The 72,089-nt window shown below is 34.9% G+C and overlaps 1 protein-coding gene across 1 annotated transcript; it reads right to left on the bottom strand.

Annotated features, from left to right (window-relative positions):
- Positions 1–43,111: 43,111 nt before the first annotated feature.
- On the bottom strand, positions 43,112–45,132 carry LOC131148470 (L-ascorbate oxidase homolog). The gene is made up of 3 exons (XM_058098164.1): positions 44,885–45,132; positions 43,568–44,716; positions 43,112–43,412 (listed from the first exon to the last, which is right to left on the bottom strand). Exons 1-3 carry the CDS (start codon positions 45,130–45,132, stop codon positions 43,112–43,114), a joined length of 1,698 nt encoding a protein of 565 aa, XP_057954147.1.
- Between the last annotated feature and the right edge of the window lie 26,957 nt (positions 45,133–72,089).

Genomic DNA, 72,089 nt, shown 5'->3' with positions numbered 1-72,089 from the left:
ATGTTGATATTTTTTGTAAAACTTGTGAGGCATGTCAGAAACTAGGAAAAATCACAGTAAAAAAAATAAAATGCCTATGTCTCCTATTTTGACTCTTGAAATCTTTGACTATTGGAGAATTGACTTTATGGGACCTTTCCCAAATTCTTTTTGAAATTCTTATATTCTAGTTGCTATGGATCATGTTTCAAAATGGGTGGAAGCTATTCCTTGTAGGACAAATGACCACAGGGTTGTCATCCGATTTCTTAAGGAATTATTCGTACGTTTTGGCATGCCCAACATGATCATTAGTGATGGTAACATGCACTTTTGTAACAAACCGTTTGAAAAATTAATGCAAAAATATGGAGTTACCCATAAGGTCTCTGCTCCATATCATCCTCAAACTAATGGTTAGGCCGAGCTAGCCAACAGAGAAATCAGGATCATACTTGGGAAAATTGTTCATCCTAATCGAAAAGACTGGTCAGAAAAGTTGGTTGATGCACTCTGGGCCTATCGAACTACATTCAAGACAAATTTAGGGATTTCTCCCTACAGGTTAGTTTTCGGTAAGATATGTCATTTACCCATTTGAAATTCAACATCGTGCATTATGGGCTATTAAACAGATTAACTTTTCCCTAGATGATGCCAAAGGTTTGAGAAAGTTGCAGGTATGTGAGCTTGAGGAATCGAGGAGAGAAGCCTATGACAATACTCATTTAGCGAAGGAACACATGAAGCTGCTGCATGAAAGGAAAATCAAGGACAAGAACCTTTTCCCAAATCAACAAGTTCTCCTCTACGACTCCTAGTTACATCTGTTTCCTAGGAAGCTGAAGTCCCTATAGGGTGGCCCGTACATCATTAAACATGTTCATCCTCATGGCACAAAGGAGATTGTGAACCTAAAGAATGGAAACAGTTTCATATTCAATAGACAACGACTCAAACCTTTCATGACTCCTTTCGACTCAAATGAAGTGGTTTTGCTTCTACAAGACCCTAGGGGAGTTTTCTAACCCTTCTCTCTTACTACTTTTCTTTTTCTTTTTCTTTTATTTGTTTCTTTATTCGCATTTTTCTTTTCTTTTTTTGTTGCATTAGTTGGTAGTAATTTTTTGTGTTATTTCTATTAGCTTGTTTCACCCGTGCACAGTTTTTCTATTTTCCCTATATTTTCACATTAAGGATAATGTGCCACATTAGTTGGGGGAGGGGTGATAATTTGCATGTGACACTATGCACGTCCACTTGCTGAGTTTTGTATTAAATAAAAAAAATAAATAAATAAGAAAGAAAGAAAGAAAGAAAGAAAGAGTATTGAGGATAGATAATTATACCAAGATTAACACTGACGTATACCCTTCACATACTTGCATATAACCTAAGAATTATGCACTCGAGTCATTTATGGGTAATTTCTCTTTATATGACTTTATAACTCCATGAAGGCTGATTAGTAGTTCATTCGTGTTAATTTGGTTATAGAAACTCTTGTATTTACATGATATCTTATGATACTAAATAGACACATTCATGTGATTCATTGCACTTAGGGTTCCTTGTGAGCACTGAGAGAACACCCGTGGCGACTATGACACCTTGTGAGGTATCCTTGAGCTATTTATCATTTTTTGAGATTTAACATCAAATCAAAGTTTGTGAAACTCAGTTCTCTTTTCTTCTGGATGATTCTTTGTACACTAGTCTCTGTTTTTTAACTTGCTAGCCTAGAGGTAGCATCTAGTGGGGGGATAGAAACCTACGTCTTGTAGCTTACTCAAGATGTGAAGGCTGAGCCACCCTTAGAAATAGACTTAATTCATGGACTACTGTTCGAGCTTAATTCCCATTGGTGGTATGAAGACAATAAAAGAAGTATAATGATTGTCCTAATTGACAATAAAAAGACAGAAACTGAAGAATGAGCAGAAGAAAGAATAAGAAAAATAGAAATGCACATGAAGTGAAAGGTTAATACCTACTCCACACAAATACCACAAAAAGTCATGGACACGACACATGTTCTGTAACAACCTGCTTAACTTAATATAAAATAAAACATAATAAATAAAATAGTCAACCCAAACCCGTGGGTAGCGGGGACACCTGTCATACACAACGGAACTTAGGCAACAGTAAATGTAAATCACATTCATCAACCAAAAATTACATAATACCAGAGCCTACTATATTCCCAAGGATACTGTGTTTATATACAATCTCCAAAATATCAAAAATAAACCTAGGATCTTACAACAAAAATCTCCTAATCCTAGATCAGAACTTACCCTTCTAGCAGAGAAGCTCAACTCACTCAGTGGCGGCCCTAACCCGGTGGTCTCTCTAGGTCTCCTGAAATAATTTAAACTTGGGGTGAGACACCTCTTAGTAAGGGTAGATAAATTAAAATCAGCTGTGTGGCAACATGAATATTTATGCTGTAATACATATACCATAAATTTCACATAGCATAAAACATAAATGTTAATATGGTTAGATGAACATATAATTTCATACTTCCAAGAAATCATACTAATCATGTATTATATGATATAATCCATAATACTGAAAACTATCCAGGATGAATAGCTAGCTGATGTCATGTATTACACCCCATGACGGGTTGTGCAGTCCGAAGGCGGGACCCGAAAATGGCTGGCCGACCATTGCCTAGTCAGAATCTCATGCCACACAATTTAGCAATAAAATTCATACATTACTTGAAAAATAAGTCAACCAACATTTAATGTTTATATACCGAAAATACCTTTCATTTCCTACATAATTATCATGAAAATATTTTCCACTTTCATCAGTTCATTTTCGCATATACGTATCTAATAAACAGCCCTAAACTTGAAAAAATATAATTTAAACGGTTGGCATAGTTTATTTTTCATTAAATTCATAAAAATTATGATTTAATATATATTTTTCCCCTTACTTGTTTTCTTGCACTACGCCAACCAGGACCCCGAAAAGATGCCTGCGATGCTCACTCGGATTCTGAAATTAAATTCCTAGTTCTAATAAATTATTCCTGAATAAAACACTATTTAAATATTTCCTAGGGCCATAATTCGCAAATAAATAGTAATACCCGCAAATATACCCAATTTGCCAAAATTTTCAAATCCCACTCTTGTTTTGGAGTGAGGCGTAGAAAACCCCAATTGAAAATTTATCCACGTCAAAATGACAGCAATCGCGACTAGGACCACGTGGTAGTACCCGATCGTCGATTTAACAGCAGATTTAAAGTAAAATTGAGAAAATGGGGAAAAAATACCTTTCCCTAAGAGGAGTGCCTAAGCCATTTTCACGACAAATTTGCTCTAGTAGAAATGTCGGTGGCGGAGTCAGGAATCCAACGACACCTTCCATTTTCCAATCCGCCGCAAACTCGTTAAGAAATTGAGAGAGAGAGAAACGGAGACGGAGAAGCATTTGGGGTGCAGGAAAAAAATATATTTAGGGGAGGGGGGAGGCATGAAACCCTCTGTAACTAATTTGATCCTAAAGCTAGGATTTACCTTTATATATATTTATATTATAATAATATATTATATTATATTAACATATATAAATATGTTTATATTATATATTCTAATTAATGATTATTATTATTTAATTAAGTATTCAATTTAGTTAATTATTTAATTTAATTTTAAATTTATTTATTTATATTTATATTTAATTTTTTTAATTTTTTTTAGGATCACTACATTCTCCCCTCTTTAAAAAAATTTCGTCCTCGAAATTCGTTCCTAATCTTTCATTTCTATAATTTTATGATTTATTATATCTCATACCATAATCCCAACAATACAATTATATACTTTAAATCCAATACTTATCCAAGTTCTCGATATGAGGACAAGTCCCACAGCTAAGAAATATCACCATCGATGGATTTGCCGTGATTTTCTGAGATCGTCGAGTGAATCAGAAAATCACAAAAGTCCGTCAAGGGATTTCTGCCTCCAAGCTAGAAGACAAAATCCTATACTTCCCTACACCAAACCTACTCCTCAACACCTTACTCGACCTATCCTTCTAACATCCTTATCCTAACTGTTTCCTATACTCTGGTATAAATTGTAGTGACTCGAAGAATAATAGCATTTTAATAATAATAAGAGGGAGAGACTTCGTCGATGAACGCTCCGTGACGAGAAAATAATAAATGCGAGGGACTGCCAGGACTTGTCGACAAATACAGGGCTTCGTCGACGAGAAAATACCGAGAAACGGTTTTGGGCTACTCTGAATTTCGTCGACGAATACAAGGTCTTGTCGACGAATTTAATGAAGGACTCGTAGACGAGGTGACGTGTCTCGTTGACGAATCTGGCCCTATAAATAGCTAAAAAATCAGATTTTTATTGATTTCTCACGCCGCTTTCTCTCTCCTCTCTCTCTCTCCTACGGATCCTCTCACTTCTCTCTTCGTTTCCGGCCCAGCTAAACGCCGGATTGACGATCCGAAACCACCACGACGTTTCTGGCGAAGTTCTCTTCAAGTTTGCTAGGACGGGTCGTCGGTGGGATCGAGTAGGATTTCATCCCAAATTCAGAGTAAGACCTTTTAGCCCATTTTTGTCCTGATGGTAGTTATAAGAAATGATGTAGGCGATGAAATACTGATATTATGTTCTGGCATATGTTGGTTTCAGGGTGTTGTGTAGGAGGTCCTATGGGAGTTAGACTAGTACTCCATAGGCGCTTTCTAGTAGTCAGGTAAGGGAAATACAATATGTTAGGTATTTTTAAAATATTATACAGTTTATTAAATGATGAAAATTATGTATTACAGTATCGTGTGGCTTGTGAATATGAATATAGTACGAATATATGTTTTTACGATATTTTAGTATTCTGATTTTATGATATTTCAGTACCACGATTTTATGAATCTCAGAACCATGATTACACGAATATCAGTATTATGATTATGCAGTTTCAGTATTATGATTATGTAGTTTTAGTGTTATGATCATACATTTCTCAGTATTACGGCATATGAATTACAATACAGTTATGCAGCATCATGGTTATTACGATTATTTTAGAATCATGGTAATTCAGATAGTTGTATATAGAAATATATTATTTAGTATCAGACCTTGTTGGACTTGCAGCTACAGAGCATGGTATCGTTGCTACAGATATTATGATACTTTATGTCTAAAAACCCCAAAAATAGAGATATAAAAAATAAAATTAGTGGATTGATTTCCAAAAATAAAAATAAAAATAAAAATAATAAATAAATAAATAAATAATTCAATAATTTTTTAATTAATTAACTAATTAATTAATCGGATTTAAAAGAAATAGAAAAAATTTTTTAATTAAAATTTATTTTTTTTATTAATAAAATATATTATTATTATATTAATTAAATATATTATTATTATTATTATTATTATTATTATTATTATTTCCTGAAGCCTGGAAGCTTCAGGCTTCTTTAAGACTTTTCTTCTTCTTCTTCTTCTTCTTCTTTCTTTTCTTCTTCTTTTATTTTACTTTTCCTGAGCGTGCAGGCTCATTCTCTCTCCTCTCATTCTCTCTCCCTCTCTCCCTGATTTCGTGACGAATTTTCGCCCGATCGAAAATCCAAAAATACCACTGGACTCCATTCGCCGCTGCCGTCATTTCTCCCGGAGCGGATCGGTGGTAGGAGCGGCATAAGCGTATTCCCTGGGGTAAGCCATTTCCCCCTTTTCCTTTAATTTCTTGCAAAATATAAGCCCAATTGACGAACGGACACCACCACGAGAATCTAGGGATGATTCTTTACAAGTCTAGTGGGACGGAATTCTCGTGGGGGTGTCGGGCCAAAACTCCAAATTTGGGGTGCGGCGATTATTAAGGGGCTTATTTTTAATTAATTAGCATTAATTTAGAAATGCTAAAATATTGAGCATTTTGGGTTGAAGTAGGATTTCTGGAACTTAGGGCCTGAGTGAGCACCGCGGGTGTAATTTTGGGACCCGCAGGTTAAATTCAGAAAATTAAGTGGGGATATTAAATAATAGTTTAAATATTAATTTGAGGTATATGGAGTCTAGGGAAGGCTAGATGGGTATTATTTTGGAGAAATAGATTAATTAATTTGGGAAAAATGTAAATTGCAGGAGTTGAATTTCAGACGCCAAGGGCGTAGAATTTGGGATTCTAGGGAGACTCTCAGTAAGTCAGGTAAGGGGAATAAATTATAGCAGTGTTTTTAGAATTATTATTTGAACGAATATGTGAAATTGAGCATATGATATTTTGTCTGAAAATTATTATGATATAAATATCAGATAAATTGTGTGGCATTTGAGTAATTGTAAATTGTGATATTTTGGAGTGTAAAATATAATAATGTGTAATTTCTGAGAAAATATTGAAATGAGAATTACTGATTTGATTAGTGAAAAATAATGTAATATGGTACTATTATATGAGTAGAAATGTTTTGCTTGGAAAATGGGATTTTGTGAATTATTGATATGGGAAAATAATGAAATGTGGTATTTATTTGTGAGTGGAAATTATTTGCATGAGAAATGAGTATTTTGGGAAAATGTGAAAAATACATGAAATATGATAATGATATTACGAGATGATGAAATGTGCACAGAAAATGATGAGAATATTTATATTGAACTGAATTGTGATATACTGGAATATAATTGATGAAATGCCAATACCGCATAATGATTGCGGGTATGTGGTGGTAAACCCTGTTGGATGGTTATGATATTTAGCACGGTACCGTTGCGAGTGGTGTTAGTGCAACCACACGGACTCTTGGAGCATGTGGCGTGACAGTCGACTGTGCTATTGTGTAGGGTTGTTGGACCCCCTGAGTCCGGATCAGGGTATTAGGCTGGCCAGTCGTACTACAGACGCGATATGTGATATGATATTTGATCTAACCGGGTCGGCCAACCACGGTTAGATCCAGCCTTCGGGCCGCACAACCTTGACCATGGGGGGAAGCATGACATGTATAGAAAGATCCTTAGGGTGGCCATGAGTTACAGACGCAATGTTGGTATTTGATACCGAGGATACTCATGAGCCGGAAAGTAAAGTGGAAATAAAAAGTGAAAGAATGATAAAATTGGCTAAAATGAGAAATGAAAGAAAGAATGGAAATTGAGAAATAAAGAATGATAAAATTGAGAAATGGAACAGTGTGAGTTAATAATATAAATAATTAAGGCGAAGTGAAACTCTTCGCCCAAGGGCTTACTGAGTAAGGTGAGTGCCCTGATGGGTATCAGATGTGGCTATACCTGGCTGCATGACGTGTTAGGGCAGAGGGAAGCTACCTGTATGGGTGGGTAATCTTCCCTATTCTCAGGAACTTCGCGTGTAAATATGTGTTGGAAATCATTGAATTTGATAAATGATTTTTAAGCTTATAAAAGCTTGTGTTGTATATCTATATGATTATGTGTATGTGAATATCAGTGTATTTTCTCAAATGAAATAGTGATTTGAAAAGTAAAGTGTATTATAATTGTACTCATTTGGCCACACACTGTAAATAATTTATTCCTTCTTACTGAGATGTGTCTCACCCAATTTATCTAAATTTTTAAGGGAACAGAGACCGGTCGGGTGATAGAGCTCTGTGATAGTAGGAAGCTGAGACCCTGATACACAGGGTGAGTTTTTGGACTAGGGGAGATGTAATTCCCCTAGAGTTGAATAGTAATTTTTAGTATAGGAAGGTAATGTGAATATATGTATGTACGTTGATACTCTGGGTATTGTATTATGACTGATATGTGTATATTGTTTTCCGCTGTTAGGTTGAATATAATAAAATACTTTTTACCCGGTACCCAATGCGGGTCGGGTTGTATGAATGGTACTAGGATTGTTGACATGGCCGATTTGTGGATGTTGTGGATTTATGACGTGATTATTATTTAAATAAAAAAAATTGTACATAAATCGGGGCATCACATTATGAGTGCAACCACCTATTTAGATAATACGTGGTAAGGTCGATCACCTAGGCCTTTGAAGAGGATAGGCTCCCCATCCAGATATGGGTTGAGGCGGGAAGATCGACAGATGGAGTATAGAAATTTATTCTTGGTTGGCCAGTTAGGGTAAATCCCGCCTATGGGCCGCACAACCCTGTCATGAGGGGGTAAGTCATGACACACAGATAGCCACAGGGAACATTTTTAGTTATTATTACGTATGTACATATTTACAGAAATAGGGAATATACCTATGGATAATAGAAGTATTTTGATTAGTAACCTAAGATACTGTTATGTTAAGCAACCTGGAAAGGGTGGGATATTTTATTACTTGTATTGTACTTTCATTTTCAGTTATACATGATTATATGAACACAAATTTTCATAATATTGTAGCTCATTTGCCACACACTAGTAATAGCATATTTCATCTTACTGAGCGTTAGCTCATCCCAATGTTGAATTATTTTTTAGGTGATCTAGGTAGGCGAGCAGACTAGGCTCACAGATAGAGGGGCTTCTGTAGTGCCCTGTTAGAGAGTGAGTATATTTTGGGAGTGTTTATGTATAACCCTACCTAGTTGAGGGTATTTTTGGGGAACAAATTGACTCATTCTGAGTTATGCTTCCAAGTGCAGAAGTGTCAAGTTGTATCAAGGATGAGTCCAGGATCATATTCCATAGGGACCACTGAGTATCAAAGTATTTACGCAAGTTTAGTGAAATCCTGTTGCTGTAAAATAGGGTTTGAAAATCTTTTTGGTATTTTACGATTTTGAAAACAGTAAACAAAGTGAGAAAAGGTTGAGTAAACTATCAAAATGAAACTAAAATTTTATCAATTTTCCAAAAATGTAAATCTAATAACGCAACCAAATTAAACAGATTAACTGAAACAATTTACCAAATACTCGGGTTACGGGTTCAACATCTATTTGCTTCCATCGTTTACTAATTTCCTAGGTCTTACTCCTCTTCTTGTTAATCCAATCAAGGCATTAATAAGACGAAATTTTATCACTAAATATCGAGTAAATTGGCCTCATCCAAACGGAAGAAAATATAAACTCTCATTAAGCATCAACCGAATATCGTGTAAATAAGTTGATTAAAATCCTAGATTAAATCAAGGTTTTGATGTGCCTAACGTCAACAACAAAACAAGAAGCAAGAGCTAGCGATTTATCAACGATGTCTTCAATTTTCGGTTTTAACGAAATAAAAGTTTAACAATGATATCTTAGGATAACTAATAAACCATGGAACACAAACGACATCGACCCACAACCCGAGTTACCGAACTTAGCCACTCATGCTAACAATACACACTTTTCGGGTTAAATTAATTCTATGGTGACTCATTCCATCAATAAAACGAAAGGCATCAAAATAAAACAAACCTAACACTTAAAGATACCGAAACATGAGAAAAATACGAACTTTAATCGAACCAATCCTAATATAAATTGAATTTCAAAAGAAAGAAAGAAAAAATTAAAACTTGAAAAACTTCAAAACTAAACAATATTTTTATTCTGTCTTTTTTTTTTCGAACCGAACTTAATTTAAAGAACTAATTAAAACCACCAAGAACTAGTTTAATGAAAAAAATTCAACAAGAGTTAAATGCTTAACAATATTCAATCTTAAAAGAAATTTCAAATAAACTAAAAAAATCTGAACTTTATGCAATATTTAAAGTCTTAACAAAAATAAATAAATAATTAAAAGTAAGAAGGGAAAAGAGAGAGTAGGGAGGGACGGCCATGGCAGGCCGTGAGAAACAGAGGAGAGGGCTGCTGTTATTGCTGCTTGGGAGCTGCTCTGGCTGGTCGTGGAGGCTGCTGGAGGGCTGAAAATCTGGAGCAAACAGCAGAGGAGCTGCTGCTGGAGAAGGTTTTCTGCACTGGCTTGCTATGGTGGAGATGGATGCCGGAGCTGGTGGTGGTCCGTGGAGTTGCAGAGCTGCTGTGCTCTGCTGTGTATCTGCTGGAAAGGAGGCCAAAGGGGCTGCTTTTGCTGGTTGGAGCAGGTCTCTAGGCTGGAGTCTGCTGGTGTTCGGTTGGCTAGCAGGGGCTGCGGGTAGAAGTTGCAGCGGGGGAAACCAAGGGAGGCTATGGAAGATAAGAGAGGATGAGGGAAAAAGAGGGAGTGCAGAGGGTGCGCGGAGGCACACCGAATAGGGGAAGGAAAGCAAGTATAAATAGGATAGGGAAAAGAGAAAAAAAAACCCTATGACCCGCTGATAGCTAACTCGACCCGGCCATGCATGGCCGGGTCACATCAACCCATTCATATATATATATATATATATATATATATATATATATATATATATATATATATTTTTTTTTTTCTCATTTTATTTGTTCTCTATTTGTCTCAAATTATGCTCTTTTGGAGCCTGTATCTCATAAAACTCAAAACACGAAAGTTGTAGATGATCCTTTCCTCTTTCTCTAAAAATTTGAATCGTCTTGATCGGAGCTCGGACGGAAAAGTTATGCACAAAATACGAACAGGTATTGGTTTTGATTCCCGGGAATTTTCCTGCGACAAAAAATTACCAAAATCTCATAAATAGTGCAATAAAGTTCAAGAATGATGATTTTGGCATTTTATTAAAATATTAAACAAATTTGGACATTTAATTAAAAATATAAATGGTAAAACCCGGGTTAAACGTCCAATTTCGCAGTTTCAGCGTGTAATCACAAATATATGTACATATTTTGGAAAACATGTAGTACTCTGGTATTGTGTGGTATTGTATATATATATGTTCGAATGATAATGTCTATGTGATTTATGCTTCTTGTTGCTTAGGTTTATGATTGGGTTTTATCCTAGTATGGTATCAGAGTATGTAGATTATCATAGTATATATATATCAGTTTATGAAGCAGGTCGTTACATAAATCATTTCTAACCTAATACTCTAACATTTCCATATCCAGGCGATGTGAAATTAATCACACTTCCGACTGTACATTGCTCTGATACCATCTGTAACGCCCCAAAACCTTAAACTCGGGTCCGGTGTGTTATACATGATAATATCCTAATAGATCATAATCTATAACATACGCGGCGGAAAACATAAATCATAATCTCCATATAAGATATACCATAATACCAGAGTTTTCTATTTTCTATCTATAAATCCATAGAAACCAACCATCACCTGCATTTCCATAAATACATACATCTCCAAAACATTTTAGTATGTTCACAAACATTCCTTTCATAGCTGACTTAAAACATAAAGATATAAAACATAAATTTTATACATCCCAAAATTAACATAGAAATATACCCTTTTCTTTTTCTATTCCCCAATAATGCTATAAAAACCTCGAGGTCTTAAAGCTCGATCTCGAGGAAATCCTGAAAAAGATAAATTCATATTCAGGTGAGACACATCTCAGTAAGTAAAGAAACCATATATTAAAACAGTGTGTGACCAACATGAGTCTATAATCAACATAATATTTAACATTTGCAAATCTTTAACATAATTTCTGAAATCATTTTCTGATCCTATTCAAACACATGCAAGATATTTTACCAACGAGATTACCCAAGGATAGGGGTGATTATCCGCCCATACAAGTAGCACCCCTATGCTCTGATGTTTAGGCAACCCAAAGGTCGTAGCTAAAGCATACCAAGGTACTCACCTTACTCAGTAAGCCCTCAAGTGATAAATTGATCTTGTATTCACACAGTTTATACAAAAGTTTATCGGCAAAGACCCTAAGGATAGGGAAATCTACCTGCCCATACAAGTAGGTTCCCTCTGCCCTAGTACGTTATGCGGCTACTGCCACATCTGTAGCTACTAGTGCACTCGCCTTACTCAATAGACCCTCAGGCGAAAGGTACACCTCGCCCAATCGTAACATGTTCTACGTACATACATACTTCTAATATCATAATACATCATTCTTTCTATCATTATTCAATCATACACATCTGTTCATATTCATGACTTAACATTGCATTGCATTTCACTTTAAGTGACTCTTTCCCATTTTACATTGTTCTCATTTTACATTTCATTTCCATTTCATTCATTTCGCTTTTCATTTCATTTCATTTCATACCCAGCATCTTTCAACTGTTTTACCCAACATCTTTCAGTTGTTTCACCTAACATTTTTCAGCTGTCATACATTTACCCAGCATCTTTTAGCTGTTTACCCAACATTTTTCAGTTGTTACACATTTACCCAACATCTTTTAACTGTTTTACCTAACATCTTTCAACTGTTTTACCTAACATTTTTTAGCTGTTTTACTCAGTATCTTTCAGCTATTTACCCAGCATATTTTAGCTATTTACATGATTGCATTAACATAGACAAGCAACAAAGTCCATATCATGTTTTATTCACAATGCATTACTTACTTAACCTGCATCTCATACATTTAACATATATTTGCACAGAATCTCATGCTACACAGTTTAGAAATAAAATTCATACATTACTTGTAAAATAAGCCAACCAACATTTAACGTTTATATACCGAAAATACCTTTCATTTCTTACATAATTATCATGAAAATATTTTCCACTTTCATTAGTTCATTTTTGCATATACGTATCTAATAAACAGCCCTAAACTCGAAAAAATATAATTTATACGGTTGGCATTTTAAACCCATACCGAAACATATGTATGTGCATATAACATAATTTATTTTTCATTAAATTCATAAAAATTATGATTTAATATATATTTTCCCCTTGATTTCTTGTACTACGCAACTGGGACCCCGAAAAGATGCCTGCAGCGCTCACCCGGATTCTGAAATTAAATTCTTAGTTTCAATAAATTATTCCTAAATAAAATACTATTTAAATATTTCCTAGGGCCATAATTCCCAAATAAATAGTGATACCCGCAAATATACCCAATTTACCAAAATTTTCAAATCCCACTCTTGCTTTGGAGAGGGACCTAGAAAACCCCAATTAGAAATTTATCCACGTCAAAATGACGGCAATCGTGACTAGGACCATGTGGTGGTACCCGATCGCTGATTTAACAACAGATTTAAAGCAAAATTGAGAAAATGAGAAAAATTTACCTTTTCCCAGAGCAGTGGCTAAGCCATTCCCACGACAAATCTGTTCTAATAGAAATGTCGGTGGCGGAGTCAGGAATCTAACGACACCTTTCGTTTTTCGATCTGCTGCAAACTCGTTGAGAAATTGAGAGAGAGAGAGACAGAGACGGAGAAGCATTTGGGGCGCAGGAAAAAAATATATTTAAGGGGGGGGGGGGGAGGGGAGGCGTGAAACCCTCTGTAACTAATTTGATCCTGAAGCTAGGAAGCTTCAGGATCCTTTACCTTTATATATATATTTATATTATAATAATATATTATATTATATTAACATATATGAATATGTTTATTTTATATATTCTAATTAATGATTATTATTATTTAATTAAGTATTCAATTTAGTTAATTATTTAATATAATTTTAAATTTATTTATTTATATTTATATTTATTTTTTTTAATTTTTTTTAGGATCACTACATTTTCCCCTCCTTAAAAAAATTTCATCCTCGAAATTCGTTCTTAATATTTCATTTCTATAATTTTACGATTTACTATATCTCATATCATAATCCTAACAATACAATTATGTACTTTAAATCCAATACTTATCCAAGTTCTCCATATAAGGACCAGTCCCACGGCTAAGAAACATCACCATCGATGGATTTGCCGTGGTTTTCTGAGACCGTCGACTAAATCGAAAAATCACAGAAGTTCGTCAAGGGATTTTTGCCTCCAAGCTATAAGAAGAAATCTTATACTTCCCTACACCAAACCTACTCCTCAACAACTAACTCGACCTATCCATTTAGCATCCTTATCCTAACTATTTCCTATACTCTGGTGTAAATCATTTCTAACCTAATACTCTAACATTTCCATATCTAGGCAATGTGAAATTAATCACACTTCCGACTGGACATTGCTATGATACCATCTGTAACGCCTTGAAACCTTAAACCCGGGTTTGGTGCGTTATACTTGATAATATCCTGATAGATCATAATCTATAACATATGCAGCGGAAAACATAAATCATAATCTCTATATAACATATACCATAATACCAGAGTTTTCTATTTTCTATCTATAAATCCATAAAAACCAACTATTACCTGCATTTCCATAAATACATATATCTCCAAAACATTTCAGTATGTTCACAAACATTCCTTTCATAACTGACTTAAAACATTAAGACATAAAACATAAATTTTATACATCCCAAAATTAACATAGAAATATACCATTTTCTTTTTCTATTCCCCAATCATGCTATTAAAACCTCGAGCTCTTAAAGCTCGATCTCGAGGAAATCCTGAAAAAGATAAATTCATATTTAGGTGAGACACATCTCAGGAAGGGAAGAAACCATATATTGAAATAGTGTGTGACCAACATGAGTCTATAATCAACATAATATTTAACATTTGCAAATCTTTAACATAATTTCTGAAATCATTTTCTTATCCTATTCAAACACATGCAAGATATTTTACCTATGAGATTACCCAAGGATAGGGTTGATTGCCCGCCTATACAAGTAGCACCCCTCTGCTATGATATTTAGGCAACCCAAAGGTCGCAGCTAAAGCATACCAGGGCACTCACCTTACTCAGTAAGCCCTCAAGTGATAAATTGATCTTGTACTCACACAGTTCATACAAAAGTTTATCGGCAAAGACCCTAAGGATAGGAAAATCGACCCGCCCATACAAGTAGGTTCCCTCTGCCCCAGTACATTATGCGGCTACTACCATATTTGGAGCTACTAGTGCACATGCCATATTCAGCAAGCCCTCAGGTGAAAGGTATGCCTCACCCAATCGTAACATGTTCTACGTACATACATACTTCTAATATCATAATACATTATTCAATTATACACATCTGTTCATATTCATGGCTTAACATTGCATTGCATTTCACTTTGAGTGACTCTTTCCCATTTTACATTGTTCTCATTTCACATTTCATTTCCATTTCATTCATTTCCCTTTTCATTTCATTTCATTTCATACCCAGCATCTTTCAACTGTTTTACCCAACATCTTTCAACTGTTTTACCTAACATTTTTCAGCTGTCATACATTTACCCAGTATCTTTCAGTTGTTTACCCAGCATTTTTCAGCTGTTACACATTTACCCAACATCTTTCAGCTGTTTTACCTAGCATCTTTCAGCTGTTTTACCCAACATCTTTCAGCTATTTACCCAGCATATTTCAGCTGTTTACATGGTTGCATTAACATAGACAAGCAACATAGTTCATATCATGTTTTATTCACAATGCATTACTTACTTAACCTGCATCTCATACATTTAACATATATTTGCATAGAATTTCATGCCACACAGTTTAGCAATAAAATTCATATATTACTTATAAAATAAGTCAACCAACATTTAACGTTTATATACCGAAAATACCTTTCATATCTTACATAATTATTATGAAAATATTTTTCACTTTCATCAGTTTATTTTCGCATATACGCATCTAATAAACAGTCCTAAACTCGAAAAGATATAATTTAAACGGTTGGCATTTTAAACCCATACCGAAACATATACACATACATATTAGACAATTTATTTTTCATTAAATTCATAAAAAATTTGATTTAATATATATTTTTCCCCTTACCCGATTTCTTGCACTACGCCAACCGGGACCCCGAAAAGATGCCTTCGGCGCTCACCCGGATTCTGAAATTAAATTCCTAGTTCTAATAAATTATTCTTGAATAAAATACTATTTAAATATTTCCTAGGGCCATAATTCGCAAATAAATAGTAATACCCGCAAATATACCCAATTTGACAAAATTTCCAAATCCCACTCTTGTTTTGGAGTGAGGTCTAGAAAACCCCAATTGAAAATTTATCCACGTCAAAATGACAGCAATCGCGACTAGGACCACGTGGTAGTACCCGATCATCGATTTAACAGCAGATTTAAAGTAAAATTAAGAAAATGGAAAAAAAATACCTTTCCCTAAGAGCAGTGCCTAAGCCATTTCCACGACAAATTTGCTCCAGTAGAAATATCGGTGGTTGTAACACCCCGACCCCGAGGGGCCTGGGATATTAACTTTTTACTTCTGATTTACAGCGGAAGCAAAATAAACTCAATTTTGATTCAAACCAGAGCGCTAATTATTCATGTTACAATCACTTATTTCAAAAGAAGAAAATTACACAAACGTAAATATCTAAAATCATACTAATGTTTCTAATTAATCTTTATTTTTCTAATCCCCACCCGCATGCTTGCTAAGCCTGATTTCCGACATGTCCTTCAGAGTTATCTGAAATAAAATATAATTGGGGTGAGACGACGCTCAGTAAGTAAATAAGATTATTATTAGTGTGTGGCCAAAATGAGCTTTTAAAGAATTTCGTAAAACAATATTTAATACTATAACTTCAAAACTGCTTTTAGAATAAATATAAATTTAACAATTTCTGCATAAAACTTTTGTCATCAATTTCAACAGTAAATTTTTAAATCATATACTATAACTGCTAAATTAAACTTTTAACTTTAAAACTGTAAAAATATTTAATGATAAACATACATATACTTTTCCTTATACGTTTTCCTTAGATCGTCATATAAGCACCAAAATGATCCTTTTCACGTAAACTTACACTTTTCCTTCAAATCATCAGTAACTTTGTACACGTAATTAAATACGTATAAACATATATTGTAAAAACCACCCTTAGGCCTGTTTGCCGTAAGTCATGTTTACCCCCATGACTGGGTTGTGCGGTCCGAAGACTGGACTTAGCTGGCTGGCCGACCAAACTAAATCAACGTACGTAAACTTTAAGTGAGATTTTCCTTATTAAGTCCTGGACTTAAACCAGGTGTGCACTCAGGAGAAATCCACTAACATAAATAACCACTCTGTAAACAGTGTGGGTGCACTCTGATCCGTATAAACTTTAAGCTGCGGTACCGAGCATCTGTAACTTTGAACTTTCGTTGCCATAAGGGGTTTGAAAATCATCTTATTATAATTTATGCAATTTAAAATAATATCGTGAAAATCTCATCTTTACTTATATTTACATAAAAAAAATGTAAAGTAGAAATAAACTCATGCCACACAATTTTTGTGTTAAAAATATATATAATTTTATTTTTGAATAGAAAGAAATGCTGAAAATTTACCCGAGGGGATTGGAACATTTCTTAACCCAAAAATAGATGCAAGTATATTAAAGATAGAACTGGTATAATTAAATATGCGTAAAAATAAACTCATGGAAATTTTGTGGAACTAAGTAAGATAATTAAAATTTACGTACAAAATAAACTCGGGTATGAATTTAAAATAAAAAGAAACTAACATAATCAAAATTTACTTACCTTCTTCTTTTACCTTGTGCTACGAACACAATAATTATCTTTAAGAAATGAGATCGGAAAAAGTGGGTGATTAAGAATTTAAAAAAATTCTCTCTCCACCACAAATTCTTTCACTCACTAATCCTTCTCTTCCTTGGAAAATTGTTGTGAAAAATGAAGGTTGAGAGCTCCCTATTTATAGGAAAATTTTGGGGAAGAAATAGAATTTATAAAAGTGTGGGGAGATGGGTGAAATTATAATTTTAAAAATTAAATAATGGGCAAGGGATGGGCAAGGTATGGGTTGAGTGGAGGCTATTTGGGAGTGCTTGCCACCATTCCCACTAAATAAATTTTTAATTAATTACTTACCTAATTAATTAATCCATTACCTAACTAATTATTTTATTATTTTATTATTTTTCTTAATCATTATTATCATTATTATTATCATTGTTATTAATTTTAAACTTGAGTGGAGGCCATTTGGGAGTGCTTGCCACCATTCTCACTAAATAAATTTTTAATTAATTACTTACCTTATTAATTAATCCATTACCTAACTAATTATTTTATTATTTTATTATTTTATTATTTTTCTTAATCATTATTATTATCATTGTTATTAATTTTAAACTATATTTAGTATTTATTTTATTTTATTTTATTTTTGAACAAGAATTAAATTTAAATTTTAAAAACTCATGTGGGCCCCACATGGTCTTGTGGGCCCCATGTAGTCTTGTGGGCCCCACACAATTTCGAGACCCAAATGGATCGTACGTAATTCCAATAACTCTTATACGATTTTATGCATCCTGCATAGTTTTGAGACTTGTGAAAACCTTCATACGGTTTCGGGACTCATGTGGGCCCCACACAGTCTTGTGGGCCCCGCATAGGATACCTATATTATTATTATTTTATCATATATTTCTTCAAATTATATCAGTTAAAACATTGTTTTATGTTCTCATTTACGTATATAAACAGTGTCTTGTGGCTCCGGGACTCATGTGGACCCCACATAGTCTTGTGGGCCCCACATATGATACCTATATTATTATCATCTTATTATGTATTTCTACAAATTATGTCTGTCAAAACACTATTTTATGTATATATATTTATTTACGTATACAAACAGTATCTATCCTGTTTATCCTATGAAATTCCATTTTGACCAGGCCGACCTCCAGGGAGCGACTGAGCCGCAATGGTCTCTGAGCACTCGCTAAGACAAGGTCTTTCTTAGGCATCAAACATGGAATCAAGGATCCTACAGAAAAACACTTCTGTATTGATATTAACTTAATGACTATTTTTATTATTTTATTATTATTGTACTTTAATCATATATATATATTTTTGGGTCATCACAGTGGTAGAGTCAGGAATCCAACGACACCTTCCATTTTCCAATCTGCCGCAAACTCGTCGACAAATTGAGAGAGAGAGAAACGGAGACGGAGAAGCATTTGGGGCGCAGGAAAAAAATATATTCAGAGGATCCTGAAGCTAGGAAGCTTCAGGATCCTTTACCTTTATATATATTTATATTATAATAATATATTATATTATATTATATTAACATATATGAATATGTTTATATTATATATTCTAATTAATGATTATTATTATTTAATTAAGTATTCAATTTAGTTAATTATTTAATTTAATTTAATTTAATTTAAAATTTGTTTATTTATTTATTTTAATTTTATTTTTAGGATCACTACATATATATATATATATATATATATATATAGTCAAATCGTTAATCAATTTACTCTTTCAAATAGCGCAACCAATTATACAGTACTCATTTTAAATTAGTAAATTTCAAGGATAAAATTTTTATAAGGAGGGGAGAATGTGATAACTCAAAAATATATATACGATTAAAGCACAATAATAATAAAATAATAAAAATGGTTATTAAGTTAATATCAATACAGAAGTGTTTTTCTGTAGGATCCTTAATTCTATGTTTGATGTCAAAGAAAGACCTTGTCTAAGCAAGTGCTTAGAGACCATTGCGGCTCAGTCGCTCCCTAGAGGTCGGTCTGATCAAAATGAAATTTCATAGGATAAAATAGGGTAGACACTGTTTGTATATGTAAATAAGTAAATAAAATAATGTTTTGACTAACATAATTTGTAAAAATTTATGATAAAATAATAATAATATAGGTATCTTATGGGGGGCCCACAAGACTATGTGGGGCCCACATGAGTCTCGAAGCCGTGTAGAGGTTCACACAAGTCTCGAAACTGTGTAGGGCTCATAAAATCGTATGAGGATTGTTGGAGTTACGTAGGATCCACATGGGTTTCAACGTTGTGTGGGGCCCACGAGACCATGTGGGGTCCACTTGAGTTTTCAAAATTTAATTTTAATTCTTTTTCAAAAATAAATAATAAAATAAAATAAATACTAAAAATAGCTTAAAAGTAATAATAATGATAATAATGATTTAAAAAAATTAAAATAATAAAATAAATAAATAATTAATTAAGTAAGTAATTAAATAAAAAATTATTTAATGGGAATGGTGGCAAGCACTTGCACATGACCTCCATCCACATCCCATACTCAACCCATACTTTGCCATCCCTTGTCTATTCTTTAATTTTAAAAAAATTATAATTTCACCCCTCCCCACACTTTTACAAATTCCACTTCTTCTCCAAAATTTTCTTATAAATAGGAAACTCTCAACCTTCATTTTTTACAAAAAATTTCAAAGGAAGAGAAGGATTAGTGAGTGAAAGAATTAGTGGTGAAGAGAGAATTTTTGAGTAAGTTTTCACTCATTTATTAGAGATAGTCATTGTGCTCGTAGCGTAATGTAAAAGAAGAGGTAAGTAAATTTGATTATGTTATATTTTTATTATTTAAAATTCATACCCGAGTTTATTTGTAAGTAAATTTGATTATGTTAGGATTTTTATTTAAAATTTATACCCGACTTTATTTGTAAGTAAATTTTGATTATGTTAGTTAGCTTCATAAAATTCCCTTGAGTTTATTTTTACGTGTATTTAATTATAACAGTTTTATTTTTAATATACTTGCATTTATTTTTGGGTTAATAAATGTTCTAATCCACTTAGGTAAATTTTTAGCATTTCTTTCTATTAAAAAAAATTATATATATTTTTAACACAAAAAATGTGTGATATGAGTTTATTTCAACGTTACATTTTTATGAAAATATGAATAAAGATGAGATTTTCACGAGATTATTTTAAATTGCATAAATTATAATAAGATGGTTTTTAAAACCCCTTATGGCAAAAGAAGTTCAAAGTTATAGATGTTCGGTACCGCAGCTTAAAGTTTAAATGGATCAGAATGCACCCACACTATTTACAAAGTGGTTATTTATGTTAGTGGATTTCTCCTGAGTGCACCCCTGGTTCTGGACCATGACTTAATAAGGAAAATCTTACTTAATGTTTACGTATGTTGATTTAGTTTGGTCGGCCAACTAGTTAAATCTAATCTTTGGACCGCACAACCCAGTCATAGGGGTAAACATGACTTACGACAAACAGGCATATGGGTGGTTTTTACAATATATGTTTATACATATTTAATTATGTGTACATAGTTATTAATGATTTGAAGAAAAAGTATAAGTTTATATGAAAATGGCCATTCTTGTGCCTAAATGACTATTTAAAGGAAACGTATAAGAAAAAGTATATGTATGTATATAATTAAATATTTTTTTATAGTTTTAAAGTTAAAAGTTTAATTTAATGGTCATAATATATGGTTATTAAATTTTACTGTTATAGTTGATGTTAAAAGTTTTATGCAGAAATTTTTAGATTTACATTTATTTTAGAAGTAATTTTAAAGTTATAGTATTAAATATTGTTTTACGAAATTTTTAAAAGCTCATTTTGGCTGTACACTAATAATAATCTTATTTACTTACTGAGTGTTGTCTCACCCCAATCATATTTTTACATTTCAGATAACTTTGAAGGACATATTGGAAATCAGGCATAGTAAGCATGCGGGTGGGAATAAAATAGAAAAAAATGAAGCTTGATTATAGATATTAGAATGATGCCAGATATTTAGGCTTATGTAATTTTTCTTCTTTTGAAATAAATGATTGTAATATGGATAATTAGCGCTTTGGTTTAATATTAATTGAGTTTATTCACTTCCATTGTAAATCAATGGTAAAAAGTAAATATCCCAGACCCTTCGGGGTTGGGGTATTACAAACTTTCCTTGAGGTGAACATTCTCCTTAATTTTATTTATTTTAATACCAAAAAAAAACAAAAAAACAAAAAACAAAACAAAACAAAAAAATCTCCTTTGTTGTATGAGACATTAAATTCTCAATATTCTACAAATAACTCTTCTCTAGAATGAGAGATTTATTGTGAAGTATAAATGTATTGACCAAGGCATGCGAAGATAAGTAACTCCTTTTTTTAATAGGATCTTGAATTGGATATATTTATTATAAAGCATTCGCTAAGGGTTGGTCATCATAATTGAAAAGTAAGGTGTAGTCCCAAGAGGAGGGGGGGTGAATTGAGTTTTAAAAATTTTCTTTTAAATCTTTTTAGGAATTCTTAACTTATTGTTGATTCTTCAAATTTTCAGTAAAAGCTTATTTCTTAATTCAATCCACAACCACACAATCATTCAATCATCCACGTAATCAATCAACCAATCAACCATAATTTGAAAGTAAACAACCAAACCAAGATTAAAATATACAGCACTTTGATAATGTAAGAATTTGAGATGGTTTGTTTGTTTAAATAAGCCTTGTGGATATGAATTTGAACCAATCCCTGTAGTGAATGTGAAATTGTTCCTTCAATGCAAACCTCAACTTAATTTCCAAACAACTCAGAATTTAAATAAACTCTTTAGTTAATTTGTCTTTGGGTGTTTAACTAAGTAACGTACTATCGTATGGTTTCCACAAAAAATGGTTTAACCAATGTACTCCCTTTCGGTTTCTGCAATCCCAAATAAAAAATTAAACCTTAAGTTTATTTAACTTCCAAATTACGTAGTTTGTATGATTACCAATTAAACCATCCACGCAATTTAAATTTGCTGAAAATAAAGAATAAGGGAAAGAAAGAATGAGACCGGGATTTTTACAAGATTCGGCTTATACCCAGCCTACGTCCTCGCCTTTGGAAAACCACCAAAGGATTCACTAAACCTGTTCATTTACCAGGTGGAACAAATCTTTACACACTCCTTCAATAGGCTAGAGCCCGCCTCTCCAAACGATGTACCCTCGTTTGGTCACTCTTTCAAATAGGTTAGAGCCCGCCTCTCTAAGAAATATCCCCTTGCTTAGCCAGCGATCCAAACAATCCTTGGAATCGTCAATTTACAATATACAAGTCAAGTAGATGTACAAAGAATTGCTCCTCAAAGAGCTGATTAGTACAGAGAAAAACTATATACTTCAATAAAATTCACAATACGAAATTTAGATTGAAGCTCTAGAAAATTTTTACTGAATGATTCTTTCATTGGATGAAAGAATTAATAGTTGAAGCACAATATCAGTGAGAAAATCAGTAAGACTTTAGTATACTTCGTGCCAATTTACAGTAAGATGTGAGCAATAGAAAGCTTGTAGAATTTTAGAATGCTTGAGAGGGAATTTGATTGTTGAATTGAATTCTTGGTGTACAAATCAATGTAACTTGAGGGTATTTATAGATGTAGAAAGGTATCTAACTTGTTCCCCAGGTTTACTTGGAGTAGGGTCCAAGTTTTATATTAATTTGGGCCTCAAGTAATTGAAATTTCAATAATATATCAGTTGAGTATTTTAAAATCTGCCGCGAGCTAGACGATTATGTGGTCTCTAACAGTCGTCTGTCCATACATTTCAAGTATATATTTCACAAGCAGTAAGGTGGCAGTCGCCTGTCATCAGGGTGGCGGTTATCTATCATTGAACAACCAAGTTTTTTAAAAATAGCTAGCTGCCAGTCGTCTGTCAAGTACCTGACAGTTGTCTGTCATGCTTCTGTCTATTTGATTAAGATCCTTCAATATGTTAGTCAGCTGTCCATAGACTGTAGTAACCAGGAAAAATAAAATTTAAAAAATAAAATAATAATAAAATAAAATAAATTAATTAAATTAACAAGTAAAATGAATAGTATGATAAGGAAAAAAAAATATATATATATATATATATATAAATAAGTTATTATGATATATATGTAATATATATAAGTTAAAGGTATATATATATAAAGTTGTACAATCTTCTTCAAGAAGCTTTGCTTTAATTTGTATTTATTATGATATTAATATATATATATATATATATATATATATATAATTGTACTAGCTTCTCTAGGAAGCTTGCTTTATTTTTGGACAATCCAATTGGAATTGGATTTCCTGCGCCAGTGCTCTCTCTCTCTCTCTCTCTCTCTCTCTCTCTCTCTCTCTCTCTCTCTCTCTCTCTCTCTCTCTCTCTCTCTCTCTCTCTCTTCTATTCCGGGTCAGTTTTGCGCTGGATCGACAAACCGAAGCCACCATGATGCTCCTGGCAAAGTTCTTTGCAAATCTGTCGGAGCGGATCGTTGGAGAAAGCAATTTGGAAATCATCCCTAAGTTGAGGTAAGGCTTTTTAAGCCAAATTTGAAGTTGTGACAGTTGAGAAAAGTGTTATACGCGTTGAAATATTAAAGTTTAATGCTGGGAGTTTTCGTTTCTAGGGGTGTTGATTGGGAACGTTGGGAATCATCCCTAAGTTGAGGTAAAACTTTTAAGCCAAATTTGACTTTGTAGTTGTTATAGAAAATGTTGTACGTACGAAAATACTGAAGTTTAATACTGAAAATTTTCGGTTTCAGGGTATTGGTCAGGAAAATCTTACAGGGGTTAGACTAGCTTGTTTTGCGGGCTTTCTCAGTAGTCAGGTAAGGGGATAAACTAAGCTAGTTTTGTTTTGAGAAAATACTTGTATATATATTTAGCATCTGATTTATGGAAAATATATATATATATATATATATATGTTATATTTGCAAAATACTGTGAAAATGATCGTATGATTGAATATGTGAAAATCCATTTGTGTGGCATGAGTAAAAATGTTGTGAAATACTGTTTTCTGGGAATATGGATGATATGAATTTTTATGATGGAAAACCGACGTAATGGCTGAAATTTTTATATGATTTGCGAGCGTACGGACTGTGCTATGTGACTATGATTTGCCGGCGTACGGGTTGTACTATGTGGATGTGATTTGCCAGCGTATGAGCTGTACTATGATTTGCCGACGTACGGGCTAAGCTATGATAGAATGTTTAATTACGGCGTACGAGCCGATGATTTTCATGAAATATGTATATGTGAAAAATGATATGATTGATTTGATAATTATTGATATGAGATATCCATGTATCACGATTTTAGTATATGTATATAATATCAGAACCTGGTTGGCTTAGTCTAGGCTAACACTTGCACGGTGTCATTGCTATGTATCCATGGTCTTCGTGATCATGATATTTTTGTTAATGCCGTTGTACGGAGTGGTGTGAGATTGGATGGTCGATGTGGTTTATAAGAAGTGTGCTGATTGCCCCTGGTCTACGGACTAGGTCTGGCAGACCCATCGGACCTACAGACTACTGTTTGACTTGGCAGTGGTCGGCCAACCATTGTCAAGTCCCACCTTCGGGCCACACAACCTAGTCATGTGGGGGTAATATATGACAACAACCAGCTAACCTACTAGGAATGTTTTATGTTATTATTATTATGAGATGAAATATGATTATGAAAAATGCAGTATGTTATGCCTTGTTTTGATGGTATATGTATGTTTTCCCAAATTTGATAAACAGTACTGAACATGTTATGTATGATATATGTTGAACACAGAATACTCATGTTGCCACACACTAGTATTAGTTTATTTCCCTTACTGAGAGGTGTCTCACCCCTAAATCTTATTAACTTTTCAGGAACCCCAGATAAGAGAGTGGGAAAAGCCTTGCTGAACTAGTACTATGTATCTGCCCTTTTGAAGGGTAAGTTTTGTAGGGACGGTTAGATTTTTTGGGAAATGTCCCTAGGTCTTATTTTTGAGATGTATATATGGAAATACGGTGGTTGTAGTGGCTCTGGTATTTGTCATAAAATGATGGATGTTTTGTATTTACAATATTGTGAATATATATATTTCCTGTTGCTTAGGCTTCCAATTGTGTTATGATGTATCCCTGGTACCCACGGGTCCAGGTGGATTATGAATGGTTGAGCCGGGTTTTGAGATATATGATGTTGATTTTATTTTATTTTTTAAAGAATGAGAATAATAAGCAGGTCTTGACATAGACAGACAGTCATCTGTCAACCAGTTGTTCTTAGTTTAAAACATTTTTGATCTCTCTCTTCATTGCTTAATTTATCTTGGAATATTAACTTGTTTTACTTTGTAAAATATGTTCCAAGACTTAAACTAAGGTTTCTAAGTCTCTTTTCCTAATAAGCTTCAAAATGAAAAATCATACTTGAATCATATTTGAAGTACTTACAAAGCTTGTCCTAAATAACCATTTGATTCTTCTTTTCTTTGAGTTCTCTTTATTTCTGAGCTTCAATGATCCTGAATTTGATGCAAGCTTTCAATTATTTATCTCTCTTGATCTTTCATCACTTAATTCAGACTTTGAGCTTCATCGATCTTTGTGCTTTCCATGTTGATCACTTGAACTTTTATTCTTGAAACTTTTTCTTTAAAATCAATGTTCTCATGATCTTCAAGTTTTAATCTATGCCTCAAGTTTGATATAATCATCCTTATTTGAAATATAAGATTTCATGAATTCTTAACCTTGCATTCATCATTGAGTCCTGAAAATACATCACTTAAACAAAACTTGTTAAGTTCTACTTATTTGTTAGCATCAAAACAAGATGTTAAACCCTGTAAGACCAACAATCACGCCCTTTTTGATGATGATAAACAAAAAGCAAAAATTGGAGTGAGTCTTTAAAAAACTCCCTGTAATGACCCGAAAATTAAATAATTAGAAAATATAATGAATAAAATGGATTAAAGGAAAATAAGGGGAAGAAAGGAAGAATTTTTAAGAAAGTAACAGGCCTCGTCGACGAATGTTCTGTATTCGTTGACAGTTGTCCTACTAAGCTCGTCAACGAAGGATTCTTGAAAGTGTATATTAGGAACTCTGAATTTTGTTGACGAAGGTATCTTCTAGTCGACGAAGTCTTTATAGCGCCTAGTCGACAAATCGATGTGTCTCGTCGATGAAGCCCTGCCTATAAATAGAGAGTTCTTCATTTTCAGCGTGAATTTTCACAAACTCTCTCTCCTCTCTCTCCTCTCTCTCTCTCTCTCTCTCTCTCTCTAAAACGAACCTCCAGCCTTCCCTCTTCGATTTTGGGCTGGATTTGACCCAGTTTGATGATTCGGAACCGCCACAAGGTTCGTGGGATCATTCTCTTTAAGGATGTAGGAGCTGATCGTTGGGTTGTGAGATTTGGGAAACATCCCAAAATTAGGGTAAGTTAGTTATTTTAGAATTGTCTTAAGGAATATTGTTATATGGAGCTGAGGAAGTAGTAAATAAGTATTTTTCTTAAGATTTAAGTTAATTGGATTTTATTTGAATTAAATTAGAGTTTTTGGATTTAGGGTCCAGGTGAATGCTGTGGGTATCGATTTGAGGATCCTACAGGCGTAGTTTGAAAGTCAGGTAAGGGGGAAATTTATATATTAAATTAGGTTTTTCATGAATTAAAATGGATTATGTGTTTTTTATATATATATATATATATATATATATATATATGTTTTTTTATGTGGTTTTAAAATGCCGACCATGAAAATTTATGTTTTCTAAGCCTAGGGATGTTTATATAGCTATGTATATGTGAAAGTAAATAAATGAAAGTGAAAAGGTATTTTCTAAGGAAGTAAGGAATGAAATGTATTTTTAGCATATAAATGTTAATTATGCGTTGGCTTATTTGTAAGGAATGTATATGAATTTTACTATTAAATTGTGTGACATGAGATTTTGTGCAAATGTATGTTAAATGTATGAGATGCAGGCTAAGTAAGTAAAGTATTAAGAATAAAATATGATATGGACAATGTTGCTTGTGTATGTTAAATGCAACCATGTAAATGTAAGACAGCTAAAAGACATCCATGTTAGCAGATTCTAGCGCATTTCTATGTGGAAACTAACAAATGATGGCTAAAGACTAGCTGTAGTACGAAGAAAGGAAATGAAAATGTTATACAATGAAATGACAATGAAATGAAATGACAAATATGAATGATACAAATGGGAAAGAGTCACTTAAAGTGAAACAAAATGCAAAGTTAAGCTATGAACATGAATGAATGTGTATGAATGTATAATGACAGAAAGAATGATGTATTGTGATATTAGAAGTATATATGTACATAAAACATGTTACGATTGGGCGAGGAAAACTCTTCGCCTAAGGGCTTGCTGAGAAAGGAGAGTGCACTAGTAGGTTCAGATGTGGCAGTAGCTACATAACGGACTAGGGCAAGGGAACCTACTTGTATGGGTGGGTAGATTTCCCTATCCTTAGGCCCTTTGCCGGTAAACTATTGTTGTATGCGTGAGTACGAGATTAATCTAATACTTGAGGGCTTACTGAGTAAGGTAAGTGTCCTGGTATGCTTTAGTTGTGACCTTAGGGTTACCTAAGTATCAGAGTAGAGGGGTGTTACTTGTTTGGGCGGGTAATCACTCTTATCCTTGGGTAATCTCGTGGGTTAAATATTTGCATGTGATTGTTTAGGTTCAGAAAACGTTTTCAATGTTATGTAATGATTTGAAAATGTATTAAAATGATACCTATATACCTCATGTTAGCCACACGCTGCTTTAATATATGTATTTCTTCCCTTATTGAGATGTGTCTCACCCAAATATGAATGTTTCTTTTTCAGGACATCCTCGAGGTCGGTATTAGGGAGCTCGAGGGTACTTAGTTTTGAGGAATATTTAAAAACAGGGTATATGTTGATACTACTTTGGGGAATGTAAATATTTATGTTTTATGTCTTTTTATTTTAAGTCTGTTGAGAATGGAAAGTATGGTTGTAAAAATACTGACATGTTTTGGAGATGTTTGTATTTATGGAAATGCAAGTGATGGATAATTTTATGGATTTCTAGATAGGATATAGCAAACTCTGGTATTATGGAATGTTGGTATTATAGAATTATGTTTATGGATATTATGATTATGTTTTCCGCTACGTATGTTATGGGTTATGATTTATCAGGATATTATCAGGTATAACGCACCGGACTCAGGTTTATAGGTTTGGGGCGTTACACTCCCCATTTCAATAAGCATCATCTTAATAATATTCGCAAGATCAATATTAATTTCAAAAACTCTTTTATAATCATGCTCATCACTTCATTTTACAATCATGCTCATCACTTCATTCAAGTTCAAGTTTATCAATCAATATCAAATACTTCTCCCCCTTTTGATATATATATATATATATATATATATATATATATATTATGTATATGCTCAATTTTTGCAATACCATGCTCAATTTTTGCTTGAAACTTCTCCCCCTTTGGACATCAATCAAAAAGAGAAAAAAATGATTAACTTCAAATAAAATCATATTTTTCAATATAACATGTGTAGTGTGTATTAACATTTATGTATATGAGTTGTAACATCTTTACTAACAGTTTTTTCCCCCTTCAACATTATTCAAGATACCAATTTTTGATTTTATGATATCAATTTAAAATTTAATTCATGATATCAATTTAAAATTTTATTAATTCATGATATCAATTGATTAATAGGGAAACAATCATAATATAAGTAATAAGTCATAACACTCCCTCTGAATTCAATACATTCAGTTTTGTTACCAATTATGCTTTTATCATCCCATGTTTCAAAACATTGATTAACATCATGTATCAAATATCAATATCATGCTAATATCATCAATGTCATACCATGCTCATAGATATAATCATACTTGTCATGCTAAAAAGCAAATTTAACTTTTAGATTCTCATACCAAGTGAGCTTTTTAAATTTTGATATCAATTAAAATATTCATGGATACCAAAGTACTTTATAGATACCAAAGTCATTATCACATCATACATAACTCATGGGTACCAATATAACTATTGTATCTTTCATAGCTCATAGATATCAATATTAAGAGCAGTAAGTTTATCCATGTGATTCATCAATAGTATGCATGATCAAGAATTAATCTCATATCAAAATTCATGCTTATGCTCATTAACTCATGCTCAAATTTTCAACATAGTGAGTCATAAATTATCAATATAAGTCAAGTCAAGTCAAGTCATACACATGTAGTATATAGCATATCATTCTCAAATATCTTTTTCTTAATCAAGACACTTATGTAATAAACTCAATTTGATATTTTCTTAATATTTTCTTAAGTTAAGCCTTGTCAAAATCATCCTATGATTGTCCAACAATGCCATTTTGAATTTGTTATAATAAGCTCTTAAACTCATCTTTAAGTTTATTTTATTTTATTTTAATTTCAACTAGTTCGTTTGTTGATCATGAATTAAGTTGCTTTCTCAATTTTAAAGGGGAATTACTTAATCCATGGAGTTTTTCATTTATGAACTAGTCTTTCATCTTGGTACCCATACTTTCTTGGGTCAGGTAGGTTTCACAAGGGATGTTTCTTTTACTCTCCATACTTGTTTAGTTTTCACACCCTTTCTTTTAAATGGATATTCAAACTTTATATGTCCCTTTTACTTACATTGATAGCATATAGTGTTAGTGTAGGCATTAGAGGATGTGCTAGTTAATCTTTGGATGTTTTCGAAAAATAACCCATGTAAAGATTCTTTCTCTTTTTATTTTCAATCCCATTAAATCCAATACCTTCTTTGTTTAAGGTCATCCTTTGTGAGCCTATCATTTTGTCAAATTTTGCCTTTCCTTTTGTGAAATAATAAATGATCTTTTCTTTATCATCAATTTGATTTTTGAGATCATTTATCTCTATCACTTTCTTGTCGTCAACCTTTTTTAGTGATTTCTCCAATTCTTGAGATAATTGACTCACTCGAAAAATGAGCAGCTCGAAAGCTATCCCAAGTATAAGAGTACTGTCGTGTAATATTAAACCCAAGGGCTAGATCGTCTCTCCAGGGGATGCGTTTAATCTCAGATTTTACATTCTTCCAATCAAAATTAAATTGCACTGAACTTGGTTTAGATTCAGGATTTTCAAGATGGTTCAATTTCACTTTTGACAAATTAAATGACACACAATTTAAATCCTAAAACTAACATTCACTAAATTAAAAAGCAAGAATGAAAACCCTAACCTACTTAAGGAAACATTAAAGCACGTGTCAATTAAAGAAGAGAACTTTGAATATGAAATTAAAACACGCAAAGGAAACTTAACTAGACATGAATACACACAATAAAAAACGAACCTTTAACAAGAAGTTGGATCTCGAATCAAAATTAAATTATTAATGAATTAAACGAAAACAAAACATGATAAAAACACGAACTTTAATAAACACCGACCCTAAACTAAATCAAGCTTTAGAAAATAAAAATTAAATCTTGAAAAATGACTAGCCTAATTTCTTTGAACCAAAAAAATTAAATAGATACTACAATAAGAATAAAACATTAAAATCCAGATTTTTTAAATAACATTAACAAATCAAAACATCAGTATTACTAAATAAAGAAATAAGAGAGAGAGAGAGAGAGGGCCATGGCAGGCCGTGGAAAACTCAGCAGCTGCTATGGTGGAGGTCTCGGGTCCTGTTGGTGTTGGTTGTGTGTGGCCGAGATTTTTCCTGCAACAAAAAATTACCAAAACTTCATAAATAGTGCAATAAAGTTCAAGAATGATGATTTTGGCACTTTATTAAAATATTGGACAATTTTGGATGTTTAATTAAAAATATAAACCGTAAAGTCCGAGTTAAGATGCCCAATTACGTAGTTTCGGCGCATAATCAATAATTTTCTTATTTTATCCTCTAATTCAGAAATATATATATCTTTCTTATATACCGTAGATGATAGGGATCGAAGATCTTCTATCATTTTTTTATTCTTGCATTCTAATTCTTTGTTTTTCAAGTATTTTTCTTTTTCAGCAAGATTTTTATATTCTAACTCCTTTGTCATAGCTTCATTCTTACTTTCTATTTTCTTGATTCTTAAATCCTTTTCTCTTTCAGCAGTTCTAAATGATTCTAACTCTTTTATTATACCTCCATTCTTATTTTTCAATGACGTGTTTTGTTTAATTAATTTAATTAGCATCTCATGAACTTTGAATAAATCATTTTGTAATTCATTCTAAGATGGTATACACCCATCATTGGATTCATTACTATAAGAATTGTTTAAAGATTTAGATGAGGAGCTTTCCTCATTGTCCCAAGCCATAAAGCACGTATAAGCAACCTCTTGGTCACTTGATTCATTTTCTGAACTACTTGTACTATCCCAAGTAGTAGCTTTCATGGCCATTTTGTTTTTCTTTTTAGATTATTTCTTTAGTAGTAGTGGACATTCTAGTTTTATATGTCCAATTTTGTTGCAATTATAACACATAGGAGTTTTATTCTTTGATTTCTTGGTGCTAATATCTTCTTCTTCTGATTCGGAGTCTTGGTTTCTTCTTTTGAATTTGTTTCTCCTTTTTAGTATCCTTGCTAGCTTTTTAGATATAAAAGCTACTTCATCTTCATCCATCTATTCTTTACTACTAGAGTTTTCTTTTAATGTTTTGAAGGCTATTGATTCTTGGGCTTTGGTTTTTCCACTCTTTTCATTCATTGCCATTTCGTATGTGAGTAGAGAACCTATTAGCTCATCTAAGGAAGTGGTTTTTAGATTTGTTCCTTCTGTTATGGCAGTGGCCTCTGGTTCCCATTTAGGTGGCAACCCTCTAAGAATTTTCCTTATCATCTCATAAGTAGTGTAGGTTTTTCCTAAGGCATTTAGAGAATTTATTATGTGAGTGAACCTAGTAAACATATTAGTTATGGATTTATCCGGGTTCATCCTAAAAGCTTCATATTCACTTGTAAGCATATCAATCCTATTATCCCTAACATCTATAGTGCCTTCGTAAGTGACTTCTAGCTTGTCCCATATTTCCTTAATTGATTTGCAAGCCATTACTTGATTAAATTCATTAGCATCTAAAGTACAATATAAAACATTCATAGCACTAGAATTAACTTGCAACATCTTATGATCTAAGTCTGTCATATCATTTTTCTCCTTAGGAACTTGTCTTCCATCTACTAGTTTAAAGGGAATTTGGTCACCATCCATAACAACCTCCTAAGCTTTCCAATTCATAATTTGAAGATAGATTTGCATTCTCTTTTTCCAAAAGGTATAGTTGTGTCCACAAAATATTAGTGGCCTAGTTGAAGATTGTCCCTCTCCAAAGGGAGCTATGCCTAAGTGAGCTATTTCAATCTTTTTATAACTACTAATTAAAATTTGCTACAACCGTGCTCTGATACCAATTAAAAAGTAAGGTGTAGTCCCAAGAGTGGGGGTGAATTGGGTTTTAAAAATTTTCTTTTAAATATTTTTAGGAATTCTTAACTTATCGTTGATTCTTCAAACTTTCAGCAAAAGCTTATTTCTTAATTCAATCCACAACCACACAATCATTCAATCATCCAAGTAATCAATTAACCAATCAACCACAATTTGAAAGCAAACAACCAAACCAAGATTAAATATACAACACTTTGATAATGTAAGAACTTGAGATGGTTTGTTTGTTTATATATGCCCTGTGGATATGAATTTGATCCAATCCCTGTAGTGAATGTGAAATTGTTCCTTCAATGCAAACCTCAACTTAATTTTCAAACAACTCAAAATTTAAATAAACTCTTTAGTTAATTTGTCTTTGGGTGTTTAACCAAGTAATGTACTCCCGTATAGTTTTCGCAAAGAATGGTTTAACAAACGTACTCCCTTTGGGTTTTTGCAATCCCAAATAAAAAATTAAACCTTAAGTTTATTTAACTTCCAAATTACGTAGTTTGTATGATTACCAATTAAACCATCCACACAATTTAAATTTGCTGAAAATAAAGAGCAAGGGAAAGAAAGAATGAGACCGGGATTTTTACGAGGTTCGGTTATACCTAGCTTACGTCCTCGCCTTTGGAAAACCACCAAAGGATTCACTAAACATGTTCCTTTACTGGGCAGAACAAACCTTCACACACTCCTTTAATAGGCTAGAGCCTGTCTCTCCAAACGATGTACCCTTGTTCGGTCACTCCTTCAAATAGGCTAGAGTCCGCCTCTTTAAGCAATATTCCCTTGCTTAGCCAACGATCCAAACAATCCTTGGAATCGTCAATCTACAAAATACAAGTCAAGTAGATGTACAAAGACTTTCTCCTCAAAAAGCTTATTAGTACAGAATAAAACTATATACTTCAATAAAATTCACAATACGAAATTCAGATTGAAGCCCTAGAAATTTTTCACCATATGATTCTTTCAATGGATGAAAGAATTGATAGTTGAAGCACAATATCAGTGAGAAAATCAGCAAGACTTTGAGTATACTTCGTGCCAATTTATAGCAAGATGTGAGCAATAGAAAGCTTGTAGAATTTTAGAATGCTTGAGAGAAAGTTTGATTGTTGAATTGAATTCTTAGTGTAAAAATCAATATAACTTGAGGGTATTTATAGATGTTGAAAAGTATCTAACTTTTTCCCCAAGTTTACTTGGAGTAGGGTCTAAGTTTTATATTAATTTGGGCCTCAAGTAATTGAATTTCAAAAATATATCAGTTGAGTATTTTAAAATCGGCCGCTAGCCAGATGATTGTGTGGTCTCTAACAGTTGTCTGTCCATACATTTCAAGTATATATTTCACAAGCAGTAAGGTGGCAGTTGCCTGTCATCAGGGTGGCAGTCGTCTGTTACTAAACAACCAAGTTTTTTTAAAAATAACCAGAAGGGTGGCAGTCGTCTGACAAAACCTATGCAGTCGTCTCATTTTGCACTGCCAGTCAAGTACCTGACAATTTTCTGTCATACTTCTGTCTATTTAATTAAGATCCTTTAATATGTCAGTTGGTTGTCCATAGACAGACAATCGTCTGTCAACTAGTTGTTCTTAGTTTAAAACATTTTTGATCTCTCTCTTCATTGCTTAATTTATCTTAGAATATTAACTTATTTTACTTTGAAAAACATGTTCCAAGACTTAAACTAAGGTTTCTAAGTCTCTTTGCCTAATAGGCTTCAAAATGAAAGATCATACTTGAATCATATTTGAAGTACTTACAAAGCTTGTCCTAAATAACCATTTGATTATTCTTTGCTTTGAGTTCTCTTTATTGTTGAGCTTCAATGATCCTGAATTTGATATGAGCTTTCAATTCTTTATCTCTCATGATCTTTCATCACTTAATTTAGACTTTGACCTTCATTGATCTTTGAGCTTTCCATGTTGATCACTTGAGCTTTTTATTCTTGAAGCCATTTTTTTTTTTTTAATATCAATGCTCTCATGATCTTCAAGTTTTAATCCATGTCTCAAGCTTGATATAATCATCCTTATTTGAAATATAAGCTTTCAGGAATTCTTTAACCTTGCATTCATCATTGAGTCCTGAAAATACATCACTTAAACAAAGCATGTTAAGTTCTACTTGTTTGTTAGTATGAAAACAAGATGTTAAGCCGTGTCAAGCCAACAATAACAAGTTTTTTATTTTTTTTAGTTTTAATCTTTAATCGAAATAAAGTGCAAGGAGGCACCCCAATGTGAAAGCACACATCCTTTTTTTGTCTTTCTACAATGAGTGTGTGTGTATATAATATTTCTTATATTTTTATTATAATTTTTTTTGTTTATTATATATATATATATATATATATATATATATATGCTCTTCCATAATGATCATCTTCATCTATCATCGTCAATATTAATTGTATGTATATTGATTTGTATATTCCTTATAGGACATTGTAGTGGTAATTAAAGTTTAAAACTCTTATGTTGGAAATCGATCTCACCTTTATTCTTGGGAGGATTCGGTTGGGTTAAAGGATGGGAGAAGGGCCATTATGTAAGTATCAAGATTTTCACATTTTGTTAGATCAAATTTGCATCTCCTACAAGGCATGTATTTTAATTTACATAATTGGAACTCATCTTATTTATTATTTTAATGATCATATAACGCTTTATATATATTAGATGATTTTTGTTAATCTGCCTTTTTTTTTTTTTTTTTTTCAAAACACACTTAATCTAAATGCATAGTGACATACCCAAAAGAATATTCTTATTAAAGAGGAAGACCGGTTTTGATTCTCCTGTTAAAACACCTTCCATAACCAACAGGAAGACTAAATCACCCACATTGATGAGAGGGGTGGTTACCAAAGCATATTCCAAAACCCCCGAATCAATGTCCATAAAGTCTAAAGTTACTCCCGCAAGCGCAATAATGCACTCATAAATGCCAGATTAGTGAAGGGTCAAACTCCACTACTATAAAAGGGGGACGTGGGGAAGAGGTAAGATCATTTCATTTATACCCATTCTTTTACTGTTGCAATTAACCTCTCAACAAAGTCCCTTACTTAGGCATCAGAGTGATCCCCCAGAGTACACCTCGTGTCCTCCAAGTCATCCTTACCTTCTCGCTTTTAGGTGGTCATGATCAAGAAACGTCTCCAAAGATCGTTTTATTTCATTCTGCAACAGTTGGCACTATCTGTGGGAAGTTCTTGAAAGGTTTTCTTTTCCGATCCTTGAATCATGACCACATCAAATAACTAAAAGTTAGAGCCTGCCATCGGTGACTAGTCACTCCAGTCGATACAGTATGCACCAGGTGACAATTCTAGCATGACAAGAGGTGAGTTCCTTACTTTTCAGAAAAGGACGGAGGGCATATTCATTATGATCCTATAGCAAAAGGATCATAAGGAACTTGTAACGCCCCGAACCACAAAACCCGGGTCCGGTGTGTTATACCTAATAATAACCTGATAAATCATAAATCCTTACATACATACGCAATGGAAAATATAAACATAATTTCCATAAACATAGTTCTACAATACCAACATTACATAATACCAGAGTTTGCTATAACCTATCTATAAATCCATAAAATCCAACCATCAACTGCATTTCCATATATTCACATATCTCCAAAAACATTTCAGTATGTTCACAACCATTTTGTTCTCAACATCCTTAAAACATAAAGACATAAAACATAAACATTTCCATTTCCAAGATAGTATCAACATATACCCTGTTTCTTATATAGTCCTCAAAAATGCTAAAAATACCCTCGAGCTCCTAAGCCCAACCTCGAGGATGTTCTGAAAAGAAACATTCATATTCGGGTGAGACACATCTCAGTAAAGGAGGAAACATACATATATTAAAACAGCGTATGACTAACATGAGGTATATAAATATCATTTTAATACATTTGCAAATCATTACAAAACATTGAAATCGTTTTCTAAACTTAAATAATCACATGCAAAGTTTTATCCACGAGATTACCCAAGGATAGGGGTGATTACCATCCCATACAAGTAGCACCCCTCTGCTCTGATACTTAGGTAATCCTAAGGTCACAACTAAAGCATAGCAGGACACTTACCTTACTCAGTTAGCCCTTAAGTGTTAGATTAATCTCGTACTCATGCATTTAAAAATAGTTTACCGCAAAGGCCCTAAGGATAGGGAAATCTACCTGCCCATACAAGTAGGTTCCCTCTGCCCTAGTACGTTATGCAGCTACTGCCACATCTAAAGCTACTAGTGCACTCGCCTTTCTCAGCAAGCCCTCAAGCGAAGAGTACGCCCCGCCCAATCGTAACAGGTTTTACGTACGTATATACATACTTCTAATATCATAATACATCATTTCTTTCTGTCATTATACATTCATACATATTCATCCATGTTCATAACTTAACTTTGCATTTCGTTTCACTTTAAGTGACTCTTTCCCATTTATATCATTCACGTTTTACATTTCATTTCATTGCATCGTCATTCCATTGTCATTTCATTGCATAACATTTTCATTTTATTTCTTCGTACTACAGCTGATCTTTAGCCATCATTTGTTTGTTTTCACATAGAAATGCGCTAGAATCTACTACAGTTAGTTTCGACATAGAAATGCGCTAGAATCTGCTAACATGACTGTCTTTCAACTGTCTTACATTTACATGGTTGCATTTAACATACACAAGCAACATTGTCCATGTCATTTTTATTCATAAAGCTTTACTTACTTAACCTGCATCTCGTATAGTTAATATATATTCACACAGAATCTCATGCCACACAATTTAACAGTAAAATTCATATACATTCCTTAAAAAAAATAAGCCAACTAACATTTAACATTTATATACTGAAAATACATATCCTTCCTTACTTCCTTAGAAAATTCCTTTTCACTTTCATTCGTTTACTTTCACATATACATAACTATATAAAGAATCCTAAGCTAAAAAAATATAAATTTCATGGCTGGCATTTTAAACCCACATATAAACATATATATATATATATATATATATAAATAACACATAATCCATTTTAATTCATGAAAAACCTGATTTAATATATAAATTTCCCCTTACCTGACTTTCAAACTACGCTGGTAGGATCCCGAACTGATACCCGCAGCGTTTACTTGGACCCTGAATTAAAAAATCCTAACTTAATTAAAATAAATTCCAATTAACTTAAATCTTAAGGAAAATACTTATTTACTGCTTTCTAGACTCCAAATAACAACATTTCTTAAGAAAATCCCAAAATAACTAACTTACCCTGATTTTTGGATGTTTTCCAAATCTCACAACCTAACGATCAGCTCCTACAGCCTTGAAGAGAATGATCCCATGAACCTCGTGGCGGTTTCAGATTGTCAAATCAGGTCCAATTCGGACCGAAATCGAAGAGAGAGGGCTGAAGCTTCGTTTTAGAGAGAGAGAGAGGAGAGAGAGTTCGCAAAATTCATGCTGAAAATGAAGAAAAACCCTTTTTATACATAGGACTTTGTTGACGAGACGCGTGGGTTCGTCGACAAGGCATTGTAGAGTCTTCGTTGACGAGAAGATACCTTCGTCGATGAAATTCAGGGTTTCCAAAATTCTCTCTAAGCATTTCTTCGTCGACAAGAAGCAGACTTCGTCGACGAGCTTAGAAGGACACTTGTTGAAGAATACATGACATTCATCGATGAGGCCTGTTATTTTATTAAAAATTCTTCCTTTCTTCCCCTTATTTTCTTTTAATCCATTTTATTCATTATATTTTCTAATTATTCAAATTTTGGGTCATTACAGAACTTGTTCCCCACCCTAAGCAAGCATGTCCTCAGTCACATGGGAAGGCTACAATCCCACAAGATGAAAAGGTTGACCTTGCAAAGAAGGTGGAGGATGCAAATAGTGTGGGAATTAATGAACAACGATAGAATAAACTAGAGGAAAGATTCAAAAGAATTGATCAGTTAGAGAAAATGATGAAGGAGGCCTGCAGCAACCCCTCCTTTGGGGAGTTCTCCTAAAATATTCAGACCCACCCTTCACTAGAGAGGTAATGAGTATTCCCCTACCTAGAAAATTTAAAATGCCTAGTTTGGAGGGGTACGAGGGCTTAACCGATCCTGTCAACCATCTAGAAACTTTTAAATTATTGATGCAACTGTAAGGTGCACCAGATGCAATCATGTGCTGAGCATTATTTCCAAAGCATGGTATCGAACCCTGAAGTTTGGCTACTTTATTAGCGACTGAAGGATAGTAAAAACTTTGACTCATTTAATGAGCCTTATTCAAAGGGAAGAGAAACGTTGAAAAAATTCATGCACCGCTTCATCAATGTAGCCCTAGATATTCGAAACCTAAATCATATGGTAGCAGTAGTAGCCCTAACAATGGCTCTGCAACCAAGGGATTTCTTGAATTCATTGGGGAAGAAACCCCTAGCCAATATGGGAGAGCTGATGGCAAGAGCTTAGAAGTACATCAACTAGGAGGAGGTGATGGATACGAGAACGAGTTGAATTGACCTAAAAAGGAAGGGCCCAACTGATGAGTGCCACTCATGAGGCCCGAAGACCAGCCCACTTGATAAGCACAACTTATGAGGCAAAAAAAAGACTGAGCACTGCTCATCAAAATGACCCAACTTATGAGCACTGCTTATGAGGCCCGAAGACTAGCCCACTTGATGAACACAACTCATGAGGCAAAGCAAGGACTGAGCGCTACTCGGCCAATTGGTCCAACTGATGAGCACCGCTGATGAAATCTGAAGAAAAAGCAATTGATGAGAAAAGCTCATGAGACCTGAAGAAATGACCTAAATGATAAGTAAAGCTCATGAGGCCTGACAAAATAACCCAACTGATGAGCAAGGTTCATGAGACCTGAAGAAAATTGCGCGCCCAGGAGATGAGCACTACTCATGATATAGATAAGTACAACTCATGAGGCATGAAGAAATTGTTGAAAAAATGAACATTGCTCATCAAGTATGAAGAAACTGCCCAACAGATGAGCATTACTCATTAGACCTAAAGAAACTGACTAATAGATGAGCACTGCTCATTAGGCTAGAAGAAAATGCCCAGTAGATGAGCACTAATCATCAAGTCTAAAGAAATTGCCTAAGAGATGAGCACAACTCATGAGGCTTGAAGAAACTACCCAGCAGAAGAGCACTACTCATCAAGCCTGAAGAAACTGCCCAACAAATGAGCACAACTCATGAGACATGAAGAAATTGCCAAACAGATGAGCACAACTCATAAGACATGAAGAAACTGCCCAGCAAATGAGTACTGCTCATCAGGCCTAAAGAAACTGCCCAGTAGATGAGGATTGCTCATCAGGCTTGAAGAAACTGCCCAACAGATGATCACAACTCATGAAGCATGAAGAAACTGTCCAACGGATAAACACTGCTCATCCCAGCAGATAAGCACAACTCATGAGGCATGAAGAAACTACCAAACAGATAAGCACTGCTCATCAAACATGGAAAAACTACCTAGTAGATAAGCACAACTCAGGAGGTCTGAGACGTTAGTTCGGATCGGATTGTAAAAATTTGATGAGAAAGCTACTCGAATTGTTAAATAATCCAACCAAAGGAGATGCTCGGATTAAAGGCCACTAGGATTAAGGGCTGCCATATTGAGGCTGCTCCAATTAAGAGTTGCTTAAAGAGCTACTCAAATTATGAAATCCAAACGAAGGCTTCTCAGATTAAAAAATCCAACCAAAGGAGCTGCTTGGATTTTTGAGCAAACAACAGCTGAGTAAGCTGATTAGGCGGCTCAAACAAGCTGAGAATGCTTCAGACGAGACAGACGCAGCTTGGATGATATGGAACGAGTCAGATGGGCCGTTAAGCTATTCAATAGCTCAGATGAAAGCATGGCAAAAAAAAAAAAAAAAAAAAGAGACTACCTTCCAAACAACTTGAAAATTTTTCAAACTTTGGAAACAAGATTCAAAAATTCTAAACCTAAAAGGGGGCAATTGATATACCCCAAAAATATCCTCAATAAAGAGGAAGACCAATTTTGATTCTCTCATTAAAATGCCTTCCATAACCAACGGAAAGACTAAATCACCCACATTGATGAGAGGGGTGGTTTCAAAAGCATATTCCAAAACCCCAAAATCAATGTCCATAAAGTCTAAAGTAATTCCCGTAAGCACAATAATGCGCTCATAAATGCCAAAAACTAAAGGGTCAAACTCCACCATTATAAAAGGGGGACGTGGGGAAAAGCTAAGATCATCTCATTCATACTCATTCTTTTACTATTGCAATTAACCTCTCAATAAAGTCCCTTACTTAGGCATCAAAGTGATCCTCTAGAACACACCCCAGGTCCTCTAAGCCATCCTTACCTTCTCCCTTTTAGGTGGTTTTGATCGGGAAACATCACCAAAGGTTGTTCAATTTATTTCAGCAAGGCATAGCAAAGAGCCTTGTGGTCCAAAAATGCCCCTTTTATTAATATATATATATATATATATATATATATATATATATATATATGTATGCCAAGTAATATTCTATACAAAAAGAAACTAATTTCATGTATGATTGTTGTTGTATCTGTTGAAAATTAAACTTGACGGTGGCAGCTACCTCTACCAACTCCAGCTCACCTTGGTTGAAATTAAACCACCTATCTCCACCAACCAAGCTCACCACCATTGTTGATTTTAATCTCCACCTACGTCTTATCTATTACTATATATATGGAGTTATATGTGTGTGCAAGATATGTGGTGTAAAGAGGGAGAGTGACCAATGAGAAGAAGAAGACATTGTATATTCTCAGAGTCTGCAGTATTTTTTTTATATTATTGTTGAAATCAATTCAATATTTGTGTGTGCAATTAGAGTGTTTTCTCACTGAATTCAATTACAACCAATGATTGAGTGAGTTCCCTCCACCCATCAGTATCTAAATAAACTTTAAGCATGCATGCAAAAATGTATTAAAGTTATGAGCATGCACTCATCATATACAATAGCAAACTTTATTATTATTATTATTATTATTATTATTATTATTATTATTATTATTATTACTATTATGGTTCTTGAGATTCATTTGGATACTCGACTAATCCATTGGAATAATAGGTTCATCCCTTTATCGGTCATTTTCCACTTAAACACTAATGTGTTATCTCACATAGAAAGTTGTAACTCTAAATTTGAACCTTGACATTTTAACCACAAGAACCTTTAGTTTTTACCACGTGATCGAGCCATCCTTAGATATTATTGTTGTTGTTGTTGTCGTCGTTGTTTTGTTTTGTTTGTCTACCTTTAGAAAAATGAAGTTCTTTAGTACGCAATTGTCTACCTTGCTTCTCACAAGGTGGCTATTCTACCATCAATGATTTGAAGTTTAATTGGAGGAGAAAGATAAAATCTAAAGCTACAAAATAATGAAAGGAGACAAATAAAAGAATATAAAAAATTAAGAGAGGAACAAAAATTTATTGGCATTGTAAAGTTATAAAAAAAAAAAAAAGGAAGAAGAAAAAAGGGATGATACATGGCACTCCACGTTCCACCCCTTAGCATATAAGTCCCATTTCAAAGGAAATTGCTCCGAAGTCGAATTTTTGTTTTTTTTTGTTTTTTTTGTTTTTTTTAAGTTTCTTAATTATTCTCTTCCTGGATTGATCCACTTCATCATCGATCTTCTTCCTCCTCCGCCTCTCTCAGCTTACTACGCACACGTCTCTGTCTCTAGCTCTGTCAGTCTCTGTATCTGGATCGACCAATCTTTATCTCAAAGGAACAAACTGATCGATGATGATCATATACAACTCTCTCTACACATAGTAAGGTGGCCATGGGGGACGGGTGGGTTTGCTGGGCAATTAATCCTTGTCAATGCAACATTATATACAAAATAACAATTAATTAGGTCCATGCATGGACGGGATGGATGTGATGGGGATGGGATGCGATAGAATGGGATGGGGATGGGATGGATGGTTTAGGGAGTGAAAGGTGGGGGCTTTGGCAAGTCTGTGACGATTCCACAGAGCTGCATGTTGTCGGGGGAGTTGTATTCATCCCTGAGCGACCGGGCAGGGGACAGGGCGCTGATGTAAAGCTGTTGGCCTAGGTACTGTCTCTCCAACGACGCCGACCTCACGTTCCACATTCCTGCGTTGTCGAATGTCAAGAATATGGCTGCCCACGACTTGGGGAACACGTGAATTGTGTGCCTACTTACTGCATCCAGAAGGTTGTAGTTCTTTCTGCGTTCCGGTGTCCACCTCCCTGGTTCAATCCTGTTGACAATTATACATATACGCATAAACAAACACGCGCACTGCTAATTATCAACGTGTAAACACATGTACTTGCATAAATAAATAAATCTTTAATAAAAAAAAGAAACAAAGAAAGAAAGAATATATAGACACACGCGCACACACACACTTACGCAACCGGAAAGAACGAGTAGCCATCCAAATGCCAGGATTGAATGGTCTTCTCATGATTCTCAAAAATTATCTCAACAAACGAGCGAAAAGTGACATTGAGCACGTTGGGTGCCACAGCAATCTCGGGCTCTTCGCCTTTAGCCGGCGGGGCCGGGGGCTCGTCCCCAATAAGGTTGTACTTGAACACCTTCTCCGCAACTCCGAAGTACTCGGCAAGCTTGAGGGGAGTAGGTGGGTCAGTGTGGGAAACGCCATTAATGGCGTAACGGAGCTTGCCGTCCACGGCGCCGACGGAGTTCACTAGCTTGATGGTGCGGCTGATGTTGATTGCACCGTAATGGTAGGAGCCTTGAGGGTTGGGGCGGGCAGCACTGGCGGAGAGATTCCAACGGAAGGACCGGAACTGATTGAGGGACCAGGCCCATCCAACAGGCGCCTCCGGCAGCTCGGGAGAGGCAGGGCCCTTGCCGTCGGCGTAGCGGATGATGGCAGTGGCGGTTTTGACTTGCTTTGTAAAACGAGTGGAAGCCACCAGGTAGTAATCTTTGGGGGTTTGGTCGGCGGTGACCAACACGGAGAAGCATTGCCCCACATGGACGTCAATGGAGTCGTATTCGTTTTGGATGGTATGGGAGCCTTCCATCTCTACCAACTTCATAGTGTGGCCTTGGATCCTGAAGTTGAGGGAGTTCTTGAGCCCCACGTTGCAAACCCTGTACCTGTACGTCCTGCCGGCTTTCATGGTGAATAAGGGTGGTTCCTCCGGGTGGTCCTGCAGCAGCTTGCCCACCTGATCGCCGCCGGAGGATCTTCCGTTGATGAGGACTCCGTCTGGTCTCCCCAAGGAGCGTCCGCTATCTAAGAACTTCTTTAGGACGGTGTGGCTCTTGGTGTACCAATCGCCGATGAGGACGGTGTAGTCATCCTCCGGATCGGGGAAGGGGACTGGAATGAGAAGGCGACTGTTCACCCGGAGCCCACCGAAGGCGCCAGCTGCCCTGTGCATGGAGGTGCTGGGGAAGTAAAAGTAGCTGCCAATCTGATCTTTCACTTGAAAGTGGTACGTGTAATTCTTCCCAGGCGGGATGGGGCAGTTGGTTCCGGCTAATCCTTCTTGCCATGAATTTTTCCTTTGTTGGACGCCGTTCCTGCAGCAAATTAAAATGGTGCGATATTATGCACGCGCGTGTGTTTGTGCGTGCGCGTGTGTGTGGAGGGGGTGCTGTAATGAACTGAATCGAAAAGAAACATACATACATATGTATATATATATATATATATATATATATATGTGTGTGTGTGTCATGCATGCATACCATGTCAAAAGGAATGGCTCGTCAAGGTTGTTGAAGACATTAACCAAAATGTTATTGTTGCTCGTGGAATTAATATTTGGACCGGGAAATTGACCGTTAATTAGAATGCCTTGTTGGGGGACGCCCAAAGGAGAGATGGTACCATAGGTAATGTTCCAGGTGAATGTCAAATACGGGTCTTCTCCTTGCACAACTGCTACAAGAACAGATAGGCACCATAACAACCCTAACGTCAAACGATCATCCATTGCCAACGTACGATAGGCGTTCCTCTCTCTCTCTCTCTCTCTCTCAGACGATTGCCTTCCCCTTACGTTCAAAATGCTCGCCTATCACCGCCTTTTTATACAAGAATTGAGTAGAAGAAGCTAAAGGACAACCATTTAACTTCCGAAAACATTTCTGTGCCTCTTCATTTTTTCTGACCCTCCCTTTACGGTCTCCCTTTCATTTGTTCCACTTCAATCCTCTCTCTCCAAAACCTAAAAAAAAACACAGTAGCTTTCAAAATACTAACCTCATATTGATTTGACAACTTTAAATTCGGATCTTATATTTGAACTTGTATATACAAAATTTAAATAAATAAAATATAAAAATATAATAATAGTTTTGTCCAAGTCTATTTAAATCTGAAATTATTCAGTAGCATGAAATATTTCATACTTTAAAACAAAATGGAAATATTGAACACAATGAAGATTATAAAATTTATAAACCTTGCCCATATATAAGACAATGACTAGGCCATCAAGGAAACAAGTCAAAGGATAATATCTTTAATTAAGTAGTATTATTGAATGATAAAGGGAAATAACATCCTCCTGGAAAATTGTATCCAGGATAGCATCCTGGAATAAAGATGAGGGTTCTATGTCTGCTTGGGATAATCCCCGAGAGAACTTTTGACTTTGAGGAGCTAAGACTCCCCTCTGAATGAACCTTTCACATAATGATTAAATTAATATTAGAGAAATATATTGTAATAACCGGAAAAAAAAATTTAAAAAAAATTAATTAAAAAAAGTTAAGAGTAATTATTAATTTATTTATTTATTAATTAAATATTATTAAATTAATTATAGAAAAAATAATAGAAATTTTAAAGATAAATTATTATGAATTAATTAATTAATTAAGTATTATTAAATTTGATGTATTAAATAAATAATATGATATATATATATAATATAATATTATTATGTTCTATGTAAAGTAAGTAAGGGAAAGAAAAAAAAAAAAAGAAAAAAAAAAGGAAGCAGAGGCTTCCTGCGAATTGCAGAAGCCTCTTGCATCTTCTTTTCTCCTAGTTTCTCAGACCATCTCTCACCTCTCCACTCCTCCATCTCCGTCTCTCCCTCTCTTCTCAATCTCTCGGCAGATATTTGACCAATTGAAAAACGGAAGGTATCATTGGATTGCTAACTTCGCCACTGACATTTCTATTGGAGCGGATTTGTTGTGGGAACGGCATAAGTACCACTCCTGGGGAAAGGTATATTTTCCCTAATTTCTCAATTTCTTGTTGAATCTACTGTTAAATCAACGATTAGGCCACCACTGGATCCTAGTCGTCGACATCGTCATTTTGGCGTAGGTAATTTTTCAATTGGGATTTTCTAGGCACCACTCCAAAGCGAGAGTGAGATTTGAGAAATTTAGTAATTTGACTATATTTAAGGGTATAATTATTGTGAATGAAACATGATATCAACTGTGCTGCTTGTGTGTGTTAATGCAACCATGTAAACAACTGAAATATGCTGGGTAAACAGCTGAAAAATGCTGGGTAAACAGTTGAAAGATGTTGGGTAAAACAGCTGAAAGATGCTGGGTATGAAATGAAATGAAATGAAAAGGGAAATGAATGAAATGGAAATAAAATGTGAAATGTGAACAATGTAAAATGGGAAAAAGTCACTTAAAGTGAAATACAATGCAAAGTTAAGCCATGGATATGAACAGATGTGTATGATTGAATAATGATAGAAAGAATGATGTATTATGATATTAGAAGTATGTATGTACATAGAACATGTTACGATTGGGCGAGGCGTACCTTTTGCTCGAGGGCTTGCTGAGTAAGGCGAGTGCACTAGTAGCTACAGATGTGGCAGTAATAGCATAACGTACTAGGGCAGAGTGAACCTACTTGTATGGGGGGGTAGATTTCACTATCCTTAGGGCCTTTACCAATAAGCTATTATTGAACGGTGTGAGTATAAGATTAATTTATCACTTGAGGGCTTACTGAGTAAGGTGAGTGCCCTGGTATGCTTTAATTGTGACCTTTGGATTGTCTAGGTATCAGAGCAGAGGGGGTGCTACTTGTATGGGCGGGTAATCACTCATATCCTTGGGTAATCTCGTGGGTTAAATTTTTTGCAAGTGCTTGGTTAAGTTCAGAGAATGATTTCAGAAATTATATTAATGATTTTCAAATGTTATATATTTTGTTGTTATATAAACTCATGTTGGCCACACACTATTTTAATATATTGTTTCTTCCCTTATTGAGATGTGTCTCACCTGAATATGAATTTATCTTTTTCAAGATTTCCTCGAGACCGAGCTTAGAGAGCTCGAGGTTTTTATTCCATTATTGGGAATTAGTAAAAGAAAAGAGTATATTTCTATGTTAATTTTGGGGAATGTAAATATTTAAGTTTTATGTCTTTATGTTTTAAGGTTGTTGAGTAAGGAATGATTGTGAAAATACTGAAATGTTTTGGGAGTTATGTAGATTTATGAAAATGCAGGTGATAGATGATTTATTATGGATTATAGTTAGAATTAGTAAACTCTGGTATTATGTTATATGGAGATTAGGGTGATGTTTTCCGCTGCGTATATTATGGATTTTGGATTATCAAGATCTTATCAGGTATAACGCGCCGGGCTCGGGTTTAAGGGTTCAGGGCGTTACATATATACTTTTCATCTTAGACAAATATACACTTTTCATTTTTCAATTATCTCATGTATATATATACCCTTATAATCCTTGTAATTAGAGTGAATTAATAGAAAAAAATAAACTTTTCTCCCAATTTAACATGCTATCAGAGCAAACCTAATTTTTTTTTTCTATTTTTTTCTTTCTTTCTTGCTACGTCGCCCCCATTGTTGCGGGTCTCTCTTGCCGTCACCCTCTTCGACTTTCTCTTCTCGGCTGGTCTGTCTTCTGCAGTAGCTTTGACGGTCTCTCTCTTGGTCCCTCTTTGTTCCCAGTTCCGGCAGCATCTCTCGAGTGTCCCTACACTCTCCGAATACCGTGTGCCATGTTTGAGTCTCTGCACTGAACACTGCAAGTTTTTTTTCCCTTTACAGTGTCGTCTCGACTCTTTTCGACATCTCTTTGCTGCAACTCTCGGTACCCTCCCGTCTCACTATGTCTTGGCTCTCTCCCGCTTGGCCTTTCTCTGGCGTAGCTCAGTTCATCCTCTTCAGCGTTAGTCATCTTTGGCTATCCGGCATCAGCAGCGTTCATCTTCTCCAGTGCATCTTCAGCGATCGTCCGACTGTTTCTCGATTTATCTCATAGCCCTCAGATTTCTCTCTCTTTATCTCATTCGTCTCCGGCACATCTCATATTTGCAAGCACGCAGTTCGCTTGACGTTCAATCTTCGTTCCCAAGAATCTTGGCATTCAGTCTTCGTTCTCGGCGTTCCTTTGAACCGTCGCTGTCAGCATCCTTCTCTGCTTGTGTTCGAGAAGCTCTCTCGCTCAGTCCGACGTTCTCTCAGTCCTCTAATTTTTCTGGTCCTCTCTGTTTTTTTTTTTTTTGCCGTCTTGCAGTCCTAACCATCTGGGTCTTCTTTGTTCCGGTGTCTTCTCCAACGTTCTCGGTTTATGTGTCTGTCCTCCGGTAGTTTCTTAGGAGGGGGCGAAGCAGTCTTGTCCAGCCATATCTCTAAGTCTCCATCACCGACGCTCGTTGTATTTCTTCGATGTGTGCTCAACGATCTCTCAATTTCTCAACGGTCATTATCTTCGTCGCCAGCGAAAGCAACAACATTGGTAGTACTATCATTTCTCATAGTTTTCTCATTGTGTTCGGTGCTCATGTGTTCTAACAGCAGTCCTCTTCACCGGCACTCGTCGTTATTCACTCTATCTCTCCGGACTCTGGCTTTCTCTCATCTCTCACTTACAAGTTCTTATGGCGCAATTATTAAATCGAAGGTTTATTTTTTGGTTATCGCAAAGATCGACTTTAACCCGATTCAACGATTTTATTTATCTGAACTATCTGATGTTATGGAAGCATCTGGTTCTTCAATGGCTACATATACTGTCACTAGTTCTTCAACCTCTTCTGAGATTGCTATCCCTGGTCTCACCAGCGAACAATATCGTCAACTCTTGGATCTTTTATCGCCTTTGAACACCAACTCTACCAATTTTGCTGGTAACCTTGCCTCTTGTCATTCTGCTTCTTTTTCTAACACTAAATGGATTGTTGATTCAGGTGCCTCCGATCATATGACTTCCAATTTGTCTTCTCTTGATAATATTAAACTTATCAACCAACCATGCCCCATTAAGCTTCCAAATGGTGACATTGTTCTTGTAACTCATACCGGCACTGTGCAATTTTTTCCTAATTTCTCTCTTTCTAATGTTCTTTACGTGCCTTCATTTAAATTTAATTTATTATCCATCAGCAAACTTACCACTGATCTCAATTGTGTTGATGTATTTTTACCTACTTTTTGTGTCTTTCAAGACCTATCAACGAGGAGGCTGATTGGAACGTGTGAACTACGAGATGGACTTTACCACTATAAACCTCCCTCCGCCTCAGTTTTCCACTCTTAGCGTGTTTCTGACACTACTCTTTGGCACCAATGTCTTGGTCACCCTTCTATTCCATGTATTCCGAAAACTTTAAATATTTCTTCTTCTCATTTGCCTTGTGATGTTTGTGCTAGATCAAAGCACACTTGTTTACCTTTTTCTTTAAACACAAATAAGAGCACATTTTGTTTTAATCGGATCTATTGTGATATATGGGGTGGTTATTCTACAACTTCACTTTTTGGTGCACATTATTTTTTAACAATTGGGGATGATTACTCGCGTGCTACATGGGTATATCTTATGCACATGAAATCTGATACTTTCACTTGCCTTAAGAATTTTTGCGCCATGGTTGAAAATCAGTTCAATTGCACTGTTAAGTATGTGCACACTGATAATGGTCGAAAATTTCTATTCACTCAACTTCAAACTTTTTTCCATGATCAAGGCATTTTTCATGAGCGCACATGTGTGGATACACCTCAATAGAATGGTGTTGCCGAACGTAAACATCGCCATCTTCCTAATTTGGCTCTATGTTTACGTTTTTAAGCTAATCTTCCCATCTCTTTTTGGGGTGAATGCATTCTTATAGTCACTTATTTAATTAACCGCACTCCTTCACCCAACCTCAATCATAAGTCCCCTTATGAACTTTTTTTTTCAGAAACCACTCTCATATACACACTTGCGCATGTTTGGGTGCTTGTGCTATGCCCACACTACTTGTCAATACGGCGATAAATTCTCTCCACGTGCTCTTCGATGTGTTTTCTTAGGTTATCATGCTCATCATAAGGCTTATCGTGTCTAGGATCTTGAAAACAAAAAAATTTTTATCTCCCGTGATTTCGCTTTTGAAGAAAATGTTTTTCCCTATCATCTCATCTCTGCAAGTCCTACATCTTCTCCAGTCCTTCCTCTTCCTATTCTTGATATACATCCTTCCTACACTTTACCTCCTCCACCAACCACACCTAACCCTAGCCCCTCATCTCTCCCTCCTTCTCCCTTGGTCTCCTCCCCAACACCCCCATTCTCACCCCCTTCTCCACCCCTCCCCCCCCCCCCCCTCCACCCACCTCTTCATGGCCCAAACAAACTGTCACACGTCCCTCTTACTTGACTAATTATATCTACCCTACTTTACCAAAGTCCTCCATGACTTCACAGGTTTCAAGATGTTCCTCAGGTTCGGTTCATTGTCTCTTCTCTTTTTTATCTTATCATCGTTTCTCTAATCAAAATTTGGCTTTCTTTCTATCATGTCCCAACATCCCGAACTCACCTCATATTCTCAGGCTATGCTGCACCCACATTGGCATGATGCCATGGTTTCTGAAATCCAAGCCTTAGAAACCAATAATACATGGGTTCTTTAACACCTTCCACCTGACAAAAAACCAATTGGCTATAAATGGGTGTTCAAAACAAAACTTCGGGTTGATGGATCCATAGAGCAACACAAAGCTCACTTGGTGGCCAAAGGCTACACTCAAGTAGAAGGTTTGGATTATCATGACACTTTTGCTCCTATTTCTAAACTCATTACTATTAGGTTTGTTCTTGCAGTGGCTGCCACTCTCCATTGGCATCTCCTTCAATTGGACGTCAACAACCCTCTTCTCCATGGTGACCTCGATGAGGAGGTTTATATACTCCTTCCACCGGGTTATTGCAAATAGGGGGAGACTCGTGTTTGTCGTCTTCGGAAACCCCTTTATGGTCTTATGCAAGCCTCTCGCTAAATTATCTATTTTACTTGCTGCGGGTTTCACCCAATCTCAGGCTGATCATTCTCTTTTCACCCATTCTCGGAGTCAGTCTTTTACTCTCATACTTGTTTATGTTGATGAGATTCTCATGGAAGATAATGATCTCTTCAATATTAGTACTTTCAAAGTCATGCTTGCTCAGAAATTCAAACTAAAGGATCTTGGCAAATTGAAATATTTCTTTGCCCTCGAAGTTGCTCACTCTCCCACTGGCATATTTCTTAATCAATGCAAATATGCTCTTGACATCCTCACTGATAGTGGTCATCTTGGTGCTCGTCCTACCCACTTTCCCATGGAACAAAATCTCAAGCTCAATAATACTGATAGTGATCTTCTCTTCAATCCAAGCTCGTTTCGGTGACTCGTTGAACGTTTGATATATCTTACCATCACTCGTCCCAACATTGTATTTCTGGACAACATTCTCAGTTAATTTATGCACTTGCCTAGACAACCACATTATGACGCTGCTTTACGTGTTCTTGGATATATTAAGACTTCTCCAAGACAAGGCTTATTTTTTCCTACTACCAACACTTTTCAAGTCTCAGCCTATTCTGATTCAGATTGGGCTAGTTGTCCCCTTACTCGCCGCTCCACCATTGGTTTTTTCATTCAATTGGACACTACTCTGATTTCCTAGCACACTAAGAAACAAACTATAGTGTCTCGCTCCTCCGTCGAAGTTGAGTACCGGGCACTTGCTTCCACTACTTGTGATCTTACATGGTTCAAAACTCTTTTAAATGATCTCGGAGAACCGCTTTCTCAGTCTATGCTCTTATATTGTGAAAACCAAGCGGCTCTTCACATAGCCCAGAATCCAGTTTTCCACAAATGTACAAAACATATAGAAATTGATTGTCACATTGTTCTTGAAAAGTTACGGGTTGACATCTTTTTCACTAAGCATATTCCTACCCACAGTCAGCTTACCGATATCTTAACCAAAGCTTTGGGTCGTGAACATTTCCAAGACTTATCACGCAAGTTGGGCATTACGGATCTTCACGCTCCAACTTGAGGGGGAGTATTAGAGAAATATATACTTTTCATCTTAAACAAATATACACTTTCCATTTTTCAATTATCTCATGTATATATATACCCTTATAATCCTTGTAATTATAGTGAATCAATAGAGAAAAATAAATTTTTCTCCCAATTTAACAATTAATCTTAAATAATATATTTGTTTATATGTATATATGTATAAATTATTGAGGGTGACCTTATAAATAATCTTTAATTTTATCATTAATTATTCTTTCCTTTATAGACACGTGTCTATCATGAGTGATCAAAGACTCAATGATAAAATTCTTCTTTTGATAACAGGTGTAGATTGTGTTTTTTTTTTGCATATATTTTCATGTCACGTGTCTATCATGAGTAATCGATCAAATGATTAGTGATATATATACTATATATAATATTGCCATTAGAGTTCAATCACTCATGATAAACATACATATTGTACAAATATGTATGCTCCTCTACAGCCCTTGTCAACACGAGAAGACATGACCTTAAGCCACACAAAGGCATTTTTTTTTCTTCAGAAAAAAGTTTGGACACATCCTTTTTAAGATTTATTTATCAAATTAGGTCTTCCAAACAAATTGTTATCTATATGGGCGTATTTGTCTTGCATGCTCAAAGAAAGGGTATACAGGTGATTAGCATGCACATTATACGCACAAATCACATACCTATACATACATTTGCACATGCACATTTGCTTGTTTGCACTTGAGCAAGTGCACAATTTATAACAAATTTACACACAATTTAAAATAATAACACAATTTATTTAATATTACGTTTGAAAATTTCATCCTTGAATTTCCTTCAAATTCACACAAATTTACACACGTCAGGACGTGTCAAGGAGAGATATTTTAACGACCCAAGAGTTTGGCAATACAAGGTAGCATCAATTGGTGGAGAGCCATCTGACAATATGAAAGTTTCAGTAGTTGCAAGAGGGGTAAGGATAGACTTGGCATTACCCATGTTAACTCGATGCAAGAGGTCTTGGATATGTTTCCTTTGAGACAAACAAACCATTAGAGGTAAAGTAAGCTTCAATCCCAAGAAAATATAAGAGATTGCCAAGATCCTTAAGAGAGAATCGTTTGGAGAGGTTAGTGATAAAGGCAGTCACATAAGCAGTGGAGGATTCAGTGACGATGATGTCATTCACATAAACTAATAGATAAAGAACTATGCCAGAAGAGTGAAGCATAAACAAGGAGGTGTCCAGTGAAGCCTTTCGAGATAAGAAAATTGCGAAGTTCATAGTACCATACGCGAGGAGCTTGTCAAAGTCCATATATGGCCTTGTGTAAGCAACATACATGATCAGGAAGATTGGGGTGGGTAAATCCAGGGGCTGGTCCATGAAAACTACCTCATATAAAGAGCCTTGCAAGAACGCATTATTCACATCTAGTTGGCGAAGAGGTCAATAGTTAGTCACAGTAAGAGTAAGTAATAAACGAAAAGTTGCAGGTTTGACATTAACTCGATTGTTGGTTTCAGAAAAATCTATCCCAAGTCATTGATGGAAACCTTTGGCCACTAAGTGAGCTTTATAACGAGCTATGGACCCATTAGGATTCCTCTTAATCCAATAGACCCACTTACACCCAATAACATTTTGTGTAGGACTGCGTGGAATAAGAGAGCATGTGTGATTGGAGAGTAAGGCATTATATTCCTCGCTCATGGCTTGTCGCCATGAGAGGTGTTGTTGGGCTTGTTTGAAGGTGGAAGGTTCAATAGTGGAGTCAGTGGTGGTGGTGTGAAGGTCAAAAATACTTTTTGGCTTTGTAATGTTATTACGTAACCTGGTATTATAAGGGCGAGGTTGTGCTAGAATCGTAGATGAGGGAGAGGATATCGGAGATGAGATACTTACTTGGGAAGGATTAAATGCATCTGATGGTGGAGGCGTGGAGGAGGGTACTGAGGATGAAATAGCCTAGTGTGGAGATTCAGTCAGGTAAAAAAGAAGACTCACCATGCAAAGTAAAAGTAAGAGGAGGAGATATAGACTCAACTCAAAGGGTAGAGGTAATAGGAAATTGGAAATGATTAGGAGAAGATGCACGAATGGACACGTGAGTTGATTTGGATAACCAATTGGTGGAGGAAGGTAAGATGAAAGGTGATGCAGTGGGGGATTTGTAATTCTGAAGGGGAAATGTGTGTTCCACAAACATGACATGTCTAGAGATGTAGAGTTTATTGGTGGAGGGATCAAGACACATATAGGCATGATGTGGAGTTGAGTAGCCAATGAATATACAAAGATGGGACCGTGGTTGGAGTTTGTGAGAGGTGTAGGGTCGCAACCATGGATAGCACAAATAGCCAAATATTTTCAAGGATAAATAATTATGTGATTATTTAAAGAGACGAGCGAAGGGAGATTGGTGACGTGTTACTAGAGAGGGCATTCGGTTGATGAGGTAAACGGTGGCTTGAAATGCTAAGGACCAATATTTGAGTGGAACATATGCATGATGTAGCAAGGCTAGTGCAGTTTCAATATTATGGCGATGTTTATGCTTAGCTATGCCAACATGTTCTAAGGTATAGTTCCTACAATACATTATATGGGCCTAAATATGGGAGGCCCAATAAAGGAATAGGCACGCCATCGCCAAATAAAAATGGGCCGAGGGACACTTAAGTCTGGCAGTTGAAAAGGCAGCCCATTTATGACGACCCAAAAATTGGCTATTATTTTTTCTTCCACATACTAAACTATGATACAATGCTATAATATCTCAAACCCTAAGTAGGTACCAGGCTGACCTATTTATTACATATATCTACCATGCAGCGGAATCATACACATAACATCCCAGATATAGTACCAACTAATGTCATCATAATTACATAGGTTACTCTCCAAAAATAAAACTACAATACAACCCCTAGATGCATAAAAAAATATCACTATATACATAACTGATCTCACCAGCACTTACTTTAAATAATACTATCTATATACTGTCCTATAGCTCTAGGCTCAATCCCCTCGTGGTCCTGAAATGTTGAAATATTTATTGGGGTGAGACACCTCTCAGTAAGACAGAATAAATTATTGCCACTGTGTGACAGATGAGTTTTACATATTTAAATATAGCTATTAATTAAACTGTAACCGAAAAGCATTTGTATAACAATCATAACTCACACCTATACATTTCAAGGTACACATTTTCTACTCAAACATACTTTAACATAATAGATAATTATATTTTCATAAAACTACCTATATACATAAGATACTTCCTTTTCTTTTCCTTGATGGTTCTAGCATAACATCATGAATTTACCCTATATAATTGGGTTGTGTGGCCCGAGGGCTAGACTTAACCATGGCTAGCCTACCAGGTTAAGTCAAACATAACATAATTACGCACGATTGTCCACCCAACCTGGTCTTCCCATCTTATGTTTCTCAACACTTCTCGAGTCGACACATAGAGGAATTACACTGTCTGATCTTTCTAGCTAGCTACGATACCGTGCTCTAAACATACCTAGTCCATTAGGGTTTTGATATCATATAGTATAATTTATATAACATAACTAATAACATAATCTCATTTCATAATCATCATTTCAAAAATTTGTATAAATCATGTTTTCACTGTCATATCATATCTATCATATCATAATCGATAAAAAAACCGTCATATCATAACTGTCTCAGTATATATTTGGCATATCACATCATAACATGACCAATTCACCCCTTTCGTGGCCCTACACACATAACATGGCCAATTCGCCCCTTTTGTGGCCCTACACACATAACATGGTCAATTCACCCCTTTCGTGACCCTACACACATAAAATGACCAATTCACCCCTTTCGTGGCCCTACACACATAACATGACTAATTCACCCCTTTTGTAGCCCTTCACACAAGTCATGATATAGTAATAATTTCATCAATTCATATTTCTTAATAATTATATCATCTGTAAATCATCTTGCATTTCATAACAACAAATCATATTGGTATAACATTGTCTTTTTATAAATCACATTATTCTCAACATTTCATGATTTCAGTATAAATTCACAACTCAATATTAAAATGTCATATCATAACTGTCATTTCATAACTATATAAAAACCATCATGTTTAATCATACAACAATAATTATTCTCATGCCACGCAATTTGACTGATAAATCAATAATATAATAACTGCCCAGGAAAAATATATTTTTTCGAAAAAATAATATATATATATATATATATATATATATATATATATATATATATATATAACCTTTTATAGGGTTTTCTCAAACTCATAATGCCAGGTTTTTCCCAAAAATCTAATTTAATCAAATCCCTGCAGTTTAACTTAATTCCAAAATATTCCCAAAAATGTAATTTAATCAAATACTACAATTTAATAAATAAGCCATAATTTTCGTACCCATAAAATTACTCAGAAAGCCATATACATGATTTAATGGGATAAATTTCTAAAATAACTGACATAATTCATTCCCCTTGTCTTGGCCCTGGAGTAGTGCCTAGGAAGCCCAAACCTAAAATATGCTCCGATTAACTTACTAAGGATCAAAGTTGGGACGTCGTGGTGGTGTCTGATCGTCGATTTGGCTTATAGATGGGGAGAAATTGAAGAGAGAGAGAGAGAGAGAGAGAGAGAGAGATAGAGAGAGAGAGAGAGTGGGAAGGTTTGAGGAGAGAGAAAGGGGGAGTCACGGCCATGGGAACTTTGAAATTGAAAATGAATTTAAGTAGGAAGAAGGAGGAAATGGGCAATTGAAATCTGATGCATCAGATTGCATTTAATGCAATCCATTCATATATTATTATTATATTAGTATTATATATACATATATAATAATATATGATTATATATTTAGCTTTTGTCTTATCATCTACACTCACAAATAAGTTTTATATTATTATTTATTTATTTATTTATTTATTTATTTTAATATTTTGTTTGAAAGTCCCTACATTCTCCCCTCCTTATAAAAATTTCTTCATCGAAATTTGCTAACTTACACTTATCACAACTTCCTTTGAGAATCACTAAAATGTTTATTCAATTCTAGGAAGAGCTGGCAGCAACCCACATAGCGGCCCCATTCCAAATTTATTAATTACCCTCACTTATGGTGGAGGAATACCATGGTTACATATACGATCTATAGGAGATTACAAATTGTCAAAGAAAAACTCTCCCAAAACCATTCAAACTCAAAACCATATATAAAAGGACTATAACTATACATACTAGTTGTAGAACCGTGCATTGACTACATCAATATTTAACATAACCAAATACTTACCTGTCTCGTGCTAGGCCTAACTGAATAAATGTGGATACACCAGACGCATATCCTCCTCTAACTCCTATGAAGTTTCCTCAACTGCATGATTACGCCAGAGTACCTTCACTAATGGGATCCTCTTTGTGTGTAACTCCTGTTCCTTATGATCTAGGATCTAAACTAGAACCTCCTCATATAACAAAGTATCTTCAAGTTCCAGTGCCTTATAACTAATTATATAGGACGAATCTGGGACGTACTTCTTCAGCATCAATACATGAAATATGTCATGGATCCTAGCTAGGGTTGGGGGTAATGCTAACCTGTAAGCAATTGAACCAACCCTTTCTAGTATCTCAAATGGTACAATATACCTAGGACTTAACTTATCCTTCTTCCCAAATCTCATATCCCTCCTTATTGGTGCAATTCTCAAGAATATCTTATCCTCTTCGTCAAATCCCAATTCCTGTCGGCGAGTATTAGCATAACTCCTTTTCTGACTCTGTGTTATTCTAATTTAATTAATTAATTAATTTTTTTTTAGAAATAAGTCTGATTTTTTCATAAGTCTGCTGAATAATTTATGGCCTCAAAATCTTCTGTTCGCCATCCTCATCCCAATACAATGGAGATCGACACCTTCAACCATACAAAGTTTCATACAATATGATCCCAATACTAGACTAGTAACTGTTATTATAAACAAACTCCACCAGAAGGATTCTTACAGATCCTTATACGTCTTAATACTTCCTAGATGCACTGTATAAAGGGAATGATGTGACTCATCCAAAATAGTTCTTTTAATTTTAGTATCGTTAGGTACACACAACCAGGTATGAAATCTCAACCCTCTATCATCTAAGATACTAAAATATTTGTCCATCCCGCTCTACACTTTATCCACAATATTTTCTAGCTTTGTATCTTTTATCTGAGCAGTCCTAATCTTCTCCAGTAAAGTGGGCTGAACTACTAGACTCGCAATGAATGGTTGATGGCTTCCCTCTACGAGCTCTACCCCCAAGTGTTTCTAAATCCTTTTTGGTCTAATGTTACGCCACCACTATTGATACTGAGACACTCACTGACTTCCAACTTAAGGCATCAGCTACCACATTAGCCTTCCCTAGGTGGTAACTAATGGTATAGTCGCAATCTTTAATCAATTCCAGCCACCTCCTTTGCCTCATATTCAACTCCTTCTGTGTAAAAAAGTACTTCAGCTTTTATGATATTTGAATATCTCACATCTTTCACCATATAAGTAGTGCCTCCAAATTTTCAACGCAAAAATCCCCATAGCAAACTCCAAATCATGTGTAGGGTAGTTCTGCTCATACTCCTTGATTGCTAAGAAGCATAAGCCACAACCTTCCCTTGTTGCATAAGTACACACGTAAGTCCTCTCAGGGACGTGTTACTGTAGATCACAAATCCACCATCTCTTAATGGAATAGTCAAAACTAGTGCAGTGATGAGTCATTGTTTCAATTCTTGGAAGCTCTGCTCACAATCATCATTTCACTCAAACTTTACATTCTTCCTCGTCAACTGTATCAGAGGACCCGTTAGTTTCAAAAATCTTTCCATAAACAGACGATAGTACTGTAACGCCCCAACCTGGGTCTACCAAGGAGCACTGCTTCTCTCCTCCTCCACCTGGACCAGACAACAGGGGGCTAGCCTTATCAGACTAATGACTGGCCCCACAAATCAACACGTGACCTTTTCAGTGTGTTTTGTCCTCACTCACACACTTCCTGAGAAAACTTCCCAAGTGGTCACCCATCCCAAGATTGCTCCAAGCCAAGCACACTTAACTATGGAGTTCTTATAGGAAAGCTCCCAAAAAGAAATGTGCACCTTATTGATATAGGTAGTAACATATAATCCTTTAAAGCCTTTCATCCATGGGGTATCATATTCTTCCCCACTTATAGAACGCAACGTCCTCGTTGCGAACCCACATTTCCAAACCTAGGAGATGTGAATCTCATCACACTTTCGGCTGGGTGTTGGCTCTGATACCATTTATAACGCCCCAACCTGGGTCTGCCAGGGAGCACTGCGTCTCTCCTCCTCCACCTGGACCAGACAACAGGGGGCTAGCTTTATCAAACTAATGACTGGCCCCACAAATCAACACGTGTCCTTTTCAATGTGTTTTGTCCTCACTCACACACTTCCTGAGAAAACTTCTCAGGTGGTCACCCATCCCAAAATTTCTCCAAGCTAAGCACGCTTAACTATGGAGTTCTTATAGGAAAGCTCCCGAAAAGAAAGGTGCACCTTGTTGATATGGGTAGTAACATATAATCTTTTAAAGTCTTTCATCCATGGGGTATCACAAGTACCCTGCCAAACACAAGAAACTCCTAACTTCCTGAACATTTCTCGATCTCACCCAATCAACTACTGCCTCTATTTTGCTAGGGTCCACTAAGACACCATCCCTGGATATCACGTGTCTAAGGAATGCGACTTTCTCCAACCAGAATTCATATTTCTGGAATTTAGCATTTAGCTTCTTTTCCCTTAGCAACTGAAGTACTAGCCCCAAATGATTTCTGTGCTCCTCAAAACCCCTCGAATATACCATAATATCATCGATGAATACTATCACAAACTGATCCAGGTATTCATGGAAAACCTATTCATCAGAACCATAAATGCAGCAAGAGCATTCGTCAGTCCGAACGAAATAACCAAGAACTCATAATGGTCATACCTGGTTCAGAAAGTAGTCTTTGAAACATCCTCTACCTTGATTTTCACTTGATGATACCCTGATCGAAGATCAATCTTAGAGTAAACCTATGTTCCTTGAAGGTGGTCAAACAAACCATCAATATGGGGAAGAGGATACCTATTCTTAATTGTCACTTTGTTTATCTCCCTATAATATATACACATCCTCATCAATCTGTCTTTCTTTTTAACAAAAAGCACTGGTACTCCCCAGGGGGTCAGAACACTGCCTCTTTCTTATAACAATCTATACTGGCATAATTGGTGGCTGGCTAGTTCATTCCCAAAATCACATCAAACTCGTGCATATCAAGCACCACAAGATCAATGGGCAATATCTTTCCCTAAATATCCATTGGATAATCCTTAAGTACCTTTCTACATTTTACCATTGTTCCTGTTGTTGTGGCTACATATATTTCGGTGTCTAACAATTGAGTTTCCATCATACACATTCTAATATACTCCCAAGAAATAAACGAGTGTGTTGCCCTTGAATCAAACAAAACAATAATTTTAATTAAAAATATAGAAACAGTACCTATCACCACATCGTTGGTCGCCTCTACGTCTCCTGGTGTCAAGGCATAAACCCGTGCCTAGGTGGTGTTCCTCTGCTGGCCGCCTCGAGGTGCTTGGTTGTTTCCTCAGAATTGTGTAGGAGCATACATATTACTAGGTGGCGCATGACAGCCTTGTGCTACGTGTCCAGGTCTACCGCACTAATAGCAGTTGTTTGTCCCAGCTCGACATTCCCTAACATGCATCTTGTTACATCTAAGGTAAGTACGGTACACTCGACCCCTCACCTCCTGTCTTTGCTACAGTGGCCTTATCCACAAGTTTTGAGAAATCCTGCACCTGTAAAACTGCCATCTACACATAAATTTCTTGTCTCAAGCCTCTCTCAAATTTCCTTGCCTTTTTTGCCTCATTTGGAACCATATACAAGGAAAAACAGGACAGCTCAACAAGCTTTGTCGCATACTACTGAACCGTCAAGTGCCCCTGGGTCAAATGAAGAAACCTCTCGACCTTAGCTTCTCTAATGGTAACGGGGAAGTATCGATCAAAGAATATTTCCTTAAACTAGCTCTAGGTTATGGCTACTGGTACTGGTCTCTACTCCTCCAATAATTTCACAGCTATCCATCACCGCTCGACCTCAATTGTCAATTTGAATATGGCATAGAGAACTCTCTATTCATTAGTGCAGTGCAGCACTGTCAGTATTTTCTCAATCTCCTGGATTCAGTTCTCTGCTATAGCTGGGTCGGCTCCCCTAAGAATGCGGGAGGATTCATATGAGTAAATTGTCTGATCATGTAGCCCTGATCAGCTGATGGGCAGTCTTATTCCTTAGAATTTCGTGTTATTTCTGTCATAACTTACTGAGTCACACTATGCAGTACCTGGTCAGAGTCACTGCCACCCACACTGGAGGCCCCCACGTCGCCACTACCTCCAGCTTTAACATTGTTACCTCTAGGGTTTATCCTAAAATTAAGGCAGAAAACAACCGTAGAATCCTATATCATAACATGATCTGTGTACTTATCTAACTAAGAAACCATAAAATATCCTCATATAACCATTCAACTTATATCAATGATCCCAATTTAAGATTTAGTCCTGCAGCTTACAAACAAAACTCGACGATAGTTTACCATGGCTTTCCTGATACCATCGTCTCAGAAAAATCACGGAAACAACCACAGAATTCCTATCTCCATGCTGTGAGATGAAACCTCAAATTCCTATTTATCTTCCAACGATGGCTTACTAAAGTGCTGATCTACCCATTTCCTACCCTCATCAAGATCCATTCCTATACTCTGGTATTGTTATCTGCTGAAGTCTACAGAACCTAGCAACCTAAGCTTTGATTACTGTGACAATCCAAAAATTCTACTATATTTTTTTCCACATATTAAACTCTGATTCCATGCCATAATATCCCGAACCCTAAGTGAATACCAGGCTAACCTGTTCATCACATATATCTACCATGCAGCGGAATTATACACATAATATCCTAGATACAATACCAGAGCACCAATGTCATCATAATTACATAGGTTACTCTCCAAAAATAATGCTACAATACGACCCCCAAATGTATAAAAATTATCACTATATACATAATTGATCTCACCAGCACTTACTTTAAATAATACAATCTATATCTTGTCCTGTAGCTCTAAGCTCGATCCCCTCGTGGTCTTGAAATGTTGAAATATTTATTGGGGTGAGACACCTCTTAGTAAGACAAAATAAATTATTGTCAGTGTGTGGCAGATGAGTTTTACATATTTAAATATAGCTATTAATTAAACTGTAACCAAAAAGCATCTGTACAACAATCATAACTCACACCTATACATTTCAAGGTACACATTTTCTACTCAAACATACTCTAACATAATAGATAATTCTATTTTCAAAAAACTACCTTTTCTTTCCCTTGATGGTTCTAGCATAACATCATGAATTAACTCCGCATGATCGGGTTGTGCGGCCCAAGGGCTGGACTTAACCATTGCTAGCCTACCAGATTAAGTCAAACATAACATAACTATACACATATGCCCACCCAACCTGGTCCGCCCATCCTACGCTTCTCAACACTTCTCGGGTCGGACACAGGGGAATTACATTGTCTAATCTTTCTAGCTAGCTACAAGAACGTGCTCTAAACATACCTAGTCCATCAGGTTTCTGATATCATATAGTACAATTTATATAACATAACAGATAACATAATCTCATTTCATAATCATCATTTCAAAAATTTGTATAAAGCATGTTTTCACTGTTATATCATATCATAATCGATAAAAAAAATGTCATATCATAACTGTATCGGTATAAAATCGGCATATCACATCATAGGATGACCAATTCACCCCTTTCGTGGCCCTTCACACATAACATGGCCAATTTACCCCTTTCGTGGCCCTACACACATAACATGACCAATTCACCCCTTTTCATGGCCCTAAACACATAACATGATCAATTCACCCCTTCGTGGCCGTACACACATAACATGGTCAATTCACTTTTTTCGTGGCCCCACACACAAAAGATTACCAATTCACCCCTTTCGTGGACATTCACACATAACATGGCCAATTCACCCCTTTTGTGGCCCTTCACACAAGTCATAATATAGTAATAATTTCATCAATTCATATTTCTCAATAATTATATGATCTATAAATCACTGTGCATTTCATAACAACAAATCATATTGGTATAAAATTGTCTTTTTATAAATCACATTATTCCCAATATTTCATGATTTCAGTATAAATTCACAACTCAATATTAAAAAAATGCCATGTCATAATCGTCATTTCATAATTATATAACAATCATCATGTTTAATTATACAACAATAATTATTTCATGCCACACGATTTGACTGAAAAATCAGTAATATAGTAATCGCCCAGGAAAAATATATTTTTGCTGAAAAATAATATATCACCTTTTCTAGGGTTTTCTCAAACTCATAATGTCAGGTTTTTCCTAAAAATCTAATTTAATCAAATTCTTGCAGTTTAATTTAATTTCAAAATATTCCCAAAAATCTAATTGAATCATATATTACAATTTAATAATCAAATACTACAATTTAATAAATAAATCATGATTTTCATAGCCATAAAATTACTCACAAAGCACAATATTCTAGTAATCACATAACATGATTTAATCGAGTAAATTTCTAAAATAACTGATATAATTAATTCCCCTTATTTTGGCCCTGGAGTGGTGCCTAGAAAGTTCAAACGTAAAATCTGCTCCGATTAACTTGTTAAGGATCGAAGCCGGGACTTCATGGTGGTGTCTGATCATCGATTTGGCTTATGGATAGGGAGAAATTGAAGAAAGAGAGAGCAGGAAGGTTTGAGGAGAGAGAAAGGGAGAGTCACGGCCATGGGAACTTTGAAATTGAAAATGAATTCAAGTAGAAGAAGAAGGAAATGGGCAATTGAAATACGATGCATCACATTGCATTTAATGCAATCCATTCATACATTATTATTATATTAGTATTATATATACATATATAATAATATATGATTATATATATAGCTTTTGTATTATCATCTATATGTTTTTATATATATACACACACACGCACAAATAAGTTTCATATCATTATTTATTTATTTATTTTATTTAATATAATAGTTTTTTTGAGAGTCCCTACACCGTTGCAGGTGAGCATGCGAAACCCATTTCAGCCGAGCATGACACCAAGCCTATGCAAACACATAATAGTTCTTCGGTAAGCCCTGGTTCCGGTTGCAATTGTGGATTAGTAGTGGATTATTATTGGTTTAATATTGCTCCAGATTAGGAAAAAAAGCCAGGATGGGCTATTGAAAGAGCAGTTAAAATTGGCAGCGATATAGGTATCAGATAGGAGGACTGTGGCACGAATTTCAAATCTTTGTTGAGGAATATTGAGAAAAGTAAGGCACCCCTAGTGTCATTATGAATCCCAAAATTTTATCATGGAATGTGAGGGGCTTAATTGTCAAGAAAAATGGAGCAGAATCAACCACATATGTTGGATTTTTGGAAACCAGATATTATTCGCTTATAGGAAACAAAGCTTGATTCCATTGAAAGGGTTATGATGAAATCTATAATGGAGAGAACCTTTGCCAAAATTTTGTAGAAAATACCCACCAGACTTATAGATCTGAAATCTTTAACATTCTCAACTTGCTTTTTTTTTTTTTTTTTGGAATGATAACAATAAAAGTGGAATTGAGTCTTTTTTTGAACCTCTCGTTCGAGAAAAATTCTTGGAAGGCCGATATGAAATCATTTTTCAAGAATTTCCAACAATTTTGGACAAAACAAATAGTGAAACCATCTGGATCGATTTGTCCTCATTCATCAAGGTCATAACTTTCCAAATTTCTTCTTCAAACAAAGGACTTTCAAGCTCATCCTTGACATGTAAGGGAAGAGTTATAGCCTTTTCCCTTGAGAGGTGAGGCCTCCAAGAGAAAGGTTTTGTTAAAGGTCCTGAAAAAACTTAGTAGTTTCCCCCTTGATCTCGATAGGCTTCTCGTAAACTTTTTTGTTAATAATCATTCTTAATATGAAATTGTTTTTCCTATGCATTGAGGCCATTTTGTGAAAAAAAAATTGGTGTTCTTGTCTCCCACCTTGAGCCATAACTCCCTTGATTTTATTCTCCATGAAACTTTCTCCCTGTCTAACATTTGGAGAAGATTCATGTTTTCTTCCTCCATGAGAGCTTTTTCATGCACCTCGTGTAACGACCTGCTTATTTACCATATAATTTTTTTCCACATAATAACATCCTGGTAAACCATAATCCACCTAGACCCAAGGTACCAGGGGTAACCTGAAATTCAACACATCCCTAAGTAGCAGGAAACGTAAATTCACATACATATTAAATTTTCCAACTAACACAATACCAGAGTTACTACATCCATCATATAAATATGTGCATCTCAAAATATCTAAAAAGAGTCCTAGGGTTGCTACCCAAAAATCCGTCTGACCCTAGCAAAATACTTACCCTTTAGATAGGGTAGGACTATCGAAATCTAGTGTTGCGGAGCTTTATCCGCTCTTCCATTTGGGGCTCCTGAAATGTTAATATAATTTGGGGTGAGACTCCTCTCAGTAAGGAAAAATAAACTAATACCAGTGTGTGGCAACATGAGTATTTTTATGTTATACTTATACAGTACATAAACATACTAGGTAAAATAGTCTGTATCATATCTGAGAAAACATATATAATCATAACATAGTAGAACATACTGAATTTCTATAAACGTATTTCATCTCATATAATAATAATAGAAAACATCCTGGATGGTTAGCTGACTTGTAACGCCCTGACCCTTTTAAACCCGAGTCCAGCACATTATACTTGATAAAATCCTTGATAATCCATAATCCATAATAAACGCAACGGAAAACATAACCATAATCTTCATATAACATAATACCAGAGTTTACTAATTCTAACCACCAACCATAATAAATTATTCATCACCTGCATTTCCATAAATCTACATAACTCCCAAAACAATTCAGTATTTTCACAATCATTCCTTACTCAATAGCCTTAAAACATAAAGACATAAAACTTAAATATTTACATTCTACAAAAACATCACTAAAATGTTTATATCCTTTTTCTTATATCTCCCAATAATGTTATAAAAACCTCGAGCTCTCTAAGCTTGAACTTGAAGAAATCCTGAAAAAGATGAATTCATATTCGGGTGAGACACATCTTAGTAAGGAAAGAAACAATATATTAAACTCAACATGTGGCCATCATGAGATTATACATATCATTTTATAACATATGCAAATCATTAACATAACACTGAAAGTCATTTTCTGAACCTAACAATCACATGCAAAGGTTTACCCACGAGATTACCTAAGGATAGGAGTGATTACCCGCTCATACAAGTAGCAACCCTCTACTCTTATACATTTAGCAACCCTAAGGTCACGATTTAAGCATACCAAGGCACTCACCTTACTCAGTAAGCCCTCAAATGTTAAATTGATCTCGTACTCACGCATTCAACAATAGTTTATCGGCCTAAGGATAGGGAATTCTATCCGCCCATACAAGTAGGTTCCCTCTGCCCTAGTGCGTTATGCAGCTACTGCCACATCTGAAGCTACTAGTGCACTCGCCTTACTCAGCAAGCCCTCAGACGAAGAGTGCGCCCTGCCCAAACGTAACATGTTCTACATATATAAATACTTCTAATATCATAATACATCATTCTTTCCATCATTATTCAATCATTCACATTCTTTCATGTTCATAACTTAACTTTTCCTTGTGTTTCACTTTAAGTGACCTTTTCCCATTTGTATCATTCACATTTTACATTTCATTTCATTCACATTTCATTTCATTGCATTGTCATTCCTTGTCATTTCATTTCATAACATTTTCATTTCATCCCTTTGTACTACAGCCGCTCTTTAGCTGTCATTTGTTAGTCCACATAAAAATGTGCTAGAATCTACTACAGTTAGTCCACATAGAAATGCGCTGGAATCTGTTAACCCTACTTTCAGCTGTCGTACCTTTACATGGTTACATTTAACACACACAGGCAGCATTGTCTGTATCATATTTTATTCTCATTGTTTTACTTACTTAACCTGCATCTCATATATTTAACATATAATTTGCACAGATTTATCATGCCACACAATTTAATAGTAAAATTCATATATATTTCTCATAAAATAAGTCAACCCACATTTAACATTTATATGCTAAAAATACATTTCATTTCTTATTTAATTCGTCAAGAAATTCTTTTCATTTTCATTCGTTCACTTTCACATATACATAATTATATCGACAATTCTAAGCTCAGAAAACATAAATTTTATGACTAGCATTTTAATAATTCACACCAAAACATACATATAATATAACATAAATTATTGCCTTTAATTTCATAAAATCTGATTTAATATATAATTACCCCTTACCTGATTTCTTGAACTATGCCAATAGGGATCCCGAAAAATACCTGTGGCGCTCACCCGGACCCTAAATCAAAAATCCTAATTTCATTAAATTAACCTTAAATAAAATATTATTTTAATATTTCCTAGGGTCATAAACTCTAAATAAATAAATATACCCTTAAATTTAGTCAAATTACCAAATTTCTCAAATCCCACTTTCGCTTTGGAGTGAGGTCTAGAAAATCCCAATTGAAAAATTACCTACGCCAAAATGACGATGTCGACGACTAAGACCCAGTGGTGGTGCCTAATCATCGATTTAACATCAGATTTAAAACAAAATTGAGAAAATGAGAAAAAATTACCTTTCCCCAGGAGCAGTATTTAAGTCATTTCCACGACAAATCTGCTTCAGCAAAAATGTCGGTGGCTGAACTAGGAACCCAACGGAACCTTCTGTTTCTCAATCAGTCGAGTATCCGCCGAGAAATGAGGGGAAAGGGAGAGAAGACGGAGGAGTGGCGACGGAGAGCACAAAGGCTCTCTCTGTTTTTTTTTTTTTTTTTTTCACAGGAAGCCTCTATGAGGCTTCCTTATCCTTTTCTTCATCTTTTTTTTTTTTTTTTACTTAACTTAACTTAACTTTTATATATATATATATATATATATATATATATATATATATATATCTTTATTCCATTTTTTTTTCTTTACTATTTTATTTATTTATTTATTTATTTAATAATATTTAATTAATTCATTAATTAATTATTAATTACTTTTTTTCATACTATTTATTTTTATTTGTTTATTCAATACATTAATTTAATAGTGTTTAACCACTTAATTAATTAATAATTTTAATTAATTTTTTTAATTTTTTTTTCGAATTTTTACATTCTTCCCTCCTTTAAGAAATTTCTTCCTCGAAATTCGTTACCTAATATTTTATTTCCATAATTTTACGATTTACTATACCTCATATCATTTAATAAATATGTCTCCCATATAAATTTTTGCATCATCAATAATTAAATAAAATCATCATCATCTTCAACATAAATTCATACCTACCTTCTTGGCTTTATCTGCCTCATCCAGGACCATCGTATAACCACATGTTCGTCCACCTCTACCTAGTGGTATCGGCTGATTTCTCTCGATACCAGAACCTCTAAAATCAACTAACCTCACCATCGAGTTCAAATCCCAAGTTTGAATTTCTCTACTCGGAAACATTACCATCGATGGATTTACCATGGTTTTCTAAAGCTAGCAACTTCTTCAGAAAAACACAAAAGACCATCAAGGGTTTTCTGCCCCCAACCTTACGAAACACAATTCAGAATTCCTAACGGTATCTTAATCTACCAATTCCTATCCTTATTGCAACTCAATCTTATACTCTGGTATAAATCATCCCTAACCTAATACTTTAATATCTCCATTATAATAACCCGAGAAAAAAAAAATTTAAAATAATAATAATTAAAATAATTAATTAATTAATTGGTTAAACACTATTAAATTAATGTATTAAATAAACAAATAAAAATAAATAGTATAAAAAAATAATAATTAATTAATTAATGAATTAATTAAATGTTATTAAATTAAATAAATAAATAGTAAAAAAATGGAATAAAGATATATATAAATATATATATATATATATATATATATATATATATATATATATATGTTAAGTAAAGTTAAAGTTTTAATACATATATATTGGTTAAGTTAAAAGGAAGTTTAAAAAAAAAAACAAAAAAACAAAAAACAAAACAAAACAAAAGAAGGAAGCCAAAGGCTTCGTGCGAATGCTGAAGCTTTCTGCTTCTTCTTCTCTCAGCTTCTCTCACTGTCTCCCTTTCACTCATCCGTCTTCCTCCTCTCTCTCCTCAATTTCGTCAACTTAACAAGCGCCGATCGGAAAACGAAAGGTGTCGTTGGGTTCCTAACTCCACCACCGACATTTCTACTAGAGCGGATTTGTCGTAGAAACGACTTAGGTACTGCTCCTGAGGAAAGGTAATTTTTTCCCAATTTCTCAATTTCTGGTTAAATCTGCTGTTGAATCGACAATCAGGCACCACCGCGGGGTCCTAATTGTCGTTGTCGTCATTTTGGCGTAGGTAATTTTTTAATTGGGGTTTTCTAGGCCCTACTCCAAAGCGAGAGTGGGATTTGAGAAATTTGGCAATTTGGCTAAATTTAAGGGTATATTTATTTATTTAGGAATTATAACTCTAGGAAATATTTAAATAATATTTTATTCATGAATAATTTATTGGAGTTAGGAATTTTTGATTCAGGGTCCGGGTGAGCGCCGCAGGTATTTTTCGGAGTCTTTGTTGGCGTAGTTCAAGGAACCAGGTAAGGGAAAAAATATATATTAAATCAGAATTTTTATGAATTTAATGGAAAAATAAATTGTGTTATATGTACATGTATATGTTTCAGTATGGGTAAAATGCCAACTGTTTAAATTATATTTTTTTCCGAGTTTAGGGCTGTTTATTAGATATGTATATGCGAAAATGAACTGATGAAAGTGGGAAATATTTTCAGTATAATTAAGTAAGAAATGAAATGTATTTTTAGTATATAAACATTAAATATTGGTTGGCTTATTTTACAGGCAGTGTATGAATTTTATTGCTAAATTGTGTGGCATGAGAATCTGTGCAAATATATGTTAAATGTATGAGATGCAGGCTAAATAAGTAAAGCAATTAAAATAAAATATGATATGGACAATGTTGCCTGTGTATGTTAAATGCAACCATGTAAATGTAAGACAGCTGAAAGACAGCCATGTTAGCAGATCTAGCACACTTCTGTGTAGACTAACTGATGACAGCTAAAAGGAGCTGTGTTAGCAGATCTAGCACATTTCTACGTAGACTAATTGATGATGGCTAAAGACCAGCTATAGTATGAAGTAATGAAATGAAATGTTATGCAATGAAATGACGATGAAATGGTAATGAAATGAAATGACAAAGGTAAATGATGTAAATGGGAAAGAGTCACTTAAAGTGAAACGAAATGCAAAGTTAAGTTATGAACAGGAATAAATGTGCATGAATGTATAATGACAGAAAAGAATGATGTATTATGATATTAGAAATATGTATGTATATAAAACATGTTACAATTGGGCGAGGCGTACCTTTTGCCTGAGGGCTTGCTGAGTAAGGCGAGTGCACTAGTAGCTTCAGATGTGGCAGTAGCTGCATAACGCACTATGGCAGAGGGAACCTACTTGTATGGGAGGGTAGAATTCTCTATCCTTAGGGCCTTTGCCAGTAAACTATTGTTGAATGCGTGAGTACGAGATCAATTTAACACTTGAGGGCTTACTGAGTAAGGTGAGTGCTCTGGTATGTTTTAATTGTGACCTTAGGGTTACCTAAGTATCAGAGCAGAGGGGTGCTACTTGTATGGGCGGGTAATTACCCCTATCTTTGGGTAATCTCGTGGGTTAAACAGTTGTATGTGTTTGATTAGGATCAGAAAATGACTTTCAATATTATGTTAATGATTTGTAAATATTATAAAATGATATGTATAATCTCATGATGGCCACACGCTGAGTTTAATATATTGTTTCTTCCCTTACTGAGATGTGTCTCACTCGAATATGAATTCATTTTTTTTCAGGATTTCTCAGGATTGAGGTTTGAGAGCTCGAGATTTTATAACATTTTTGGAAGATATAAGAAAAAAGGGTATATTTTTATGTTAACTTTGATATGTATATTTTATGTTTTATAATTTATGTTTTAAGTTTTATAAGATGTGGATGGTTGTGAAACATACTGGTATTAGTAGATAATGTTTTGGAGACATGTATATATTTGAATACTGGTGGATGATTAATTTATTATGGTTGGTAGTTAGAATTAGTAAACTCTGGTATTATGTTATATGGAGATTATGGTTATGTTTTCTGCTGCGTATATGTTGATTATGGATCATCAGGGATTTTATC

Source organism: Malania oleifera, chromosome 2 (assembly GCF_029873635.1).
Source record: "Malania oleifera isolate guangnan ecotype guangnan chromosome 2, ASM2987363v1, whole genome shotgun sequence".
NCBI lineage: Eukaryota > Viridiplantae > Streptophyta > Magnoliopsida > Santalales > Ximeniaceae > Malania > Malania oleifera.
Note: the sequence above shows the minus strand (reverse complement) of the source record. Positions and strands in the feature narration are given on the sequence as shown.

What these genes read in the sequence shown, in the direction of transcription:
- LOC131148470 (XM_058098164.1), bottom strand. Translation starts at nt 45,132, where the DNA reads ATGGATGATCGTTTGACGTTAGGGTTGTTATGGTGCCTATCTGTTCTT. An exon ending in GAGCCATTCCTTTTGACATG is followed by an intron (nt 44,717 to 44,884) that starts GTATGCATGCAT and finishes AATTTGCTGCAG; the next exon opens with GAACGGCGTCCAACAAAGGA. An exon ending in TACTCGTTCTTTCCGGTTGC is followed by an intron (nt 43,413 to 43,567) that starts GTAAGTGTGTGT and finishes AATTGTCAACAG; the next exon opens with GATTGAACCAGGGAGGTGGA.